The 53,689-nt window shown below is 32.3% G+C and overlaps 1 protein-coding gene across 1 annotated transcript; it reads left to right on the top strand.

Moving 5' to 3' along the window:
- Nucleotides 1-25,429: 25,429 nt before the first annotated feature.
- Nucleotides 25,430-26,852, top strand: LOC120256277 (cilia- and flagella-associated protein 251-like). The gene has a single exon (XM_039263990.1). The coding sequence runs from the start codon at nt 25,596-25,598 to the stop codon at nt 26,850-26,852; it is 1,257 nt and encodes a 418-aa protein (XP_039119924.1). The 5' UTR covers nt 25,430-25,595.
- Nucleotides 26,853-53,689: the final 26,837 nt, after the last annotated feature.

Raw genomic sequence — 53,689 nt, forward strand, 5'->3', positions numbered from 1 at the left:
TTTATTTGTGAAATTGAGTAATTTCCTTTTTAAATCAACTAAAACATTTATTAGAAGCTAATAATTGGTTACTGACATAAAATTATATGAATGGCACGTAAAATTGGAAGATGAATATTAGGCTGCCATAAAATTGATACAAATAAAAGTTTGGAATACACCCGAGAAACTTTGGATAAGTAATGAAGGAGAAATGGAATCAGAGGAAAAAAATGTCTGGGTCTTATATACACTAAATAAGATAATGTCACGATACACCGTTATTCAGAAATAAAAATACTTATTCCTGAAAGACTTTGATCCAAGAGATGTTATTTCTAGGTTTTTGGCTCTTAATCTAGCAACATTGGGCTTATTCCCCCCTTATTCCCTATACAGAAAGGCCTTAAAAATGTGGATTACTATCAACTATTTCACCAAACATAGATACAATGAAACAACTCTACTAGAATGGGTAGAAGACGCAAATGTTCTTCCCACAGAAAAATCCCGGCTGGGAATATAACCATAAAAAGAGATATTCAGCAGGTAAAAATGCACCTTTCTATATCTATCACAGCAGTACCCAATCTTATGCACAATAAATGGTGCAAAATGTGCCATAGAAGAATGAACAATCACTTAACCAATAAAATTGGGGAACAAGCTGATTGTGATCTGAAAATAGAAGAATACAATGACCATAAGTTCGGAAACAGTTCAAGAATAATCAGTTTTAACAAGGAGGCTACATTCTACTGATACTAAACTGACCCCTCAAAATAACAAATTTAAAATTAGTGCTAAATTACATTAGCACAAAATGTATGAGATGCAAATTTAATCCTTTAAACTGAAATTCAATCAACAAATATTAAAAAACGTTCAAACTTAAGATTCCATTAACTGTTTTTCTACAGTCAACTCAAATTCTTAAATTCTCTAAACAACAAATTAAAGCCTAATTGAAGGTCAAAGTTTTTGGCATTTCATAATCCAAAACACATGGTAAGATCAAGTTCAACAACAAATACAAAAGATTCACCATTTAGTTAACAAATAATTAAGAAGCAAGGCCTTTTTTTTTACTGAAGTGCAATGAATATCTTGCAGCCTTGCGAGATTACAATTCAGACATGCATAATATAAAATTTTGAACAACAAATCAGACATCTCCCAGCAGATAAAACAATAACAGAAAAAAAGAATTAAAGAAGAATTAAGGGCCAAACAAGAGCCTCAGGAACCACACATACAGATCAAACCATGAATTTGAACAAAAATATGAACCTAAAATTACAAAATTTATATCAAAATCTTGAAGAAACCAAACCTAATATCCTAAACGGCTGGTTTTCCTTGCTTGTCTTCTTCTAGGAACGCACATCGGATGGTTTCCGGTATAGAAAAAAACCTAGGGTTTCAAGCCGGCGAGCTGAGATGAAGAAGAAGAAGAAGGACATTTTTATGTATATACCCATAAAAAGTTAAAAAATTATAAGTGCAGTTTCTTTCTGTGAAGTAGAAGCTGTTTTTACACCTAAACCCCTGAGAACTTCTGAAATTATAACCAATATTCATAAGGTTTTTTTAGTAGAATACCCTTTGATCTTTGTATTATTTAAAATGTGCTCTTTTAATCCTTCTAATTTTATTTGTCTTTACGAAATCTTTTTATTATTCCAGTGGGTAAAATCAAGTCCCGGCCGTCAGGGGCGGAGAGAGAGGGGACGGCCGTCACCGGCGAACACCCCCGCCCCCGCACCTTTTTGCTCCTCTCTCTCTTGCCGCCCTCATTGTCACCGATGAACCCCTGCCCCCCTTCGTTTACCCCTGCTCCCCGCCCCTCCCTCCAGTCCTTTTACTCCTCTCTCTCTGTTTTTATTTTAATTTCTCTCTCTATTTTTATTTTATTTTTTAAAATACCCCAACTTTTGATTCCCATTGATTTTGATTTTGATTTTGATTTTTTGAAAGTATTCTCTCTCTTTATATTTTTATTTTCTGAAAGTATCTCTCTCTTTTTATTTATTTTAATTTTTAAAATATCCCTCTCTCTTTAGGGGTTTTTTTGTTTTTTATTTTTTTTAAAAATTATTTTTTAACAAATTAATATCTATCCTCTAAAACGTAATAATTTTTTTAAATATTTACAATTTTTTTTATGTAACCTATTATATTTTATAAATTATTTTATTTAGTATATTTAAAAAAAATCTATCTTTTAGTTTTAGTTTTTACAAAATTAGTTTATATAATATATAAAATTATATTTTTAGTAGAATTTTTTTAAAATTTTATTGTTTAACACTTATTTTAATAAATTAAATTATAAATTAATATATAAAAAATTTTAAAAAATATAAAATTTTATTAATTGATTTTTTTTTCATTTGTAATTCGCCCACCTACCCTATAGTTTCTGGCTCCACCACTGCGGGCCGTAACAGACATCCAATTTACCGTCCATGGAAGGCTTATGTAGCACTTATATATATTATTATTAAAATACTATTTTAAAATTTAAAAGAGCGGATCTGGGTTCAATTCGGACCCGGATCCAAAAACTTAAAAATTTTTTCAATCCCACGCTACCGACCATCATCGTCTGACCCGCGGTCGCCATCACCATGGCCGTCATCATCGCACAGAGAACATCATCACCCTAATTTTCCTCCACACATAGGAAAGATTTTCCTTCACACACAGGATATCCCCTCCCCCCCCCCTTCATTGCTGTTGGTAACCGCCGTCGCTATAGGCAACACAACCACCATCGCCGTTGCTATCGGCAACACAACGGCAATCGCCGTCGCTGTCGGGAACACAACCACCGTATTCACGTTTCTATCTTTGAGAGGAATATAGTTGCTCCTGCTGCTATAAAATTCTTTATTTATAAACTTGCTTTTTCCCATATTCGTGCCTTTAGTATGGGATTATGGACACTCTAGGCTTGATTTGAACTTGATCCACAATGGTGTATGTCGGGTTTCATGATCTATTGAGAACGTTGTATATATCATTCCAATCCTTTGTTAAGGGGATATTGGGAAAATTAATTTATGTTGTTTCCTCTGCCCGTTTTTAATATATGAATCAATTATGAAATTTCTTAGTTGTTTGATCACTGTTGTACTTACTAATAACTTTGTAATACCTTAACAGAAGGATTTTCATAAGTGGATGAGATACTGGAAGCGAGTAGTTTTGGGTAGCGTTTAGATTCAGACCTGATCCACTCTTTTAAATTTAAAAAATAATATTTTAATAATATAATATTATATGTATATATATATACATAAATACCATGTCAGCCTTCGATGGACGATAAATTGGATGTCGGTTAGTGCTAAGACTTGATTTTACTCATTAGAATAATAAAAAGATCTCGTAAGGACAAATAAAACGAGAGGGACTAAAGGGGCACATTTTAAATAATATAAAGATCAATTAGGATATTCTACCGGTTTTTTTTTGGGTAAATTTTTTTAGTATGTCACTGGTTCATTTTTACTTTGATCATCGAACTTCAATTTGTATCAATTTGGTCACTTGATTTTAATTTGATTTCACTTAATTGTTAAAACAATGGATTTGTATCTACAAAATCCTTGTATTTGAAAATTCAGGAGCTTCAAAACCAGTGTTTGATTGCATGTATTTCTAATGCTGGATTACAAAATTTTGTACTTAGTTGCAAAATTTTGTAAATTTCGATTTGGAAACTGTGTCGGATTTGATGTAATAGGTACTATATATTATAAAATATACATTTTATTTTATGTAAATATGATTTTAAATTTCAAGTATTATGAGTAGTTAATATAATTAATATGAATTCAAATTTCAACTATTATGAGTAATTAATATAATTAATATATACTTAATTTATTATAATAAAAATATCATATACTAATTATTTATTAAAATAATTAATATAATATAATATATCTATTATATATTATATTACTAATATTAATTACACTATAATTATATTTTATTTAATATTTATAAAATATAATTATAGTGTAATTGATATTATTAGTAATTAATATATTTAATATGAATTCAGTTTTTAAATATTATGAGTAATTAATATAATTAATATATACTTGCACTTGAACCCCTCACACGCAGGTCATGTGAGGGATTCACTGGATGAGATTTTGGAATTCGGTCATTTTGGCCGAATTCCATAATCGCATGACTTTTGGATTTGAAAATACAAAGTAAATTCAAATCTTTTGAAACAAACAAGAGATTTTCAAATTCTTTGGTTTTCAAATCCAGTCAAACAAACACCCCCAAATCAAAGGATTGCGGCCCCCAAATGAATGATGTAGCTCTATTTCGATAATATGAACACCTCCAGTAGACTTAATAATGCACCATGAGGAGGACTGACTCAGATTTTCAGACAATCATGTAATCATTTGGGGGTTGAAATCCTTAATTTATTGTCCGGTGAAATCAAATTAAAGTTAATTGACCAAATTGATGCAAATTGAAGTTCGGTGATCAAAATGAAAATGAGTTAAAGTTTAATGAGCTAGCAAAAAAAAAATTAACCCACCTTTTTTGCTTGTGGTTTTGCCTGCATACTCTTAGAAAGTAACACTCATGTACCCCCCACAAAATACCATTATTTACAAAATAGAAAAACAAAATCCAAAAAAAAATATTATATTTAAAATATTTATTTTATAATATAAAAAAATTTAGTTTTTTTTTCTCATCGCAGCACTAAAAAAATTTTCTAGACCAAAATACTTCTATAAATTATAATATTTATTTTTATTTTCTAAGAACCCATTTGACGGCCAGGATAAAAAAAAATGGAATAAAAAAAACAATTTAAACTTAACCTTTAGTGCCTACTTTCGTTGTCGACTAGATACAAAGGGAGCAATTTTATGAAGATGATAGAGCCTATACATACAGCCAAAATGTAAGGCATATGCAAAGTTAAAGCAAAAAAATAATTAAGTTAATATATATATATATATATATATATAAACTTACATTTGATGAGTATAGTATAGAGATGTGGATGGGCAATTTGTAAACCTACTTAATATAAATAGGCCCCAAAATATTATAATATATATTATCAACAGTTGGATTTCAATCCAACGGTTGAACACTGTTCAATTAATAGTATTTTTATTCTTATAAACAGTAGTATAGCGAAAAAAACGGGGTATACAATATTTTGATCTAAACCGTAGACTGTAATTATAATAGTAACTCAATTAATCTGAATTGTCTAACCCTATTTCTACTAACACCTACATGAACTTTTCAAAGAAACAAAAGACACCCCCAATCAACCTTTAGTATCTGTATCTCTCTACCATATCCACTGTAGTCAGTTGTTGATGTTCGTACTCATATATTATGTATATATTTATATTTAAATTTTTAAATTGGTCCCACCAATATTTTTATTATTTACACTTGAACTTTTTGACCCTACAGTAGACTTAGTCAAGATCCGTTATTATGGATAGAACCCCGTACTTTATATTTGGACAACACCAATGTTGGCTATTTAAACTATTAATTTTTATTTAATAAAAGTAATTTATGCTATTAGTTTTAATGTTACTATTTTTTAAAATTATCAAAAAATGGTTATTACTTAATTAAATACTCCCTCCATTACTTTTTATATGTCATTTTCTAACATCAAGAGCATTTATTATTTTTTTCCCCAAAATTACTCTTAACACTCTATTCAATTCTTTTTTTGGAATTAAATATGAGAGAAATGTGAAGATATAAATTAGAAGTAACTTTTTATAAAATTTTGTGAAATAATTAATTATCTTAGTATGTGAGATTCGGTTAATCACAACATATAAAAAAAAACGAAAGGAATACATCACCCTTTCTGAGTCTCCTTCATCTCTGCTAACAATATGTCTTCTCCACTAATCCCCGCTTGCTATGACACAAGGGCAACCATGACCTGTTGTTGCATCTAGACCATTGAATGTTCATAGGCCACTGTCACTAGTAACAATGGTAAACAACCTCAGGCCTCTCAGATCTTCCAAGGGGAAGCTTTGGAGAGGCTTAAAAGCTCAGATCGAGAGTGAGGTGTTGTTTGGATCGACTATTAGCGACCCAAAAGCTACTTATTTTATAAGTTAAGTGCTTATGAGGTTTTATATTGTGTTTGGATGGGTTTTTTTCAATAAGCTCAAGCTGTAAAATAAGCCAAAATACAACTTATTTTATAAAGTGCAAGAGAGGCGACTTATGAAATAAATACATTTTTGATAAGTTGATTGGTTAAGTGCAATTACTAAAATGCCCTTAACCAATCTCAAAATACGACTTTTTCTAACCCTAACTTCTATCATCCCCATCTCCAAACCCGAGTCGGATCCATCACCATCTCTCCCGAGTTTGCCGATCGTCTCCATCTCATCTTCGAATTGGTGGCTGTTTTCCAAGGTATCCATCCAAAGCTTGTACCTTTGTTATTGTATTTGCTATTCTTGGTTGAAAATGATGGATTCCTCTCTCTCTCTCTCTCTCTCTCTCTAGTTGAGTTTGGATGTGTTTACTGAGAACAGCATGGAGATTTGAAATGATGAAATGATGCCAATTTTGTATGGGAAAATATTTTTATGTTCTTTTCGTAGAATTCAATATATTCCCAAACTTCTCTTTGCATTCATATAAATGTCAAGTCGTGATGGTTTTGGTAATTTGATATAGTTGATGTTAGAGTTGGCTAAAATCCTGGTGCAAATTGTTATTATTTTGTTAGTCTCAATGAATTATTCCATTAAGAATTTAGTTGGATACTTAGATGATACAAGCTATTTGATGGATACTTGGGTTCTCTGCAAAATTTAGTCCTTGATTGACATTTTGCATATAATAGCTAATCATAACTTCATTCCTTACATCCAAACTTTGTGAAATTGTGGTCAAATTAGCTTTAGATACTAAAAGGTTTCAAACATGTAGATTCGGCAAAAATGATCGATTGGTCGTAAGCAAGCTTGTTACAAGCTTGACAAAGGGATCGATCCAGGTCACCTTTAGCTCGATGTCTTACGATCCGCTACACTAGCGAGTGCCTTTCATCGATCATTTTTGAAGGAGATTAATGATATATTAGAAACTTAAACCATGTAATTAATTGAAATGCGTTTTAATCATTCAACTATGGTTGTTATTTTTGGGCATCTACTATGGTTGTTATTCAATGTAATTAATTAGTATGCGTTTTAATCATTCAACTTGTAAAAATATATCTTACAAGACATCTTCCATAGAAGTAACATTCTTAAGTCATCCTATATAGATGTTTTGATTGAATATACAACATGTTTTTGGGCATCTACTATGGTTGTTATTCAATGTGAGCAAAGAAGTCCATTAAGTTAAAACAAGCTGACATCATTTGAAGGTTTTATTATATTGGAAATGCTTAATTGGTATATGCTCTGTAGAAGATAAACAAGTATCATGACTATTTGTTTTTCTTTTTTAGGAATCATTTTTATAGTCAAGAATTCTAGTGTGGTGTATAAGGGCACAAATTCATAATCATATTCTCTACACAATTATATTCGAGATGGAGGATCCTACAAAATATGACCACTTACACAATGAAGGTACAATTTCAAATTATATGGGCATGTTTTGCTCTACATAATTATATTCGAAGAATGGGAAACAATGATTTAGATGCTCTTGAGGGCCTTGAAGACATTAACCAATTCCAAGAAAGAGAATTGGGCTTTGAGGATGATGGTGAAAGTTCATGGCAACAACCAACCAATGAAGACACCGAACAAATGATTAGAGTTAGAAAACACTATTCGGAATCAACTCTCCAATCAAAGGTACAAGTTGATTTTGGAATGTTTGTAAAAATGTTGTTATGGTTATTGTGAGTGTTAAAAAACCATTTGTATTCTGTTTATTAATTGTTGTATTGGTTGTTGTAGTTGTTAGAGCATATTAATATTAGTTGTTGTTATTATGGTAAAAATATACAATGTACTTGATAAGATGTTATTTAATGTGACTTTTTATTGTACTAGTAATTAACAATATTGTTCCTCCATTGTAGAAATTATTAGTTGAATATTTATTATCATAATGTAATAATAATAATAATAATAATAATAATAATAATAATAATAAGAACAACAAAAATAACAACAACAATCATAATAACCCTTATAATAATAATAATAATAATAATAATAATAATAATAATAATAATAATAATAATAATAATAATAATACATTAAATTATGAAAATAACAATAGTGACAAATATTATTTATTTGTTAACTAAGGCATGTGAGTAATGTATTAAGTTATTGAGTTATTATCATAATTCGAGTAAAAGGGCATTTTTAGTAATTTCTCGCTATATAAGTACTTTTTGAGAATAAACATCCAAAACATTTTCATAACGAAAAAGTGCTTGTGAATCTACTACATCACAAACAAAAATATACATAAGCACTTAACTTACTCAAAAAGTACTTTTTCCAAAAGTGCTTTTAAAAAAGCACTTTTATTAAAAGCCAATCCAAACGAGGCCTAAGGTGGATGATGACATCTATTCAAGAGTTGAGGAGCGGTATATTACTGCACTTTATGGTAAATTCTTAGGTAAAGCTCCTCATCTTGAGCTAGTAAAAGCGTCCCACGATGATAAATGGAATTTGTGTGGTGAATTCCATATTGCTGATCTACCTACTGGTTACTTCTTGATCAAATGTCCTAGTGAGGAGGTGGTGCAAAGTATTCTGTTCAAAGGACAGTGGACAGTGAATGGGCTTGTGCTCCTGCTAACCCCATAAAAACCCTTCTTCTAACTGCTGCATGAAAAATTGTCCACAGCAACAGTATGACCACAACTTCACAATTTACAGATTAAATTCTGGGATGGTGATATCCTGGAAAGTGTAACAACCTATGTCAGTCTCTTATCGAAAGTGAATGATCAAACTAATCCATGAATAAGGCAAGGTTTGCTCAGTGTATAGAGCTAGATCTTTCCCAGCTGCTGAAGAAAGGCTTTTGGTTAGGAAAGAATGACCACAATGTTTTCATAGTAATTCTTTGTGAACAGTCTTCTACTTCACTTGAGATCCAGCCTAATCTAGCTCTCCTTACTTGAAACTCAGAAAGAATAGTGCTTGATGGCCCCAATGAACCTCGAGATGATGTGACCTCAGCACTCCCATTAATTAGGGTGGCCATGGTTTTTATTATGAATTCTAATTGCCACATTTCCATTACAGGATTCTGCAAAGTGAATGCTTGCTCCTGTCTAGAAGCTAAACTGATGGCATTGCAATTGGACTTAAAATGCATGAAAGATAGAAATCTAAAAGATGGACTTGGTCTTCACAAATTCACTGGCTACATCAAAGGTCATGGGTTCCCTCTAAAAGAAATCATGTGGAGAGTCTGGAGACATAGAATTCTGATTAACTTTTTGAACCAACTTAAGACTCAAGTGATTTGCTCTAAAGTTGAAGTTATTACCGCAAATAGAATCAATTAGCCAACACCCTAGCGAGATGTGGTCTATCCTCCCTAGGTATCTTTCTCTTCCATCTACAACTTTGCTTTTTTAAATTTTCTTCTAGTTTGTTTGTTTTTTTTAAACATGTAATAATAATAATAAATTTTAAAAATTAAATTAAATTAAATTAAATTAAATAAATCATTTGCTGTTTGGGAATAATGTTCAATAGACGGCCACATGTGGAGGTGAGCAAAATTAGAGTGAATTACTTGGTTTTGAATCGACAAAAAGTTTGATTCATATCAAATTAGGTTTAAACGGATACTCAAAATTGGGTATCCGATTTGCTAATCGAACGTCAAATTTTGAAATTTCAAGGTTTACTAACTTGGCATATATATAATTTATTTTTATGTTCAATAAAAATTTGTGACCATAGTCAAGTGATTTTTGCAAAAAATTAAGTCTGCAGGAGAGATAGAGAATAAGAAAAAGTAGAGTTAAAAATTCAATGCAGTAACAGTATAGAATTTGATTTCAGTTATCATTTACCTTAGCATGATGATCCCTTTTTATAGTTTGTGATCTGACTTGAGTTTTGCAATCTTTGACGATTCATTCTCTCTCCTATTGGATGATGAAATTATCCAAATTAAGATTTAACAATTAAATCATATCATATGTTGGTATATTCTTCCAAGAGCTTTGCACTTGAATATATCACCATTTTCCTTTTTATAAAATATAATAGATTCACATCAAAAACATACACACGTATAGAGCAAGCTCAATAAATACATAAACCTTCATTTTAGGTGGTTTTGAAATTTAATCTTAAGTTCTCCATAAAAGCATTATAGAAAAATTTTTCGAAATTAATAAGTTAAGAAGCCATTGGTTATATCATCAATTTTTCTTTTTAAATTACCCTAAGTCATTACATTTTTTATGTAGGTTGGAACTTTATAATTAATGACTACACTCTGATCGGATCACCAATGTTTTTGACATTCAAATTCTAGATTTACATGATCTTAATGTATACTCTGTAAAGACTCGGAGTCACACATAGGCGCAATATATATTAATATGTATGTATATATATATTAAATAGTTTTTAATTGTGTGAACAATTTTTACAAGCGTTTAATTATGGAAAAATTAATTATTATTCGCGAAGTTTTAAGCGTCTTGAACTGGGACTACTACAACATTTAGATTTACCGCTTGATCGCACGTACGGCGGTTTCTTTTCATTGTCTGATGCAGCTCATTGATTTATTTAATCTTCTGACGTGTCTAACCTGCGATTTTAAAATTATGAGTTTAAAACACTTTAAAATTATGAGGGCAGCAAAAGCTTTGAAACTCGTTTAAAATTATGGGTTTCAGCTTTAAAAAGCGGAGAGGCGTTACTTCTCAACATTAAGCTACTTTTTATGTTAACGTCGATCGATCTTTTTATGTCGATAAGATGCGAAAAAGTAGCACTGTCGGAGAAAAAAATTATTTAGAAATATTCAAAATCATAAGATTTTTTTTGTGAATATCTTAACCTCAAAGGGATTATTTGTTTATTCACATGTTTAATTATAGTTTAAAAGTTTAAAATTATTGCCAACTACGTTCACTTATACAAATTTTTGCATTCTCCAATGAAAAATAATAATTTTAACATTTTTAAGTTCAAAACATCAGTTTTAGAATTTTTTAAATAAAATAATTATCCAAATAATTCATATCTTTATGATTGATCATTCAGACTAGCCTAGGACAGGCTAGCTAGGTGTAGTGCTTAGCCAAAATTAGGTCATGATGAAACCCAACTAGGATATGGAAAGGCTAAATATGCTGAAAGGACCCAAACTTTTTAAGGGTAAATTCAATTTTATTATAAAGTTATTTATTTATCTTTTATTTTTGAATTAATAATTAATATCTTTTATTTTTAAGGCCAAACGAATTAAATGCCATACTAATTTAATCAGTATTATTAATTTATCTAAAAATGAAAGTAACCCGATTTCCAGCATTTTAAGGTTGTCATGTACAATCCTATTGAAATCACTATTTTTGTTAATTTTATATATATATATATATATATATATATATATAACTTATTCATGTTTATAAAGTTTTTGAAATAATACTTTTATAATCAGCTCAAATTTGTATTACTCCCTCTATTTTTTAATCCAATTTGTTTTGAGGATATTTTTTTTCAAAATAGTTATTTTTTTATATTACTAAAGTAATAATTATTTTTTAATTTTTCTCTTATTTAATTTTTAAAGTTATATGAATGGAAAGTGTATAGTCCCAAAAAATATATTTTTTCAAAAATGGGTAATTTAGGAATTTATTTCATTTTTTATTTTAAAATTTTAAAAATATAATGTCATTCTTGATTTTTATGTAAAATATTTAAATGGCATGTATTTTAAAATGGAGAGAATATAAGTTATGAATGAAACTAATGTTGGGATAGATTTGATTTACATATAATGATAATGGCTTAAACATACAAAACTTATTTTATAAAGCAAAACCATGAATTACAGTGCATATCATACCAAAACAGATAATTCCTGGTGAATTAAGTGAGGTCATTACAAGATAATTACCACTGTTATACACATTATAAAAGTATTTTATATTTTTAATTATCTACTAGCTTAAATGATATAAGTTTGCAACAAGTTAATAATAATAATAATAATAATAATAATAATAATAATAATAATAATAATATCTACGAAATTTACCAGTTTTCATCACGTTTTAATTATATGTAACAATTTAAAAATGACAAAAATTTAAATCAAGAAAAAAATAATAGAATATTATTTTGGAAAAATAATAATTATTTAATAAAAAATAATTATCTCATTTGTCACCACAACCCAAAAATTGGAAAAAAAATATCAAGAAATATTCTTAACATTCATTTAATATTAAAATTAAAAACAAAAATGATAGAGTTAGTTCAAATAGTAAAAATTTAAGTCACTTCAATAAGTTATTCTAAATTTAAATTTTTATGTGTATAAAAAACACTGAAGTTTATCATCTTAGACATTATTTGGATTGACTTAAAAAAAATATTTTTTTTTTCAGTTTAGTAGAAGGACTTCTAAAAAAAATGCTACTCAAAGTAAGTTAAATATTTTTCCCTATTTTTGTGTTTGAATGTTAATGCAAAAGTACTTCTAAAATTTTGAAGTTGTTTGGATGTGTATTTGTAGAAAGACTTTTTCGGTAGTGAATTACTGAAAATTAGAATTAATTGAATTATAATAATATCTCAATTATTATGCATTTATCACACAGGGATAGGGGCAAACGGGAGGGGAGGCATTTAGATCATAGAAGCAGAGAAGACTGAATGGAGATGAAAAAGCTTGGAGAAAAATCTTAAAAACTTAGGGCATTTCATTATTTAATATGAGTAGTTAAGTAATTGTGTAACTCCAAACTGCTTCATACAAACTGGTTTGTTTAGAAACATCACATGACCAACTTCTGAAAAGATTATTTTCAACTCTTTTTTTGTAGCTTTTGTTTCCGTAGAGAAGTTAATCCAAACAATTTTTTTTTAAGCCAAGAAGCTAAGCCAAAACAAAACCTTATTTGATTTTCAATATCTCATATGAACCAATCAGTATTAGGGGCTCTTCCAAAATCAACAAGCAAAGACCTTACAAAGAATTATGAAAATTTAAAAAAAGAAAAACTTTGTTGCCTCCAGTTTTGCAAAATATGGACAGTGGTTTATTTTTTGGTTTTAAATTGTTGGTTTCTCCAACTAGCCATATATACATTTTTTTAAAAAAAAATCTATTAATTTCTCACAAATTTTCAATAAAAAAAACTTAAATTTCAAAAATCAAACAAAATCAAATTGAAAATCATGTTTCTTATATTCATATTCCGTGGCTATTTTTTAAATAAATTGACTATTTAATCTCTCTGAGTCAACATCATTAAAGATTTATTAATAGCTTTTCATTTTTTTTACTAGCCAAATAAACTAAATAGTTTAAAAACTAAAAAAAATCCTTCTCCCTGTTTTCACAAAATTGAGAAACCAGAAAGGTTTTTTTATTTTTCTGAAAAATTATTTAAATTTATATAAAAGTGTGTGGTTTTGATTTTGTTTTTGACGATTTTGCCCATTAAAAAAAAAATTTCAAGATATGGCATTAAGGTGGGAAGGCAGGTAGGTAGGATGGTGGTAGGAAACACATATATCCAGACTGCCACGTGGCTAGTGAATAGTGCGGTGGTGGTACTGATGGGGCCCACCAAACCTTTCCCCTTGCTTTCTCCTCACTTATAAAAAATAATAATTAATAATTAAAAAAAACGTTTTGTAATTTCTAGTTGCCTTTTCCAAAACACAATAATTATATTTTCTCATATTTCATGGGATTCTTTTGTCTGCCCAAAAAGCTTGGTCAATGGTCTAAAGTTACATGACCAACATGAGACATGGGAAGCTCACCAAACACTTATTTTTGGACTTAGGTCTTTATTTTTATTTACTTATTTATTTTATTATGATTATTTAATATTTATATATTTATATTAATATTTTAAAAAAACAGTACAGTTAGCTGCTCCACGTGTACTGCTGTTTTTAGTGCCCATTCAGCTTTTTAGGACTTTTCTGCTCCACCCTTTTTTTTCCTGCCTCCACCATGCCATGTTACTACACCACCTTTTATCCAATTTTGGGAGGATGTTCACTTTAATTATTTTAAGCAAATTATTTATGATAATTGGGTTGAGTATTAAAAAATAATAAAAATGAATATCATCACATTTATATATATTTACTTATAAAAATTATATATTAACTAAAGAGTTTTGCTCTAGCATTACTGGTCCCACTATATAAAATTTAGTTTGCGGAACTTTCATTGTTCAAATTCAAAATGTGTTAAATACAATGATGCCAAAGATTCGCGGTTGTATGCGTCAGTTTGTAACCCAGTCCCATGTCTAGTGGACAAGCAAATTGTCATTTCTTGTATATGTATGTCTCTAATTATATATGTACTTGTTGCATTTGTTAAAAAAACTTCATGTTTTGCTCTCGTTATTCATTGCTTTCTTGTTTGAAAAAGATTTCGTTCTTAATATTTATTTTTATTATCATTGAAATGAGGCATGAGAGGGATGAGATGGGATAAGAAGGTAGATATAAAAGAATAAATTTGGAAGCTTAAAGGTTTATTTTAATCAATATGATTTATGAATGAGGATCAAAACCCTATTTATAGACAATGTTGAGGACAATGAATGGGAAGGTTAACATACTTGGTATAATTACTAAGTATTTCTTGAGTATTTTCACATTATTACTCTAGCATGATAAATTTCATCTTTTAACTTTTTATTAGTAAACATTATTCTCCTAATAAAAAGTTCTAAGTATTCCAAAGCTCTTTAGAATCCAAAATTCTTCTAGAATGTTCCGGGAATCTCTTGGGTTGTGACACATACATTCACTTGATTTTTTTTGTGTTGATTGTGACATAAATTTGATATATTTTGAGATTCAAAAATACTCCAAAGCATTTTTGAATTTTTAAATTTAATTAAAACTAACATAAAACCTTCTAGCTTTGTTTGTAAGGTTTAAAATGATAACTTAAAAAAAGAGATGAGGAAAACTGCACCATTTATTCATAACCACTTAAACCTTTATAAAGACAAAAATATGAAAAGACTATCTCTAAAGAAGATGAGATAATTATAATAACTAATTTGAATTTTAATTAACAAATAACTAACTTAAATATTTAAATCAAAGATATCCTAACCAAATTAAAATAAACACCGTTATCTCAATGTCCTTCCTTAAACTTATGTTTATCTCATAAGTTTAAATATTTTAAAGTTATCTCCCTTGCATGAATGCTCTCATGCTAGAAACACTAATCAATGCCCTGAGCTTTTGAAAAATAGCTATTTTGAGAGGTTTTGTAAATAAATCAGCAATTTGATCTTTTCTTCTGCAATAGATGAGATCAATAATTTTCTCCTTTGTAAGATCACGCAAGAAACGATATCTTACGTCAATATGTTTGCTTCTATAAAAAAAACTGAATTCTTAGATAGCTTGATAGTTGAACTGTTGTCATCATATATTGGAGTCGAACCTTCCTGCTTTAATTTTGTTTTGTATACCCACTTTAAACCAATGGTTTTTTGATCTTTGGGAAGTTCAGTCAACTCTCATGTTTTATTTTTTTCAATGGATGCAATTTCATTATCCATAGCTTTTTCCCACTTTGAATGTTGGACAGCTTCTTCAGAAGATAAAGGATCACAATCTGAAAATAAAGCAAAGTGAGTAGCAAGGTCTTTAGCTTGGTTGAAATTTGTTACCTCATAATCTGTCATCTAAGCAGGACTTTTTCGGACACGAGTAATAGAGGATTTAGTTGATGTCGCTGCTATTGTTTGTGATATTTCAATAGTAGTTGAGGCGTCATTAGTTGAAATTTCTTGATGTTGGACATGTTCTCCTTCTTCTTCGGTTTCATCACTAATTATAATTGAAGTAGGCTGCTGCTTACTCCAATTCCAAGTGCTCTCCTCATCAAAAATAACATCCCTACTCACCACAATTTTCTTTGTCAATGGATCATACAAATTTAAAGCTTTGGATATTTCACTAATCCTAAGAAAAACACACTTTTTCCCTTTATCATCAACTTTCTTTCTTTTCTCATCTGAAATATGTGCATATGCAATGCAACCAAAAATTCTGAAGTGATCTACTACTGGTCTTCTTCCACTCTATGCTTTTTATGGTGTTTTGTTTTGAACAACAAAAGTAGGACTTGTATTCAAGATATGAATGCTCCAATTCATTGCTTCTGACCAAAAATTCTACAGAATTTTGTCCTTTGTTAACAAGGTTCGCACCATATTGAGGATGGTTCGATTTTTTTCTTTGTAATACACCATTCTGTTGTGGGGAATGAGAAGCTGTGAGCTCTCTTTGGATACCATGATCATTACAAAAACTTTCAAAGTATTTTGAGCAGTACTCTCCTCCACGATCAGTGTGAATTATTTTAATAGGTATCCCAGTTTCACTTTCAACATATGCATTGAAGCTTTTAAATGAACTAAAAGCTTCTGATTTCTCCTATAAAAAATAAACCCAAGTTTTCTGAGAATAATCATCAGTGAAAGTAATAAAATATCTTTTACCTTCATTAGAAGTAGGATTTATTGGTCCACTAATATCAGAGTGAAAAAGTTTTAGAACATCTTTTGCTCTCTAAGACTTTCCTTGAGAGAAAGGAGTACAATGTTGTTTGCCAACAACACACTCTTCACAAACTTGGGAGGGAATAGTAAATTTAGAAAGCCCTATCACCATATCTTTTTCTTGGAGTGTCTTCAATCCGCCAAAGCTCAAGTAACCATACCGATAATGCCATAGCCATCAGAAGTCTTTTGTTTTAGCCATCAAACAAGGTTGAGTACATCAATATTCATAGGAAACAACCTATTTATAATCATGGGCACAATTACAATTGCACCTCTACAAGGATCATATATTTCACAAGTACCCTTTTGAATAGTAATTGTATATCCCTTCTCTTACAACTGACCAACACTCAACAAGTTACTTTTCAAGTCAGGAACATAAAAAATGTTAGAAATTTTTTCTATAAAACCATTCTTGGTTTTTATATTAATGTCACCCTTTCCCATCACATTCACTAAGAGCAATCTCCAAAGCTAACAGTAAAGAGAAAAATCTTCATTTAAGTAAGAAAAAAAAGACTTACTTCTACACACATGGTTGCTACAACTAGTGTCCACAAACCAAATATCTGACTTGTGAGATTCCTGACTATCTTGAATTGCCATTAGCAGAGTCTCTACTTCTTTATTTTCTACAAAATTTGACTTTTCGCCTTTCTCTTTGTCATTAGATAGCTTGGTGTAACATTCAAAACGATAATGACTAAATCAGTGACATCTAAAGCACTCAATCTTAGATTTATCAAACTGCTGACCTCGTCCTCTTCCTTTACTTTGTAGATAACCATCATCAGTATTTCTGTTGCCACTTCTGTAGCATCTATCTGCTCTTCCTCTTCCCCTACTTCCACCTTGACCTCTACCTCGTAATATTGAGAAGTTATTGGTTGTAGAGACCTTAAAAGCTTGCTCCTTAGCAATAAAATTACGGTTCATCTTCTGTTCATGAACTAATAAAGAACTTTGAAGTTCATCAATGGAGAGTGCATCTATGTCCTTTGATTTTTCAATTAAGCAGACTATATAGTCAAATTTTGCTGTCAAAGATCGCAATATCTTTTCAACAATAGTAATATCGTCCATCTTCTCCCCATGAAAATGCATATTATTGGCTAACCCCATGGTTCTTGCAAAATAGTTGTTAACAGATTCTCCATCCTTCATTTGTAGATTTTCAAAATCCCTTCTCAAGGCTTGAAGTTGTGCACACTTCACTCTTGATGAGCCTTGATATTTTCTCTTCATTGAATCCCATATATCCTTAGAGGTTTCTTTGCAAAGAATCATCTCCAAGATAGATCGATCAATGGCCTGAAATAAGTAATTCTTTGCCTTCAACTCTTTCAACTTTGATGCCTCAAGTTCCTTCCGTTGTGCTCCCGTAGGTACCACTCCAACATCTAGGGTTGCAACTCCGAAGTCAACAATATTCCAATACTCCTTGGATTTTAAGAAATTTTCCATCAACATGCTCCAATGATCGTAGTGACTATCAAAACATTGAATAGATGGTTGCACAAAGTTGTCTACAAACATTGTGAATTTTTTCACCACAAAGAACTCTCCCTTTTGTTGAAAAATTGTCTCTAATACCACTGATAACTTAAAAGGAGAGATGAGGAAAATTGCACCCTTTATTCATAACCACTGAAGCTTTTATAAAGGCAAAAATCTGAAAAGATAATCTTTATAGAAGATGAGATAGCTATAATAACTAATTTGAATTTTAATCAGCAAACAACTAACTTAAATATTTAAATCAAAGATATCCTAACAAAATTAAAATAAATATTGCTATCTCAACATAAAAGTTAGCCAATGTACTCTTATGGCATACATGTTAATCTAGGAGGGCATTAAGTCATTGGTTGCATTAGTTATAACACTAGTCTCATAGATTTGGGAACTTATTAATTCATGTTTATTGATATATTCCTCACAAATAATCTTATCATAATTTGAATCAAATGTGGTTAGGAGAACCTAATTATTCCCCTCGCATGTGAGTATACTTTAAAAATATATTTTATACAATGGATATATATATATATATATATATATATATATATATATATCTTAATGTTGAAATAGGTATGATGGCTGACAACTGTTTGGTTTATTAGTATTGAGTTCTTTACATAGAGTGTCTATGTTTCGATGAGAAGACGGGTTCAAACCTCTGCTCAAATAGGGTGAAGGCCCTAGGTGCTATACAGCTTGCCTTTGAACTTCTTGCATATGTCTGTCTTGAAAAGTGACTTGTTCATATTTGTATATATATATATATATATATATATATATATATGAGAACCCATCATCTAGGGGCGTCCCCAGATTTCAAATCTAGGATGTCCATAGTAGCCATCGGATAATCGCGGCTCTTATCATTATGAACAGTAGAAACCGCGTTCTACAGTGTTGTCATGCATGATCGTGAAACAGTAAAAAAAGGTGTACAGTGTTTATATAATCAATCAACCATCGGATGATGATTCAACGGCTTAGATTTAAAAACATCCCTAGATGTGAAATCTAGGGACGTCCCTAGATGATGTTTTCCCTATATATATATGGTGGGTTTTTTGAAATAGTTGTGGGTTCTCCTTGGGTAAAAATACTAGGATATGAGTGATTTCTTTTAGCTTGTGATTATTAAAGGAATCAAGTATTTATTAAGGGGATAAAATTGGACATAATTTTCTAGAAAGCATTAGTAAGTGATGATGTGGTTTTTTTAATAAAAATATATCATTTATCCCTTGTTTGGTGCAAATGGTGATGAGAGAGGTGCCCAAGATGAAGGAGTGAAAAAAAGAGAAGGATGAAGAGTTTGAAAAAAAATATTAAATCAATTGTTTTTTATTTTTTGAAAAATGGAATGTCGAGTGATAAGTATACTATGTATTTGATTAATTTAATTTCCATATAAAATGAATAATAATTATTTTTTTTACACTCATATATTTTTACATTTTTGCATGATTTTTTTATTATTAATTTTAAATCAACCAATATGTACAAAAATTGAAGGATATGATGGTTTTTTTTTGTCAAAAAGATGACATGGCATTATTGTCTTTTTCTCATCTATTTTTCTCTATTTCAACAATTTCAATCTTTGGAAATACTCCAATTTGGAAAAGTAAAATATGAGAGGTGAGGCCACGAGAAGGAGTGGACCACCTCTCCAAACTCATGCTTTCTCTTACTCTCTCAACTAAATGCACCTCACCTCCTCTCCTTCACTACACCTCCAAAGGAAACCCCCAACCAAAGAAACGGTTGATGATGATGTTTAGGTGGACAAGTTTTCCATATAAATATCATTATTAAAAACTATTTAAATTTTTTAGGCAAAATTATCCACATGAAGCCAACACGACGCCATATAAGTAGTTAATAGATTTTATATTACATAACTCATACAACCATGTGGGGGAGATGGAGAAATATTAAATATCTACGTCATTTATGATATCCAGGTCATAGGAGAAATAAGGCTTTTAAAAATATTATAATTTTTCAAATTATTTATCTAATGCGAAGCTTTCACATTTTATAAGGTATTACCAAATATATATATATATATATATAAACAGTAAGTAATATATTTTTTTAATATTATAATATAGATAACAATAAATTATTTACCATTTTCAGCTTCAACACCCCTTGTTTTCAAAGATTTTAATGCTTGCAAAATGAAAAGCACTGACTAGTTCTAGCATCATTGGATTTGAAGATGGATTTTATGTGGAATCTATTTGAGTATCATCCTCCTGCACTAATGGAAGGAGATGAATCTAATCGATCAAGTTAATTTTTCAACAAGTTTACAGATCACTTCTAAACCCATCATACTTTGTTGCAAACCTAAACACTCATTCTTAAGCTATGTACGTAAAAGTCAGAAAATTTATTAGATAAAGATCCGCCTGTTGAACCACTTTCAAAAACTCTAAAGTGAGAAAAATTGAAGAAAATAAAAGTCAAGGAATTTGGCTTAGAAAAAAAGAGAGAAATTAGGGTTTGGAGGTTTATGGAGGAAACGATAAAAAGCTTGTTCATGTAGAGGAGTGTCCAACAATCATCAACATAGTACATTGAAAATGTTTAAAACACTTATGAACATTTAAAACAACCACCATGTGCAATGCACATTTTAAGCGTTAATGCATATTTTGAGTGTTATAATTGGGTGTGTGAAGATTGTTTTTTGTTTTTTGTTTTTAATAAAAAACGGTTTTTAAGTGATAAAACCACGATTTATTGAAAAAACGAAGAAAGATGACAGAGAGAGAAGAACAAGGGGAAACAACAACATGAAAGCAATAAGCAAAAAGAAAAACAACTGAACAAAACACAAAACATGAGATAGATCCACTTATGGGTGAGATCGCCAACAAAAGCTAAGAAATGGAAATACCCATGGGAAGAGGACCCGGGGAGATCTTGAAATAAAAGAGGCTAGCCTACTTCTTGGGTAGATGCCTCCTCGCCGAGATCACTCACTCTGGCTGGTTTTGAGCGGGACCCCATGAACTCTAAGCTTCGACGAATAGCTATAATGGAATCCTCGAACTTCCCCATTTTTACCTTACGGACTATAGATAACCAAAATAGAAACATGTAATCAATTTTTATGATAATTGCTCTTAAGGTATGCATGTTTGAATGAAACATACAATTATTCTGTTCAAGACAGATATTCCAGAAGATAGCACGGATTAGAATCTCTCCAACTTCCTTAACAAAAGATCTAGGAGATGCTTGCCACGAACCCCACACTTCCACTAAAGATAGGAGGGATTGAAAACCGAAACAATAGGCAGAAGTGACCCCATAATCTTTGGTTTAAAGGACATTGTAAAAAAGATGAAAGTCATATAAATAATTTGAAAACCTATAATATTAAAAAAATGGAGAAATAATGTTTCTATAAACTTTTTTTTTAATATTATTGTTTTATGCTTTATTTATTTTGTATCATTTGACTTTGTGTATAGTATACATACACATATTTTCATGGGGTATATATTATGTATAAAAGGATTATTGATTTAACAAGTATAAAAAAATTTATCGGTAAAAAACATTAAAAGAGAGAATCTTGTATAAGCAAAATTATGATTAGGCCAGCGTTACTCAATATATATATATATATATATATTTGGTTCAATTTTAATTTAAAAAAATTTAAATTCTACTTAATTTAACTCAAAATTAAAATCCAATCAATTTATTTTTCATATAAATCAATTACGGTTATATATATTCACACATTACAAAAGATTTATATATTCCAAGTAATCTAACTAATTTTAGTCAAAGTTGATTTGATTCTTCAAGCCTTATTCATAATCAATTCAAATTTAAAAACTAAACTCAAAATTAATTTGAACGTTTAAAATCCTCAAAGGAGATCCAACTTTTATCAAACTTATCAAAAACAACTAGGTTAATCAACAACTCGCCACATCAAGACAAGATGTTGTAATCCTAACAACAGCATCTCTTCCAATTCCTTCTGTCTAGTAAGCCATGATTAAAGAGATCATATCATATTAATCAAACAATTAAACAATTAGATGCTTAATTAATTAATTAATTAATGATGGTCTTGAAGGGAAGAGGATAGTGGCACAGTTGTTCCCCATGCCTGAGTTTGACCACATAATGTATAGCTTATGTGGATCACGTGATTGGCATGCTGGACCACTCTCTCAAGTCACAACACCACACACACCACACCACACCTGCCTTTCATTAATCACATCTTCTTCTCTTCTCTTCTCTCTCTCTCTCTCTCTCTCTCTCACACACACACACACACACACACACACACACACACACACAATGCCAATGGAACATTGCATTGGACTCAACTTGATGCACCAAATGCTAAAACACACCCAAATCAAAGTCCTTATTTGATTTGATTGTTAGGGACCATGTTACGCCTCATCTGCTTGTTTTCATTCTCTAGGGAATATTTTTAGGTAGGTTTTTCTTAAGCAAAGGATTTTTTTCTTTTTTGTTAATTTATAAACCCTTTAAAAACATATTTATATATAATAATACAAGTATTGAATAAGATAAGCTGATAATATATATGATCATTTTATAGTGCAGCTGATGACACAAAAAACATAAAAGGTGGTGTCTAGGCATGGAGCTAAAAGAATTTTTAAAAAAATATTGGGTTGGCAGTATTATATTATGGTGATTATTTTTTTATTTTTATTATTTTATTTATTTATTTACTTTTTGATAAAATGGACATAAAAGCTATGTTAAAAGGCGTGATCTGGGATGTGAACTTTATTAATACTTGATATGCTTTATCTCCTCATTTTATATGAAATTTGCAAGTTTGAGTCGTTTCTACTAAGAACATAAACACCCTCACGTAAAGAATCCAATATTAACAAACAAAGAGGTTGTTTTCTACTGATTAAATTTAAATTAATTAATATTGATAAAGATAAAATATTTGAAATTTGAAAAATTATTTTTAATAAATAATATTATTTGTTATAAGTATTGATATTTTTAAATTTAATTATTAAATATATTTATTGAATAATAAAATTGAATTGTTTTTACTAAAGACATACCTAATTATTAGTTTTTACTATATCTATGACAAAAATAAAAAGAAATTTGGGCAAAGTTTAAAAACCTTGTGATTTTTTACTATTGCAAAAACAAGGGTAGATGATCCTTGATTATATGATGTGTGTTTTTAAATTTGAGAGAAAATCATTACTAAGCCGATATTAATTCATATAGTAAAATCATTAATTTATTTTAAAAAGCTGATTTATATAATATAAAAATATATATTTTTAGGTGGTTTTTATATTAATAGACGATTTTTATCTTTTATTAAAAAAATTAATATCATTGATAATTTTTTTATTTTTATTTTTTTATAAATATGAGAAACCACAGGTTATGAAATTAAAAAAAGAGAAACTTTGGTTAGAAAGTATATGGGAAATTTCCAAAATAGATTTTGTTATAGGTGCAAGTGTTCGTCAGATAAGAAGCATTATCATGATTTGATCAAGGGATGCATTATATGTAAATGGGCCCCATTGCCACTAGTACTTTTGCAGCATCTCATTGGTTATAGCATTTCAATGGTACAACCAAGCAATAGTTTATCTTAAAATTCTATGTGTGTGTGTTTTTTTTCAATAATAATTATGAGGGAATAATTTGGTAAAATTCATTAAATAGAAAAAAATTATACAATATAATAATATTAATATTTAGAATAGAAATTGTAAGAAATAAACTTGTTAAGAAATAAAAAGGAATTTTTACAAAAATTGCATTCAATTATTATTATTTTTGACAAAGTTACATTCAATTATATAAATTAACATTATAATAAAAATAACCAGATTATCAATATTATATGATAATATAGATCCACTGTTCAATTCAAAGAGGAGAATTATAAATAAATGGCCATTACTGATTTTTTTTTAAGATAGATGGACTACCTTTGTTTTGAAACTTTCACTTTTTTAATTAAAGAGTAAAATAATATATATATATTAACAAATATAATAAGCTTAATACAATTAAGAGTGTGCATATGAATCGGGGAATTTGATCGTCTAGTGCATGCATCATTATTCGATAATATGGAGGTCAGATTGCAATCATGCACTCATAATCATGATTTGTTATGGTTGTTGCGTTAAACACAGAATTTGAACTCAAAATTCTTAAATTTTCACGCTAGTGTCTTATGTGATGGGACTAATATTATTAGTTTAGTTTTTTTTTTTACAAAACCAGTTATTATTATTATTATTATTATTTAACAAAATGGAACTAAAATTTATATATAGATTTTTTTTTTTCCATAAATCATGATGTAGTATGCCAATGTGAGCTTTTTAGCCAAATTGGCTGCACATAATTTTTTCTTCAAAAATTCTAATAACATGATATTATAAGCTCTAAAAATCATGTATATGTTAGGGAATACAGCTGTGTATACAGCTGTATATCTATATTTGTATAGCTACCTTATTTATATAACTGTGTATCTATATATACCTTGTACATTGTAGGTTTTGTGTTAATGAAAAATTGATTAATTTTTTCAATCTAACAATATACATCAAACTTTTGTTGAATGACCTAAAGAAAAGACAACGTTACACTTATTTTTGTAATATGATTTTTTTTAACATAATTATATATTTTTAAATTTTTACCCACAGCTTTCTCCAAAACTACAAACAATAGAATTCAAAACTACTTGTTTAAATCTCCCTACAATTATCCAACAACCATTGGTCCATTATAATTTCTTACACTTTTTCACTTAAAAATCAATCCTTCTATTAGTCCTAATTACAAAGTAAAGAACATTAAATTAAAATTCATATATATATATATATAATAAAATTGATAAATCATATATCAATAGTATGCGCACATAATAATCATATAACTTGTCGCACTAATTCAGTCAATACTAAAATTGAGTTATAAATCCACTCTCATAACCCCGAGACGTGTCTCAGTGGCACTAAACCAAACACCCACCCACAATAATCAAAATATGATTAAGCCCTTTAAATAAAAGGGTAACTATGAAATAAACATAAAATCCAAGGATCACATGGCAACAAACCAATTCCCCCCCAATCCAACCAACCTTCCTTCTTTAGCCCTAATCTGTCTCCATCCCACATCACTCCCCATCAACACAACCCTTACCTTCTTCTTCTTCTTCTTCTTCTTCTTCGCCCCATGAACTCCATCAACTTCTCCAATGGAACCCAAAGACCGCCCTCACCGTGCAACCACCACCTCCGGAGCCAGTGAACTCTTCATCTGCTTCACCTCCCGTCCTTCCAACACCTCCAACTCGGCCGCCACCACCATGCGTGTCCCCTCCGCCAAGTCCCTCATGTCCCCGGCGCGCACCGGTGCCCCATCACTCTCCTCCTCCCTCAGCCGCCGCCTCCGTAGCAGCGGCAGCGTCAAGGCCGGCGAACAGTCCCCCATGTTCCCCGCCGCCGTCACCGCCGCCGCCGCACGCAAGAAAGGCTGCTCTTTTGAAGCTGCTGAGCCTTCCTCTCCGAAAGTCACTTGCATTGGCCAAGTCCGTGTTAAATCTAAGAAAAAGAAGAACAAGTGCAAGGCTGCACAAGGTGCGGCCATGGCGAGGTCTAGATCTCAGAGGAGAAGTGGAGGAGAAGCCAGCTTTAGAAGAGCTGGAGTTGGAGTTGGAGAAGGTGAGAGGGAGTGCAGGCCTTGGGGGTTTTGTGAGGCTTTGCGTTCGTTTGGATCGGAGATCAATTGCTTTGTTCCGTGTAGAGGTGGTGGGAGGTCTTCATTTTGTTCATCTTCAAAGGCTGGTTTTGAAGTGGAGGAGGAGAAGAGGAGGAAAGGGTCTTCTTGTGGTGGTGCTGTGTTTGGGTGGATGATGGCTGTGCAGGAGAGTGAGGAAGGGAAAGGTGGTGAAGTTGTGGGTTTGGTTGTGCAGGAGAATGGGAGAAGAGAGGTGAGTTTGGTGGTTGAGAAGGTGGAGGAGGAGGAGAAGGAGAGGGTGGAGATGGAGGTGGAGGTGGAGGTGGAGGAGAGCAGAGGGAGTGTTTGTGTTCCTCCAAAGAATGCTTTGTTGTTAATGAGATGCAGGTCTGATCCTGTTCGAATGGCTGCTCTTGCTACCAGGTTTTGGGGTTCTCCAGCTGCTGCCAAAGTTGGAGCTGAAGAAGAGGAAGAAGAAGAAGAAGAAGAAGAAGAAGAACAACAACAACAGCAAAAAGAAGAAGAAGAAGCTGTTGCTGTTCATGTTGAAACAATAATAGAGAAAGAAGAAGAACAAGAAGAACAACCACTAGAACAAGAAAAAGAAGAGGAAGAGAAGGTTGAAGTTGAAACAGCCATTGTTGAGAATAAGAAAAACCTGGAAGAAAAAGAAGAAGAAGAAGAAGAAGGACAAGAGAAAGAGGAAGCAAAGTTTGAGGTTTTGGAAGAGAATGGGGGAAAAAAAGAGAAGATCAAAGATGAGAGCTTTTACTGAATCTGCTGATCTTCCTCCATCGAAGGAAGAGAAAAGAAGGAGATCCAAAGCAAAAGAGAGAGAGATGAGACGGAGCCGCTCAAACAAAAGAAAAAGGAGAGGAAAAGGACTAGTTTTTTTCCAATGAGAAAGAAGCAAGGAGACATAGTTTTTTTCCACTGAGAGAGATGCAAAAAGGCCAAGCTTTTTCTTCGTCGACCGTGGATACAGAAAGAAGACACAGCTGGAGTTTCTCAAAGAAGAAGAGCAAAAGAGGAGGAGAAGGAGGAGAACCCAAACAAAGCCATGGATTCAGAGAAAGTTTGTAGCAAAGTGGAAGCAGGGGAGACCAAGAGAGAGCTCCCTGATTGCTTGTTGTTGATGATGTATGAACCTAAGCTTTCCATGGAGGTCTCCAAAGAGACCTGGGTTTGCAGCACTGATTTCCTTCAATGGCGGCCGAAGGAAGTGGTACCCGCCGCCGCCGGCGCCGCCGTTGAAGAACAGACCCAAGATCCTGCTCCGCCGTTGTCGGAGGAGGTAGAGAAGAGCTGGTTGGCACGGCTGAGCCGGCTCAGGTTGCGGCGGCGGCTGCGGCTCAAATGGCGGCTTACGAGCCGTTTGTGCTAACGAGATGTAAGTCGGAGCCGATGAGGTCATCGGCTCGGCTTGCGCCGGATGCTTGCTTTTGGAAAAGCCGGCATCAGCCGATCGGCGCGGCTGGGATCGGCTTCTGAGACGAGGTGGGGCCCAGAAGTTTTTTTTTGGGGTTTTTTTTGTCGTGTTGTGAGTCTTGATGCACTGTGGTTTCTGGTTGGTGTAAAAAGCAGTAGCATTTGTTTTGTTATAATTTAGAATATTATGGGAAAAAAAGGTGCATGCTTTTTGGGGGTGATCATTTAATTTATATATATTTATATTTATATTTTGTGTTTTTTTCTAATGTTTAAAATATGGCATTATGTGTATATGGATTTAGCATATGTTTTTTTATCTATGTTTAATAGAAATATTTGTGTTGTTTATTTTTTATTTAAAATAATGTCTTATGGTAGTATGGCAAGGAGAATTATGTTTGATCATAGGGTTTATTGAATTTTCAAATAACTCAAAAAATCTTTGGAAGTTTTATAATACAGTTAAGTAATTTTTAATTTTTAAAATAAATTTTAATTCGTATTTTATAATACAATTAAGTAATTTTTAATTTTTAAAATAAATTTTAATTTGTAAAATTATTTGTATATATATATTGGAATTTGTAATAAGGGAAAAAAAAGGTAGTCTAGGGTCTTCAATTAACATGGACCCATGAGAAACTTTTTTGAAAAATAAAAGTTGAAAAAAACTAAGGAACTGCAGGGTATTTTTTTTTTTTCTTTATATTTTTTATGATAAAGGGTAATTCATTATAAAATATAAGCCTAAGCATAAAATGGACCCTAATTAATTAATATAATAGTTTCATAATATATTAATATACTTCAAATTACTGAGGCTTACTCATGATACTTTTAAAATGAGGCCCTTAAATTAATGTTAAATTGAAAAGCCAAGGCGTAGCTGAGATTTTAAGTCAACTTTTCAGTCTTTTACTAAGCGAATAATTTTTAATCGATTGATACTGAGAGTTTATTATTTAGGAATATTCATAAATTCAAAATCCACGAACATTCGTTGTATCGAACATTGAATTTAAATCCAATCAATCCAATGGTCTTCATCATGATTTATACTAAATAGTAGTATAATGACAGTGAGACTGACCAGAATTAATACAGTAAATCAATCACACTTTCTATTAGCCTAATTAACAATCCATTGGTTGATGGTACCAATCCTCTGTTGTTGCTCTCTCTATCCAACCATTTCTCTCTATCACTCATTGTTCTTGTCTTTCTTCCTTCTTAAAATTTGACAACGTTCCAGGTGATTTAACTTAGGTTTTTGTCTTCCGCGACGTCCCAACCCAGTATCCTACCCAGCCCATTTATTTTTGTTGTCTTTCTTATTTTCAGCATTTGTGAAGACTTAAATTAATATATACTTCCTCCATTTTTTTTATCTGTCATTTTTAAATTTAAAGAAGTATTTATTATTATTTTTTTCAAAATTACTTTATCACTCTATTCAATTTTTTTTTTAAAAATTTAATATGAGAGAGATGTGAAGATATAAATTATGGGTAATTTTGGAAACATAACTAATTTTTTTATTAAATTATGTAAAATAACCAACTGTGAGATTTGGTTATTCACAATAGATAAAAAGAAGCGAAGGAAGTATTAATTATGAGAAGGCTAAATAAAGTTTTGAAATTTTTGTATAATAGATCAATTATATTTATTTTCAATTTTATCGCTATTTTTATGCCACTATATCTGAAATTCTGCAAGGATATATTAGAGAAGTAGAATAAACTCTTAGAATTTGAGTTTGAATAATATGCTAATTTTTATTTATATTTATTTCCAATATTTTTGCTATTTCTATGCCACAAAACTTCAATTTTTTTTATTTTATATATATATATATATATTTGTGATTTGGATCTGGAATTTAATTCTCGATGAAATATATCAAGGATTAGAATCAATTTTAGGAATTTGAATTTGAATAATAGTTTAATTTTTGTTGTTATTTATTATCAATTTTGTTGCTAATGATAATTCCCATTCAATTTTGATCTTTTTTTATATAAAAATTAATTTTTAGACTTTGTTAGGTTAGATCAAATTAATTTTAAAGAAATCTAGTAAGATAATTAAATACCACAATCACCTATTCTTTTTCTTTTTGAACTTACAATTTTAATCATTGTTCTATAATGGAGCAACATAATAACATTACCATGAATCTTTTATCATGAACTACCCTAGTACCAATTTTTAGTAGCCTGGAAGAAGTTGGCTATAAAGGCTGTTAAAAAGTTCAGAAAGTAAAATTGAATTATGCAATATTTTAAACTTTGATATTTCTTTTTGTTGGTTTTTTTAACAAAGACTAGCAGCACCTTCAAAAAGAGAAAAATATATGAAAATGCATCAGGTTCAATGGTGTAATAATCATATGTTTTTTTTTAAATAAAGATGACAAAAACTGTGGAAAGATATATATATACAAAAATGTACCGTGGGTTAACAAATTTTGAAAATTTGTTATGTGAAGTGAACTAACACACGGGACAATGAAGACTTGTCACATATATTCAAAATGATACATTAAAAACTATAATTTCATTATAATAAATCTCTCATGTTATATAATTATAGATAACTAGAGAATATGACTCATGCAACAAGACCCCAATCAAGTCTGAGTAAACAATGAATAATAAAATGCTCCATACACTGCATTCTGCCTTTCCACTTGCACTGAGCAAGTGTTGGCGATATCAAATTTATATTGCACTTATAAAATTCAATAACCATCAAAATTAGCTACTTTTCTCTGATTTTCTGTAACATATTGAAGAAAAGTTGAAATAATTTTTGGAGCCTTTTTATTACAGGATTCAACTATTCAATAGGACAATAACTTTTTATAAAGGTACCTTTCGGCTTATGCCCTTTGATCAATTTGTTAACTAACTTGCCTCTTGAACTGTTTAAAGATTAAGAAGGCATCTTTTAGTGAGTTTTTGTATCCCAATTTTGATTTGAATAAAAAGGTTACCCCGCTTTTATTCTTTTTTCAGCGGCGGATAAACTTTTCGTCTCTTATTGAAAATGAAAGTGGCTATATGTATAGCCTTACAATAATTGAAAGCAAGAATCATGCACTTCACTAACAACGTGGATTCAAAACAAAAGAATAGGTCAAGCCCCTAGATAATAGGGATTATGTAACAGAAAACAAAGACTAAGCTCCATCGCACCATTCCTCCCTTAAACTAATATCATATCGCTTTACACCGGATCTTTACAAATTCCCCATCTCGTGCATGCAACTTCTCAAAAGCATCTAACTTTAATGGCTAAGTCAAAAGATCTGCAAGTTGGTCTTGAGTTCAATAGTAATTTAATTTGACTAACTCTTCTCAAGTGAGATCTCTGAGAAAATGAAATCGAACATCAATATGTTTGCTTCGATCATGCATAACTGGATTACGAGAGAGCTTGATTGTTGAGCTATTATCACAATATATCATGGTAGCTCCACTTTGAGTTTGGTCAAGCTGCTCCATCATCCTTCGCAACCATACTGCACCGACATGCACAAGCAAATGTCAGAATAAATCTGCTCGATCAGAGATGACTTTGACAATAGGTTGTTTTAGCAGAGGACCAAGACACAACCCCTCGAACTTAATAAAAATAGAAAACCTAAAGTGCTCCCTGCGATCTTCGACATCTCCCCGCATAATCACTATCGAATATCCCACAAGTTGGTGGTTCCCTCCTCGCGATAAAACACACCAAATGTAGTGGTGCCTTTTGATATATCTTAACACATGTTTTGCAGCTTGAAGATGAAATGTAGTAGGATGAGCCATGTATCGATTGAGAAGACCAACCACATATAGCAAATCCGACCTAGTGGAGGTTAAGTACATTAAGCTACCCACTGGTTGTTTATAGAAAGTATAATCCACTTGCTCTCCCATCAAATCTTTCATTAACTTTGTGCCTGGAACAATGGGATTATTTACTGAGTTGCAATCTGCCATTTGGAACCTTTCTAAGACTTCACAAGCATACTTCTATTGACAAAGAAAGATCCCATTGTCCTGTTGCAATACTTCCAAACCAAGAAAATACCTCATCTTTCCCAAATCACTCATATCAAATTCTTGCATCATTGAGTGTTTAAATGAAGTGAACAAGAATTCATCATTCCCATTATAAATAAGATCATCCACATAGAGACACACAATCAAGATCTTACCAACAGAGGAGTGCTTGAGATACAATGTTGGTTCCTATGGACATTTCTTGAAGCCTTCATTCATAAAATAAGCTTCGATTCTACTATACCAAGCTCGAGGAGCTTGCTTCAATCCATACAATGCCTTTCGAAGTCTATACACTTTGTGTTCTTCTTCCTTGATCACATATCCAGGTGGTTGTTCAACATATACTTCCTCATTGAGATCTCCATGAAGAAACGCTGATTTAACGTCTAATTGATACAATAGTCATGCCTTGTGAGCTACAACAGCAAGGACAAGTCGAATAGTGTCTAAGCGGGCGACAAAAACAAAGACTTCAGAGTAGTCAATCCCATGTTGTTGAGTGTATCCCTTTGCAACAAGATGGGCATTGTACTTGTCGATTTCACCACGTTCGTTGAGTTTGGTCTTGTATATCCACTTAACTCCAATTATTTTTTCATCTTTAGGCAAGTCAGTCAACTCCCATGTATCATTTTTGCTAATTGCAGCAATTTCTGAATCCATTGCTAAGCGCCATTTGCTGTTGTGTACTGCATCATAAAAAGTTGGAGGTTCCTCATCAATAAACATAGCAAGGTTACCTTGATTTTCAATGTCTGAGAGTCCTTCATCACTCTCATAGTCATGCATCCATATAGGTGGCTGACGAATTAGTCTTTCCACAAAATTAGAAGATTGAGGTTCAAGTGGATCATTAACTTCCTTAGCTGAATTTTCTCCACTATAATGTTGTTTAGCAGCATCATCGACCGAAGTTGGACTTTGAGTTATTTTAGCAACCAGATCTGTAGATGTAGTATTTATTAACTGAGCATCATGAGTGTGATCAAGAATATTGTTGTCGAGCATATGACCCCATTCCAATGAAGTATCACCACCCTCAGTATGTGTTGTTGTCCAATGAAGTATCACCACCCTCAGTAAAATGATCAACAGACGGTTTAATGCCACTCCAAGCCTCCTCTGGTGTCTTATTGCGCACGGCAAGCGTTGGACTCCGATTCAAGATATGTACAGCCCAATTAACTGCTTCTGGACAGAAGGTTTTTGGCATTTGTTTGCAAGTAAGCATATTGCGAACCATGTTCATGATTGTGCAATTCTTGCGTTCTGCCACTCCATTCTCCGAGGAGTGTAGGCCGCAGTAAGTTGTCGTTGAATTCCATTGGTTTGACAAAAGGTAGTGAATTCTTTTGATGTAAATTCACCGCCCCTATCTGTGCGCAAACCACAAATGTAGGTAGCCATTGTCTTTTTCCACCTTTTGCTTTTAAAGAGTTTAAAACACTTGAGAGGCTTCTAATTTATCTCGCTAAGAAAAACACCCAGATTTTTCAGTGACTAAAAATCATCAATAAATGTCAAAAGATACCTCTTCTTACTATTAGAAGTAGGAGATATAGGCCCGAAAATATCAGCATGAACAAGTTGGAGAATCTGAGATGGTCGCCATGTACTAGTTGAAGGAAATGGGCTTCTGTGTTGTTTACCTTTCATGCAATCCTCGCAAAATTAGCTCGAGTTCTTCAGCTTGGGGTAATCCATGAACCATCCTGTTGGTGTGAAGAGTTTTTGAGTCCATCAAGACTCAAAAGGCCATAACGACAATGCCAAAAGATGATCCGGATTTTTGAGAAAGAATTTGGAAACAATTCTGTACTGGACATTTGATGGTAGCTAAGAGAATGAACATCCGGTTGAGAGACATAGTAGTTTCGATAATAAGCCCTCTATCTGGATGGTAGATTTTGCACTTGTTGTGTTGAACTAAGATTACAAGGCATTTTTCCTGCAATTGACCGATACTCAAAAGATTGTTGCATAGATCAGGCACATAGAACCTCTCGTAAGAATTTGAGTAACATTATTGATAGTTATATGGATTTGTCCTTTCGCACATCACACAAAGACCGTAATTGTTGCCCATACTTGACCGACTTACGAAATGTTTCATCCAAGTGTGAGAATAACTCCTTTCGTCCACACATGTGATTGCTACATCCGTAATCTAGGAACCATGAAGTCTCACCAATTGTTGTGTCAAGATCAAGATAGAGCCATAAGGAGCATTTCTTCACTTGTTTACGCAAAAATGAGCCTTTGTCTCCTTCCTCATCCTTAGGTTCCTTTATTTTTCTTAGGGCACTCAAACAAAAAATGGCCAAGATCATGACAAGTAATAACATTCAACAAGAGCTTTTGTTCATACCCCGTCGAGTGGCTACCTCTTCCTCTTCCATGTGGGGTTCTTTGACCATATCTAGAACCACCGTAATTATCCACACGAGCAATCTTCGTGCTTGCTTTTCGATCGCATGTCCATGCATACGTTGTTCATAGATTTGAAGACTGCTTTGTAATTCGTCAATACTCATAGAATCAAGATCATGAGACTCTTTAATGGAGCAAACTACATAATCAAATTTGGAGGACATGGAGCGTACTAATCTTTTAATGACTAAACAACATCACTCATCTTTTTCACCAAGACCTGCAGATTTTTGTTTGTAATTGTGAGAGTATGAGCAAAAATAATCAATCACATGATTCATCTTCTTTTTCCGATAGGATCCTTTTTGTAAGGATATAGTGTTCTTCAACCTCTCGACCAAGACACACACTATCTCACACTACACTTTCTATCGAATCAAGAGAAACCAATTCAATATGATGATTCGTATTGATGCACTTCATTGATTCAAAAACACTGAAAATATAGAGTTACTGATAGTGAATGCCAGTCAAGCATTTCACATAATACATGCTAATACAACAAAGAAATACAGTAAAGATTCAAAGTAAAAGCTAATCCAAACAACATGCGAATAATAACCAAACTAAGTGCATCACACTATTATTCGATCTTTCTAAACAACACCACACATCAATTTGTGTCCAATTTCGATCGCTTTTCCAACACTTTCATGTGCAAAAACTTCAAAAATCTTTGCGGAAGAGCTTGAAGTTGCGCGTGCTTGACTCTGGCATTTCCTTGATACTTCCGCTTCAATGAATCCCAAATTCCTTTTGCCGTATCCTTGGTCAAAATGGTTTCAAGTGTAGATCGATCAATAGCCTGAAAAAGATAATTCTTGGCATGTAAATCCTTCAATTTCTGGTCAGCAATTTCTTTCTTATGTGCATCTGTGAGATCAGCATCCTCTGCTCAACAAGAACTCCATTTTCCACAATTTTCCTATACTCTTTTGAATGAAGGAAATTCTCCATCAGCATACTCCAATGCTCAGAATGGCCATCAAGACGGGAATGGCAGTCGAAAAACTATTTCGATGGACATTTTGAGTCGTAGCTACAAAAATGGATAGAGTTTCTAGCTCTCGGGTACCAGATGTTAAAAGCTAGTTAAGTGTAAGAAAACTCTCCGGCTTTATTGAATATGAAAGTGGCTATATGCATAACCTACAATAACTAAAAGCAAGAATCATGCACTCCACTAACAACATGGATTCAAAACAAAAGAACAGGTCAAGCCCTAGATAATATGGATTATGTAATGCAAAACAAAAGACTAAACCTACTCGCAACAACCACCAAAACAATTCCCAGTCCCATATGTGCTCGATGTGGATGCTCATTTTTACATCGACACTTTGAAATCCAACTCGCATGCCAATTGTATCTTCCACATCATCATTAGCCACATCACCCCCAAACATTTGTCGACTTCAAGATATGAGTCATCTAATAACTTTCTTCTTTCCCCATTAACCGACAACAACTTGCTCATCATTGGGACAAAGATAGGGTGAGAAAGAGTGGGCTGAAGATGCACGCGACCATGATAACGAGGCAAGCTAGCCTTGTTCATTCCATGGATGGAGGCGAGGTGGGCGTTATCCTTCCTAATAGAGCAAAGAGTGAGTGATCAACAATAATATGGATTTGGCTTTTGAAGTCTCCGACAAGGGCTAAGGGCTTGCTGAAAAAGGGAGACACGAGTGATCGCATATGATGGTGGCCATGTAATTTTTGTTTGGTGTGAATTGACGACATGTTTGTGGGAGGATACACATCTAGGGCTTTTTGTTCATGTTGTAGATGTGGTTGTTGTTTTTGCATGGTTGTGCAGTAATTGACTTTTGTTTTGTTGTAAAGTTTTTAGTTGTATTAGCAACTATGGTTTGCGTTGGATGATTTTTATTTAATTATACATATACACCTTTGGTTGAGTTTTTGAAACATTTGTAGTTTTACTTTGATTAAGTTGAAACACTCAAATTGGAGTTTGTATGATGAAAACAATACACATGTCAATCGAATGCATTGAAAGGATTGTATTTAAATCCCATACGCTCTATACAATGTTCTCTGAAACTGCAAACTTAGAATCTGAGAGTGCAAACTTAGAATCTACACAATGTTCTCTAAAATTTGCAGGGAAGCAATTTATAGAGTTCTTTAAAAAATATTCTCCAGGACATTGTTTGTTACAAAAATTTACCAGACTTCACATAAATTGTTACAAAACTGAAGCAGTTTATAGAATCATTACAAATTTTTCTAGCAAGACATTGCATGTTACAAAAATTTACCATACTTCACATAACTTGTTACAAAATTAAAGCAGTTTATAGAATCCGAGAATCTAATAGTACTTTAAAAAAATTTCTGTAGAAAGTGAAGCTATATATAGAATCTGAGTGATTTAAAACATTTTCTGCATGACATTACCATACATTTGTTTACAATAATAGGAACTGTAGGACATTGCTTTTACAAAAAGTAATCATACTTAATTTTACGCAAGTTAAGTCGGGATAGACAATGATTTACAAAAATAGGCAATCGCATGACGCTGCTTTTACAAAAATAATCCTACTAAAAATAGAGAATCAGAAGACAAGGTGCTTCATTTGAAAACAAGGAGTTGCAAGCAACTGTGTGGCTCAAGCAACTTTTTTGTAATCATCTAATGCATGTGTGGGCTCCAACTCCTTGTGGCATCCACACTTTTTCTTTCTTCCGTCGAAAGATTGCCCTGGTCTTTTTACATTCTTTGCCATCCCGTTGTGTTTTCACTGCGAGACTTCACTATAGGAACAACTCGAGTATCTGATCGATGGTTCAGAAAGATTTCTTCCATATTAAGGCACTTCTAATGAGGCACCAAGGCTTCTGTAATTTGTCTACACATGGATTGTAACCAACTAAATGTATTAAAAAAATCACATAATTATATCGAGCAATATGAACAATGAAAGTGCAAAAATAAAAATTAAATTTAGTACTTTGTTTTTCCTTTTCTAGCAACACTCGAGACCCTTAAACTACACCCTTAAATTCAGGAATAACATTTGATTATCCAACAGAATTGCAAACCTTAAAATTACTCAAGTAAACTATGTACACAAGTAAATTCATGGAAATTGGCCATTGCTAATAAATACCTTAAATTTACACTAACCTCGAAAGTGAAAAGAACATTAGAAACTTGTTCTTCACTTGGTATATCCCCCCTTTGATTCCCCCTTGGATTTGTAGTTGTCGTATCAAGTGTTGTGTGCACAGGGATTGAAAAAAACTGCAATGAAAAATTAAATGATCTGTTATCATCCTCAACACCCATATGTGAATTTTTCGCCAAAAAATTTATTACTGTCCACTTGTGACTAATTTTGGACATAGAAAAATCTGAGCACTATCGAGGAAAAAGATTAACTTTGTTGAGTAATGGTGCTGGATTTTTGGTGGAGAAAAAGTCAAACATATTAAATTGACAATGAACTACTGCTATACTAATTAAACAAAATCAAAATGTATGAAGTAAATACCAGGGCATAATGATCCGATGGTTGTTTGTTTGTTGCATCTCTTCGTCTGTGGTCATGTAGTGTCGGACTTCCTTTGTTTCCCTTTTAGTCATAAGCATATAATTAAATCAAATTGATAATGAACTACTGCCATACAATCAAAACTGCAAATAAGAAGTATATGTGCATACCTTCTACACTCCATTGAATCTTTTATTGTGCCCCACTTTTGCACCACAGCACGCCACATGTCATCTTCAATCCTTTCTTACTTACCTTTCCATTGTTGAACCCACTAGTTTCACCTAGCTCTCTCCTCTTCAACATGGTTTTCCTACCCTTCCTCTTGTTTACTGCCTGAGGTGGAATGATGGGGCCTTGGTCACTTTTTAGGCCATGAATCCTTGTCATGGGTGGGATTCAAGATATTCCTATATGTTTCCATGAAAGTGATGACCTTATAACATGAATCAATGTAATTTTCAGGCTTCTCCCTATTATAGTATAGAGTGCGACACTTAATGGCTACAAAGGAATACCACTAAGCTACCATCTCCTGCAAGAGCATGTGTATTCGGACTTATTAACAACAACTTAGCTATATGGGCTCTACCACTTGGTATTTATATCCACCGACCATCTAGTGCTATACAACCAGCTTTTTTGTTTGGATTTCTCAAGTTTTTTTTACAATTGTAGGGCAGTATAGTGATGTAACTTTTGTGCATGACATCTCTCTTTTGTCGAATCCTCTTCATCATCTGTGTCCTCATTGTCTCATTCATTGTTATAATTCCCTTGGTCCTAGCTTCTTAGATGTGGCTATTGAAAACTTCACACAAGTTATTCAAGAGAATATCATATTTGAACCTAGTGCGAAATGTGCTCTACTCCAATACTTGGGTTAAATCATACTCAAATGCTCATAAATTCATTCCCTTCGGACCCTCTATTGCTCTGTCTAAAATGCGTAAGTGTAAGTTGTCCCTAGTACATGATCAAAAGCTGGTCCCTAAGTGCTTTCGCCCTAAATGTCTTCTTGAAATTGGTGTGGATGTGCCTAACACGGTGATCTATGCTTATAATGGGGAATAATTCAGTTATTCACGTGACATCAAACCTTATTATTGATGGTGTTTAGCCAAGATATGCAATGAAAGGTCACATCATCACCCACAGGCATAACAAGATGGAGAGTAATGCAAAACAAAATCGGAAGATACAAACATAATGATATCAAGCATATGAAAAATTAGACCCACACAATGATAAAACCGATATCATTATAAAATAGACCCAAGAGTGTGTGTCCTCACCAATTCGAGCCTACCAAGAAGCACGCCTCTCAATGGAGCTAGGCAAACATACATACCTGTGGAAGACCTCTTCTTCATCTGGACTTGATTATCACTATTGATCCTAGGTGTGTCCTCACCAATTCGAGACTCGTAGTCATACAACTTGGCCCGATTAGTGATTCTTCATCACCATCTATGATCCTTTATAACATATAAAAACACAAGGGAGATGGTTAGGATTATTATAAAAATACACAATATGAAATACTTGAACAATTATTAAAAACTATCACCTCTAAGTAGGCGCATGGCCTACGTCAGAGGCTTTTTAGTCGATCGATGTCAACTTCCCCGATCACTTTTTACGAGCCTTGCACAATGCCGCCAATTCTCTAAGCAGGGGCTGCCGCCTAGCTGTTCAAGGTAATTCTTTGTTATCCACTTAGCACTAACATGTATACATTGTTATGATCTCTAGAACATTCATGTTGTAGCACTGCGAACTTTATATGCCTTTGTGCTCTGAGTCTTTTACCATTGGTGAGGGCCCATAAGTAAAAATGGTATCATTTTTGCAAAAACCTTGCATTTCTTCTTGGTGTTAGGCCCTAAAGTTTATCACATACATATGTTTTAATTCCATAATTTTTCTGCACTTTAATTAAATTGTTTGAAGTCTCTAAATTTCATTCCAATTTTGAAGTGTGGGTCTTTCATGTCAACTTCATCATTAAATTCAAAATACCAAGGTCTAGGTGGGAGTTATGCCTCTTCATTTGTGGAAGACAGGATTGCAACTCCTCCCGCACTCAACATAGTCGGATTATGCATCATCATCGATTCCGACGTATGCGGCTTCACCATCTAAATCACCATCCGTAGTAGATTTAATAGGATTGTGCAGTGACTTCATCTTCGATTCCTCACTACAACTATAGTCCCGAACCATGGAAATCACCATCCTCATCAACCTTTTTCCCCCTATCATTACCCATGCCTACATTTTTCTCCAAATCTGCATCATCTACATCCTGTTCTTCTTCCTCTAATACTTATTTTAACAGTGAAGGCCCACTACTTTCACCTAATCCCACTCCTTCATCATTGCAAACATCAACACCAATACCAGGTTTAATGACCTACCATGACTAGGAAGATTAATGCAAACATACACCTCTCTACTACACCCAACAGACATTGACATTGTTAGGGAATCTAAATCAGTTTTGATCTCCTTATACCCTTTCTCACCACTCCTTGCATCTAATTACCAAATTGTGGACCCTTCAATATCTAAACGAAATTCCTTGGCCATACTTATTAGCTCTAGTTTGAAAATTTGGTCAGAACAACAGTAGTCTATGTAGCTAGCGAAGCCCTCTATTTCATCCAACTTGTAATGCAACCTTATAGTGAATAGCTCAACATTTGGCACTATAAACAAATGTACAAAAAGTCAAATGTTTGTACAACCTATACTAGTAATGGGCAAGAACATCCATACAAATTAACTTGGCCCACCCATAAGAATAAATAACATTCAAATTAGGTAAATTCTAGGATCAAGATTAGCGGCAAATTAACATTGGTGGAAGGACATGTAAATAAATAAATAAAAGTTGTTCAATCAACATTATTGGCAAATTAATTGGGATATTACAAATCAAGTTCAACTAAATAGCCATTTTAGCTAGTGACATGACTTACTAATAACAAAATCTTTTATTATAAACAATAACACAACTAACTTGGATTTAAACCTTTTAATATGGAGTCTCTAAATAGCCCTTTTTAGCTATTTCTTTAATCTGACTACAAGCTGCATATGTAGCTAAACCATAAGTAGATCATCATTATAACAAGAAGCTATTTAATACAACTACAAACTGCATCGAAAGCAGATGTCTAAAAATTTATCTGTGATACAACCTACTTCCTAGAAAAGCAGGATAACAATAATTAAAAACACATGTGCAACTCAATAACAAAAGTCCCTACGGGAGAAAGATCACTCCATACAAATTAACTTTGGCATACATTGGGCCGAGCGAGATAGGACAATAAATAACATTCAAAGTAAATCACATCGAACATACAAATTATTAACATTGATGGCAGGATATAAAAATAAACAAATAAATAAAACCATCTTAGATAATATTGCAAATCAAGCATCCACTAATATAATAAGAATGATAAGAGATATCAGTGTGCACGTGAACTTACAAAACTAAATGGGGACCATATGGGTCCAAATACTACACATGAGTAATACAAGCAAAAATATTTTTAATAAAGATACAAGTGCATTCAAACGAGGTTAAATATTTTTAATATAGTCCTCCAGAAGCAAGAACACTCAATACAAACCATTCAAATAAGTTAAATAGTACACAATAACATTACAAATCAACCAAATTAGCCACTTAACTCAGTCAACTCATGTAGCATTACTGGCAAATTGGTATTAAGCAATATCTACTAATTTAATAAGAATAATGAGAGAAATCAATGGCACATGAACTTAAAAATTAAATGGGGACTCATATGGGTCCCCAAGCAAATACTACTCATGAGATTGCAAGCCCCTGCAAACACTACTTATAATAAAGCATCTACAAGTGCATCCAAACAAGTTAAAACCAATTACTAAAACTATAATATCCACCATATCTACAACCTCATCCATGCAACAGACTAGTAAACACTAAAAACCTTACAAAAACCCTACAAACCCTACCTTCAAGTTCATCTTCCATTTCAAAACTTCACACAACTAGCAGTTTGCGAGAATGACTTAGATTTTTGAAGAAGGGCACTTACTGATGGCTAGGGGCTTCTTCTCCTTTGGACCGTATCTCCCAATTAACCGCCATCTTCACCAGTGAGTTTTCTTCCGTTCAATCTTGCCAGCGACCACAAGTTTCTCTTCCTCACCAACGGCCAAGCCCAACACCGTCACCTCTTCTTCATCCCTCTCTTCTCGTTTTCGGACCAAGGAATGAGCAATGTCTCCTTCTTTCTTTCTCAAGACGAAGGGGATTAATTGACACGATGGCAAGCATTGTTGGACATATGACTCCATGCACGACGTGGAAATATATAATGTTATGGCGTGGAAAATTTATTCGACTTGGTATACACAATTGGATTTCAAAAGCTGACTGTGTAAAAATTGGCATCCACATCATCACATATGGCTAGAATTGTTTTAGGGTGGCTTGCCGGTGAAAAAGAATAAAAGCGAGGATAACCTTTTTTAATTCAAATCAAAGTTGAGATACCAAAAACAAAGTCAAAGTTTGGTAACTATTTTACTCCGTCTTTTAGTTGAGTAGTTACTTGCATTTGAATGAACATATTTTTGTGGAAATGGTCAACACAACTTGGTTATTAATTCATGAAACTGTGATTACATATACCATCAACATCTATGCCATATATATTATATATAATATATATTTATATGAATTTTAATATTTTTATTTAACAATAAAATAATTAATAAAATATTCTAACATTTCTAATAATTATTTTTTAGGATGAAATCGATATGAAAGTTTAATTAGCTAAATATTTTACAATAATTTATTTTTTTTAATTAAATTATCTTAACTCTGGTATACAGGTCAATTACAAAAACGCTTATAAAATTTTTATCGGTAAAAGGGATAAGTGCTATCAAAGGGACAATCAGATACACAAATACACAACCCTTAAGATAAATTTTCGGGATGTACAACTCTAGAAAAGAAAATTAGTATTTTTCTATGAGAGACTCACTAAGATCATCAAATAATACTGATGAATAATACTTGACTCTCATAAACAGTGCATGAACAAAATTGTGAGTTCAAACTCTTGTTCTTACTTTGTGGTGAATTATCACTGAAGTACTAGTAATTTCTCGAGCTTATAAAATTTTTAGATGGTTCCAATTGGGGTTTAAATTTTTTTACCCATTTAATGAATATATTTGGTTTTTGAATTGAGTAAATGCTTTAAAACACGAAACTACAGAATCTCTTGTTAACACAAATCTTGTCAAATGCTTCCTTGTTTAGAGGAGATATGTCTCAAGTGAAGACAAGCTTTGGCTTTTATGTATGTATGTCCAAGTGAATAATGCAAGAGGGACCAACTTCAAGTGACAGATGGATGCTGAAAGAGGGGTAAAATTATGGGGGAATACATGTCTGATGTCTCTTAATTCTATTTTTACAGATTGAATTTATCTTTTAAAATTTATTATAATTTGAATTGTTTATTATTATTTATTTCATATTCAACCGTGGCTAGTGAATTATCATTAATATTATTTATGAAAAAGATTGTGTGAGATATATATATATATATATAACAATTGAAGAACAATAGCTCGTTTTTAATATGATTCAACTGTTTTTTTTATAATGATGATTAAAAATTATAATTTGTCTATATTTATTAAACAATAATGTAAAGAAAGAAAATAGTTATATTAATTTGTTAGTTTAATCATCATATTTAATGCTAAACTCCTTGGGAAGTAGTTAATTTTGTAGTTTTATTATGAGCATAGTTAGTAGTGTTTCCTCGTCAGCGATCGACCAGTAACAATAGCAACTATCCAAAATGGGATTTATTTCATACCTGATCGATTTCTTAAACAGAAACAGATGGATTTTATATGACACTCCAACACTTTTGATATGTGCATATTAATTAAGATTATTAATTAATAGTTAAAAATAAGTTTATTTACCTCCAATCACAGCCAATTAAATCACCGAATAATTAGATTAAAATCTACATTTTAATAAAACCAAATACTATTTTTAACTTATCACTTTCTCTTTAGTAGATGAGACTCTGAGAATGATAGATTAGGGCTCTTCATACATGTAACTCACGTACATTATCAACTAAAATACCAATTAAAACTAATATAAGATTAAAAATAGAAATTCGAGATTTGTGAAATAAAAAGTGAAAAATGTGGTTTTTCAACTTTGCAAAAAGAAAAATCATTACTAATACCATAAACTAGTGTTTAACTCATAGGCAGAAATGTTATTTGTTAGAAACTAACTCATATGCATAACATGAAACTATGTATATGTATCTTTTAAGTTTATTAATTTCTTTCAAAATTCTATTAAACAGAAAAAAACTTAAATTTTAAAAATAAAATAAAATCATGTTTTTGTGTCGTGACGATTTTTAAAATGAATGAGCAATTTTACCTATCAAAAATGATAAAAGTTAATAACATTAACGGTTTCTTTTTCTTGAAATGTTAGAAATCAGATTCAGAATACTCACTTTTATTTTATAAATCTTGGAAACGACAAGAGTTTTTATTATTTTTGTCTAAAAATATACTAGATTTTATATTATTATAAAGATAATTTAAATCCATGATTTTTCAATCTTTATCATTCTAATTCTCATGGTACTTATGCCTTGGGATTCGGACAGGATTGATGGCACGAATCACGAGGAGGCATGAATAAGGAGTTGGCAGGCACGTGCAGCGGGTGTACAGGGTTTTGAGCTCTCTTATTGTGCAGTGAAGAAGGATTCCGTTTTTGGCTCAGAATGCATGGAATTATTCAGCCATTTCAATAATTCCCACCTGTTAATTTACCATTCTGCCTTCAAAGTTTGAATCCTTTTACTTTTTCTTGTCTGTTTTCTCTTTCCAATCTCAACTAATCACCCTTTTCTTTCTCTTTTGGATGTGTGTTTTTGTTTGGGTGAAAGTGTATCAAACCAATTTGTCGTATATTATATTTAAAATTTTAATTTTTAAATTTAAAAAATATAGGTCAGCTGATATCATTAATGACACTATAGCTTATTTTTATTTAAAATATTTATCTTTACCAAATTTTTAGAAATCATGATCTCTAAACTAATCCGGGATGAGATCGCAAGTTTTATAAAAATATAGATAGTTCTTAATGGATGTTTTGCATACAAATTTAAACTTAAAACTATTTATTTAAATGACTCAAATTTTTATCTCTCATATTAGTTAAAAATAATTTAATTTTTAAATCAATAGAGTTATTAGAAGCTTAACAAAATAAATGTATTTATATATTTGAGATATCAAATTTGATATATATATATATATATATTGGTTTAAGATTACAATCAACATTTGGATATAGTTTAGTAGTTGATTATGTACTTTCACTAAATTTTCATTTGCTAATATTTTGATTTAATTAATATTTATTGAAGTCAAAACTTTTTAAAAACTGAGGGATAATTTTTAACTATTGATTTTTATTTACATTAATAATTAAGGATTAACTATGTTTCTTAAAGTAAATACATCTTATTAAAAATATTGGGTTAATTTGTATTTGGAGGTGGTGGTGGAATTTTTAGTGAGACTTGTTTTTGACAAATACACCATGACAAACATAAAGATGCTAACATTATGAATTGGTAAAATTAAAATCCATATACATATCTCAAAGGGTAGTTTCCTTTTTATACCAAGGGTAAAAGGGTAATAATCAAATGAGGGACAACAAAAGTTGTTACTGCTACTTCTACTCAAGGTAGTAATATTTATGGATTTTATTTATTTGAAAATGTGTTGGCAAAATAAATAATTAGTTGTACCTGATTTTTGGTCACCTGTAAAATTAAAACATTGGGTAAAGAGCAAAGCATGTGAGTCTCTTGAAATTTGTACTTATTTATTGTTATTGTTCATTAGTAAATGTCTGTTTAAAAATTAGTTATATAAATTTCAAAAAGTTAAATTTATTTGCACTGTTGTGAGCTTTTTAAGGCATGCACTTGAAAGTAGTTTTCAAATTTTTGATACTAAATAAAATGGTTTCTTGTTTTTCTAATCAAGAATTAATCTGTTTCATATTCATTTCTCTTTAACATGATATATAAATCTAAATACAACTCTTTGTTAATAACATTTTCAAGTCCTTTGTTTGGATGTTAAGGGCGTTTTTGGTTTAAAGTGGACAGTGGTAAAAATCAAACTTTTATGTAATTTTTATTTTTACGTCTATTAATTTACTTTGAAGTGGTTTAAAGTAAAAGTATTAAACTGATACTTCCTTAAAGTGATTGGTATGTCTATTTTGTGAAAAAATGAAAGAGTACTGAATTGAAAGTACAATAATTTATATATTAAAAATCTTATTTTTAAAAATTTTAATAAAAATATTAAAGTGAGTTTAATTCAAAAATTATATGAAATATAAAACTTGCCTGCTGTCCAAAACAAATAAAAATCTGAAAATAGAAGTAAATCAATATATTTTCAGTGACTTTCAAGTACTTTAGAGTAAATAAATGCCTATGTTTTGTTGTTTGATAGATGAGACGTAACTAAAAGATAACTTTCATTAATGTGTTTGAAAAATGAATATTATGTATAAAAATGGGATATAATCTTGGTCAAATTTATTCATATTTTGATCAAAATTTTATGGATATGAGAAATATTTAATAACATTGGTTATATATCCTCAATAAAAATTATATTTATATAATTGTGTATATTTCTATAAAAATTATTATTTATATATATATATGAATATTACTAAAATTATTTTTATAATACCCACAAAAACTGAGGGTTTTCATTCTTTTCTTCCACTTCTATTAAATTTAATATTTCTTTTTCATGAATCTTTTTCATGTTTTTCTTCCTCACACTCTTCTCTTCTCTTAATTCTCTACCTAATTCAATTTCAATGGCCATTGATGTATCCCTATAAAAGAAGAACCCTTTATAAGGGGATGCACAAAAACACCAATAAATTCAATCTCATTTAATTATATTTTTAATAACAAAGATTTTTTAAATTTAAAACTAGTTCTCTTCTTAAAAATAAATACCTTAAAATACTAAATTCAATTAAAATTTTTTTTTCTCTTAACAAAAATAGATAATACTCATTAAAATTTTTGACACGTGTGAGGGAGTTGAACTCTAAAAATACTTGTGTTTTTCACATGCATGACTTCATATTGGAGCTTGTCTCTATAGAAAAAAATACACCTTATAAAAGTAATCGAGTGGTAATAAACCAAACTCGTGATTGACATTAAATCCTTTTTGATTTTTGTTTTTAATTCTATCACTTTTGATTATATATAATTAACAATGGACATAAGTGCAGAAATGAAATCACTGTTTTTTGTTGCTTCAAAATTGAAATCGATTTTATTTAATGAAATTTAACTTAAATAAACTTTAAAAATTAAGTTAACATCAAGTGTTTGAAAATACGAGGAACCCGTATCCCTAAGCTCAAACCAAACATGCCAAAGTTATCTGCCAATTTTTTTAAATATATAACTATTTAAATAAAATGCATAGTAATTATAAATAAATACTTAAATTATTTCTAATTTGTATTAATTAAATTAAGGTAGAAAATTACTTGAAGTGATTAAAGGTGAAATTTACATTTACTTCCAAACACTTCCAGCCTCCTAAACAAACTTCTAATAATTAAAAAGTGATTTTTAAGCATATCCAAAAATGGTATAACAACCTAAAATTGTTCACAGTGAGTAAGTCATTTGAATGATGGGTGAGTGGTCTGGAATCGAGATTCTCTATTTTGACATCGTTTATTATTAATCTTATTCATTCGATTATTCATCTGAATCACTATATCATCTCTTAATATTACGAAAAAGATTTATCGTATATGCTGATTGTGATATCGTCTTTGAGTGCATATGATAGTCGTTATTAATAACGTAAAAACTCCATCCTATAGTAAATTTCTAAATTATTAAACTATTTTAACTGGTGCACTATCGTAATTTCTTTATGATAGTTCTCAAACGGAAAATTATATCCTGATTTGAATCTTAAAATTTATTTTTAATCGTTAAATAATATATAAAAATATATTATAATATTTAATTTAATTAAAATGTTAAAGTTGACTTGTGGGGTATTTCAAACAAAAGTGAAACATTTTCGTTTACTCCATGAACTAATTTCCAATTTCACCCCTAAAAAATCCCAATAAACACATCAACCCAAAATTGCAACCATTTCAAATAGTAATAAAATCAATTTAAAAACAATCAACCATTAAATTTAAATAAATAAAAATAACAATCAAAACTGAAGAAGACACTCCACTCACATCACTAAAATAACACATCAAATCATTGGACAAAGATACCAAGGGGTACCATCACAAGGGCATTATAGTAATTTCATATATAAAAGGACATCTCTTTTCCGGAGAAAACGAGAGCCACGCCCACTCCCCGCAGGTACTCTCCCGGTTGCTTCTTGCGTTTCCATTTTCCATTTTCCATTTTGTGTTTTCTGTTTTCCGTTTTCCACTCTCGCATCTCATTACAAAACAACGAAAACGAAAAGCTCGCACTCATGGCCACGAGAAAATCCAAGCCGCCACAAGCACCGCCGCCGCCGCCGAGGATCCTCAACCTCCCCACGCCGGGCCACCCGATCGAAAAGCCTCAAGCTCGGCATCACCGCCGCGCTTCAGATCTCGAGCGCTGATCGACGCCGATCGGAGAGAAGACAGCGGCGCCAACGTAGGATGGAAGATCCAAGCTGAGATCCTCAAAGCTGAGTGCGAGTTCTTAAGGGTAGAGAGGGAGCTAGCAGTGAAGAAGATGGAGAGGAATCGAGAGAGCATGGAGGTCTTCTTGAAAATCCGCCATGGAGAATCTCGTAGGTGCTTAGCTTTTATATCTATTTATATATCTATTTACTCAAAACCCTAAAATTTCCTCTGGGTTCTAATAACTGAGATTGAATCAATGAATGTTGCAGGGGAGGGAGAAGATTGATGGCAAAGAGATGGATATGATGGATAAACGAACCCATCATCATCATCATCATCATCATCATCATCATCAACATGTATTATTATTATTATTAATTATTAATTATTATTATTTATTTTAAATAATTATTGATTTATTTATTGATGGAGTTTGAAGTGGAGATGCTGAGGAGAGAGAATGGAGGTAGTGGAGGAGTACAGCCAGATGCTGTTGGAGGGGGATTGGAACAGTAAGGCAAGATTCAAAACTTACTCTTTTAGTTTACTTTTTGTTTTTTAAATATATATATATATATATATTACATAGTAATAAATAATATTAATAATAATAATAGAAGTGGGATTTGGTCAGAGAGAGAGAGAGAGAGCAGAGGAGATGTCGCTGACTTGAGCTTTTATGGTTGGTTTGTTTGTTTGTTTGGAAAGTGGTGTTTTTAGTTTTAGTTTGGTTTGGGTTGGTATTGCAAAATGTGGTCCAGAGATGGGACAGTGGACAGAGTGGAGTTTATATTGAGAGGTGTGGTGCATTGAATAGAATGGTTGGGCTTTGATTGAGGTTGGGGTCCAATGTGGGTTTTTTGAACTTGAATGCAGGTGAAGGGTGGGTGTAGTTATTGTGGGAGGAGGTTATGAGGAGAGTGTTGGAGCAAGTGAGAGCGGAGACCGATCACTGGAATGAAAATGCAGGTGATGGTCGAGAAGGTGAGGAGTGGAGATGGAGGAGTTGCGGGTGTCGAGATCTTGGCGGAGACGTGCGTCATCCGCTGAGCTTAATTCTTCGACTGGTTCATGCGAAAGTGAGTTGTTTTTAGTTATTTAGTGTGTGCGCGCAAGAGTGTTTGAAGTTTGTTATTGCTGATGATTTTTTGTTTTGATTGTAGATGCTTGAGTGGCAATGGAGAGCTCGGGCGTCGGAGAGTAAAACTGATTGAGCTGAAGAAGAGAGAGAAGAGACTAACAAGAGTTCAAGGAACTCTGGAGAGAATCAGAAGCCGGGTTCGACTCATCGTTTTAAGAACATGAACGAAAACAAGGAAGAAAAGAGAAAGAAAAACAAGGCGGAAAAGAGAGAGTTTGGTAGGCGGCCACGGCCGTTGCAGGAGATCGGCAACTTGAGATGATTTCACTGCCATCTGTATTTTGTATGTATTGCTAGAGTTGTGACATGTTTTGGTAATGCGGCATTCACTGTTTTGCTTCAAAATAGTAACAAAACAAATCTTGTGACCAAAGAATGCAAAACTGACTAATATGCTCCTTTTAGTGTGTCAAAAAAATATATTTAAGTGCAGAAAAATCTAGGGCACAGATTAAAGCTAGTCAGAAGGATTATACAAGACATGAGTAAAACAAAGCTTCACATCAAATTAGAGTGCACAAAAACTTCATATTATCCCAAATAAAAAGTCGTTGATTGTATGGCTAATCTTATGAAGTAAAATGCACAGAACCAGTTTTAGACATGACAACAAGGGACTGCACAAGTAGCGTCTGGTTAGTAATCTCTCGGTTTGACTTCGTATCTGCTCTTTTCTTCCTGCAAAACATTGGAAATTCAGTTAGACAAATTGAACAGCTTTAAAAAATACAACAACCAATTAATTGCAAGAAAAGATTTTTCTATGATAGACTTTGTTCAAGTACAAGTTGGGTCACAAAGATAAATCAACCTAGGAAGATAAAACCAGTGGTAAAAATCATTACATTCAAACAGGTTGCTCACATTAGGTCACGGCCAACATACAAGTCAATTGCCTAGCAAAAACTCCAAAAACTTGAATCAGAGCACATGCCCATGCACACACCGCACCCACCCACCCACCCACCCACACACACACACACACAACAATGCTCTCAATCAGCTGAACCCATTAATACTCACAAAACTGGTTTCTGAAGCAACTTAAACCCACTCCACACATCAGTTACACTATGCTACCATGAAGTCAGAATCCTTTATTTCAATATGCAAACATACATTCCTCCACAAGATGAAAAACGGTCTTCTCATTCAATAACAAGTTTTAGCCTGTGTTAAAATTATGAAAAAGTTACATGTTTCGCCCTTTCAGTGTTTGACACCTACTAAAATCAAGCATTCTTGCTTTGATTCTTAACCTTGTCATGCAAGAGCTGTTACCTAAACATCAACAAGACTCAATAAGCATTGATGGGCCAAACATATTCTATTCAGAGACTAAATTAATTAAGGAAAAATGTCAGTGCCAATTAGTTAACCTATGAGACTCTTAAAGCTTCAATATCTGAGAAACCGCATATGAGCAAATCACCATGATCAATGTATTCAAAAACCAAACATCCTCATTATGACTCATAATTTTACTGATACATGAATTGTCATTTAAATATCTAGAAAGTGCAGCCATCATATCATGATCTGGCTTTTGGATGTAGGATCAACTGTGCCCACACACTGTTGGTGCAAATTTGAAGAATGTGTTTTTCATTCAAATTTTTCTCATCCATTCATTATCTTTCACAAAGCTCTTTTCTAGCTTCTAACAAGATTTCAATGATTCAACTGGATGGTCAAGGCATCAAGTAAGATTTAGTTAAAGAAAAATTGATACAAATCATGCAATAGAACATTCTGTTAGAAATCCACAGCTTATAATTTCAAGAATCCTTATTTTGTTGAAATTGTTATCTTAAGATCCAAACAATAATTGCTGAGCTTAGCTGATGACATATCTTGCCACTCTCCAAGCATTATATCTGGTAGCCCTTTAGGCAATGAAATCGCAAATTTGATGCTTCCATTGTCAGCTTTCCAAATTAGAAGAGGGCCTTATTTTGCATAATCAGGTATTGAAGTTTGAATATGTATACAGTCTACATTAAGATAGAATCACAAGAAGAGGATAACTGGCAGTAGAAGATCCAACAACTTAATGCACACATAGCATTCAACTGTATACAGAATAGAAATCGATGATCCTCGCATCTTTACAGTTTCTCAGTCATTTTTCTTTCTCACTCTGATGTAAAAGATATTCCAAGTAAGGGCTATGGGATCTGATCATTTAAAAGAGAGTAGCCAAAATAGTTGGGTTTTTCACAGAGTTACAGTCAAGGAAAGTCCAAGATAAGAGCACTAATCGCAAATGGGAGATTCAGGAGTAAATTGAAAATTTAAATAAAGAAACTACCACCTAATAATTTTTAAGCTATTTAAGTATAATTGCAGCTAAAAATAGTTTAAGGAACAATTTAAGTGACGAAAGTACGTAAAGGGTGTAAAAATCCTTGCCATTCAATGAAACTGAAATTAATAGTCCTTTGTTCTCTCTCTGTCTTACTATCACAAACACCTTTCACCACAATACTCAAGATTGGGGCTGGAGATGTAGGTATGAAAAAAAAATTGTGGAATACTAAAAAACAGTAATCAACACCCCTAAAAATCAAGACTCCTAAAAATCGCCACCACAGTTTTTCTACCATGTCTAATCCTCAACAAATTTCCATCTAATAGCACGTTAAACCTAAACTTTTACTATAGAGCAAACTATCTTAGCATAAATTTTATAGCATAACATACTGAAATCTATCATAACTAATCACACATTATTTAAATAACCTTTAAACCTATTTTACTTAAACCCCAACAATTCAAAGTTTGTGGGTGCCTCAAAACAATAGAAAAGAAAAATCCAATTTGACACTATCATTTACAAGAATTTCTCATGACATCTTCCCAACAAAGCAACTTTATATGATAGGAAAAATCCCTAAAGTTACAAATGGTCCAACTTTCAAATGCAAAAGAAATTAAAAAACAAAAAAACTTAAAATTACTAGACTTCAATATTCAACAAAAGAAACCAGAGAACAATCTGCAATCAATCTATCTTATCAGTGCAAAAAGATAACATTTTCTAAACTAACATCATGAATAACCAATGCTAGTCATTTAGGCATCTGTCAATTCCTGAATTTGCTGAAGTACCGAAGTTCATGGTCTTTGCAGCATTCCATCTCATCAGAAACATAACTGAAATCTATTTCTACAGTGTTGCATAAATTAAGTAGCTCATAATCAAAAGGTTTTTGATTGTATAACCACAAGACCTAGAACCAGAACACAAGTCATGACCTTCAACAAAATTAGACTCAATCCTCACTATAACCACCGGACATGGTAAGGAAAAGAATAAGATCAGAAATCCTTACCTCAAATACTTTCGTTCAAGTGCTCGAAGCTCCTTATCAAGATCACTGATCGCCTGGTTATACGCCTGGCTCGGGGATGACTGGTTTGTAGTGTGAATCTGCAAAAACCCAAGCAAAAAGATAAGCAAGAACTCTCAAAACCTAACATCCAAAAACCATATCCCAAAAAGAATCCTGAGGGAAAAGGGCAACAAACCCGGACTAGGATCTTATGCACTGAAGAGGATGCGGCAGCTTGCACCCGGCGAAGAGCACATTCGGATCCCTGTGCAACTGCCTGCACGAAAAATCAACATTGAGGAAATTTTTCATCACTGGGAAGAAGAAGAAAATAGGCACATGCAGAAGGGATGTTGCCAATGGTGTGGTCTGCGCGTTCAACGGTGAAAGAGCCGGCATTGACGATCTTCATTGTCTCTCTCATACCGAGAAACCCTGTTGCAGGAATCCATTGATTTCGTTCAATGCCTATAATTTAACAGCAAATACACGAAGAGGCTGAGAGGATTGGAAAGGTCGGAAGGAAGAAGAGAGAAAGTCTGCACTTCTTGAAAGTGCCCTCCGGGGACGAGCGAAGCGCTCGTGGCGCGATCAAGGCATTCATGGCTGCAGTTCTCGATGCCCTGCTTCACTTCAAGCAAAGGATGGGAGATGAGGATGAAGGACTGGATGGAGAAAAGGATGGAGATGATCGGGAGGCAGGAGGTGGCCGAGCTGGCCGGCCGGCGAATGGCAGAGAGGATTGAAGCAGCTTAGTAGCGATCAGGGCTTGAGAACTGAAGAAGGGGAGCTTTAGCTGAAAATTTTCCAATAAAAAGCACGTTTATTCTAAGGGTAAGAAAGTACGAAAGTCCTAGAAAGTTTTCTTTATAATTTGAGCCTAATATTA

This window comes from Dioscorea cayenensis, unplaced genomic scaffold (genome assembly GCF_009730915.1).
Source record: "Dioscorea cayenensis subsp. rotundata cultivar TDr96_F1 unplaced genomic scaffold, TDr96_F1_v2_PseudoChromosome.rev07_lg8_w22 25.fasta BLBR01001373.1, whole genome shotgun sequence".
Classification (NCBI taxonomy): domain Eukaryota; kingdom Viridiplantae; phylum Streptophyta; class Magnoliopsida; order Dioscoreales; family Dioscoreaceae; genus Dioscorea; species Dioscorea cayenensis.

Coding starts and splice junctions, on each gene's coding strand:
- LOC120256277 (XM_039263990.1), top strand. CDS start 25,596: ATGGAACCCAAAGACCGCCCTCACCGTGCAACCACCACCTCCGGAGCC.